The 70,611-nt window shown below is 33.6% G+C and overlaps 7 protein-coding genes across 14 annotated transcripts; 1 reads left to right on the top strand and 6 right to left on the bottom strand.

Annotated features, from left to right (window-relative positions):
• Nucleotides 1–11,306: 11,306 nt before the first annotated feature.
• On the bottom strand, nt 11,307–13,380 carry LOC105131037 (mitochondrial fission 1 protein A-like). Its single transcript, XM_011033802.1, has 5 exons — nt 13,189–13,380; nt 12,280–12,418; nt 12,067–12,188; nt 11,712–11,775; nt 11,307–11,619 (listed from the first exon to the last, which is right to left on the bottom strand). Exons 1-5 carry the CDS (start codon nt 13,279–13,281, stop codon nt 11,534–11,536), a joined length of 504 nt encoding a protein of 167 aa, XP_011032104.1. The 5' UTR covers nt 13,282–13,380; the 3' UTR covers nt 11,307–11,533.
• Nucleotides 13,381–16,366: 2,986 nt separating this feature from the next.
• LOC105131031 (probable magnesium transporter NIPA3) lies at nt 16,367–21,471 on the bottom strand. Its single transcript, XM_011033791.1, has 9 exons — nt 21,151–21,471; nt 21,007–21,063; nt 20,508–20,598; nt 20,237–20,397; nt 20,029–20,156; nt 19,397–19,534; nt 17,929–18,021; nt 17,431–17,551; nt 16,367–17,307 (listed from the first exon to the last, which is right to left on the bottom strand). Exons 1-9 carry the CDS (start codon nt 21,278–21,280, stop codon nt 17,177–17,179), a joined length of 1,050 nt encoding a protein of 349 aa, XP_011032093.1. The 5' UTR covers nt 21,281–21,471; the 3' UTR covers nt 16,367–17,176.
• Nucleotides 18,527–56,857, bottom strand: LOC105131036 (protein CHROMATIN REMODELING 5-like). Of its 4 annotated transcripts, XR_843349.1 has the most exons (33): nt 56,577–56,857; nt 54,874–55,699; nt 54,656–54,726; nt 53,877–54,314; nt 52,222–52,446; nt 51,974–52,057; nt 51,093–51,152; nt 50,881–50,984; nt 50,593–50,644; nt 50,423–50,486; nt 49,956–50,049; nt 49,775–49,862; nt 49,454–49,588; nt 48,035–48,226; nt 47,863–47,930; nt 47,175–47,268; nt 46,950–47,074; nt 46,795–46,858; nt 46,386–46,598; nt 45,596–45,838; nt 45,347–45,457; nt 45,094–45,180; nt 44,716–44,898; nt 44,222–44,302; nt 43,834–44,079; nt 42,776–42,931; nt 42,479–42,656; nt 42,208–42,389; nt 41,141–41,494; nt 40,964–41,057; nt 40,094–40,860; nt 21,785–21,790; nt 18,527–18,539 (listed from the first exon to the last, which is right to left on the bottom strand). XR_843349.1 is itself a non-coding variant. In XM_011033800.1 (31 exons), the coding sequence occupies exons 2-31, from the start codon at nt 55,580–55,582 to the stop codon at nt 40,376–40,378; spliced, it is 5,280 nt and encodes a 1,759-aa protein (XP_011032102.1). In that variant the 5' UTR covers nt 55,583–55,699; nt 56,480–56,857; the 3' UTR covers nt 39,852–40,375. The 4 variants fall into 4 exon arrangements, 3 of the variants coding, with proteins under 3 accessions (XP_011032102.1, XP_011032101.1, XP_011032103.1); XM_011033800.1 differs by lacking the exons at nt 18,527–18,539; nt 21,785–21,790 and having other exon boundaries at nt 39,852–40,860; nt 56,480–56,857; XM_011033799.1 differs by lacking the exons at nt 18,527–18,539; nt 21,785–21,790 and having other exon boundaries at nt 39,852–40,860.
• CER7 (3'-5'-exoribonuclease family protein) lies at nt 22,738–28,952 on the bottom strand. Of its 5 annotated transcripts, none has more exons than XR_843348.1 (11): nt 28,468–28,952; nt 27,931–28,140; nt 27,469–27,564; nt 27,174–27,288; nt 25,914–25,994; nt 25,613–25,801; nt 25,132–25,424; nt 24,549–24,607; nt 23,622–23,871; nt 23,438–23,539; nt 22,738–23,341 (listed from the first exon to the last, which is right to left on the bottom strand). XR_843348.1 is itself a non-coding variant. In XM_011033793.1 (11 exons), the coding sequence occupies exons 2-10, from the start codon at nt 28,602–28,604 to the stop codon at nt 23,657–23,659; spliced, it is 1,395 nt and encodes a 464-aa protein (XP_011032095.1). In that variant the 5' UTR covers nt 28,605–28,627; nt 28,846–28,942; the 3' UTR covers nt 22,738–23,341; nt 23,622–23,656. The 5 variants fall into 5 exon arrangements, 4 of the variants coding, with proteins under 4 accessions (XP_011032095.1, XP_011032094.1, XP_011032097.1 ...); XM_011033793.1 differs by lacking the exon at nt 23,438–23,539 and having other exon boundaries at nt 28,468–28,627; nt 28,846–28,942; XM_011033792.1 differs by lacking the exon at nt 23,438–23,539.
• Nucleotides 31,136–32,414, bottom strand: LOC105131033 (F-box protein At4g18380-like). Its single transcript, XM_011033796.1, has one exon. It carries the CDS (start codon nt 32,213–32,215, stop codon nt 31,187–31,189), a length of 1,029 nt encoding a protein of 342 aa, XP_011032098.1. The 5' UTR covers nt 32,216–32,414; the 3' UTR covers nt 31,136–31,186.
• LOC105131035 (serine--glyoxylate aminotransferase-like) lies at nt 33,260–38,231 on the bottom strand. Its single transcript, XM_011033798.1, has 6 exons — nt 37,980–38,231; nt 36,402–36,614; nt 35,890–36,174; nt 34,692–35,058; nt 34,370–34,580; nt 33,260–33,594 (listed from the first exon to the last, which is right to left on the bottom strand). The coding sequence occupies exons 2-6, from the start codon at nt 36,604–36,606 to the stop codon at nt 33,457–33,459; spliced, it is 1,206 nt and encodes a 401-aa protein (XP_011032100.1). The 5' UTR covers nt 36,607–36,614; nt 37,980–38,231; the 3' UTR covers nt 33,260–33,456.
• A 7,830-nt stretch (nt 56,858–64,687) lies between the features above and the next one.
• Nucleotides 64,688–65,426, top strand: LOC105131150 (signal recognition particle 54 kDa protein 2-like). Its single transcript, XM_011033984.1, has 3 exons — nt 64,688–64,920; nt 64,997–65,147; nt 65,255–65,426. Exons 1-3 carry the CDS (start codon nt 64,688–64,690, stop codon nt 65,405–65,407), a joined length of 537 nt encoding a protein of 178 aa, XP_011032286.1. The 3' UTR covers nt 65,408–65,426.
• Nucleotides 65,427–70,611: the final 5,185 nt, after the last annotated feature.

Raw genomic sequence — 70,611 nt, 5'->3', positions numbered from 1 at the left:
GTTTTTTATTATATATTTAAAAATATAGTAATTGTTATTTTTAAAATGCTTTTCACTTAAAAATATATTAAAATAATATATATTTTTTATTTTTAAAAAATTATTTTTTATATTAACACATCAAAATAATTTAAAAACATAAAAAAATATTAATTAATTTTTTTAAAATTTTTTAAAAATACTTTTAAAATGTAAAAATAAACATGTTTTCAACTGCAAGTGCAGAGAAGTTGAAGTGGATCATGTGTGCATGGCCAAGATAATCTGCGTCAAAACTGTCTTCCATACCATCTTTATACTTCACACGGGCATGAAGTCCATGATCTTGATTATCCTTAGCACCCGTTGCTAAAGATGTTCTCGGATTTACTGCGGACAATGCATCTCTATTCTCTGAACATAGAACGAGGACCAAGGTTCCGAGCAAAGCAAATCGTTGAGAAGGTGAGCAGGCAAAAGACGATCGAGTCGAACCATTCTGTGTGTTTTCGGAACCATCATGGCAGTAATTTCTTCTTGAAAAGAAGAGTGTTTAGGTTTGAGACTTGAGAGTTTGCCGACTAGGATGATAGCTTGATTTGGAGGCCTCTCACAATAAGAGAATATGGACATTGACGGGTTATGTTTCAAAATATAATCACCAGTAAACTAGAGAGAGGAAACAAGGCAGTATATTATAATTTAATTAATATCAGTGTTCTCTCTTCTTCAAAAAAATCTCAAATTTAAACCTTTATTTGATACAACTAGACACGCGGTTGCAGTGGGGCTGTGGGGTTCATGGTCAAGCAGCATTCTGGATCCTTTCATGGCATTATGCAATGAATCAGCTTTTTTTTTTTTCCAATTTGAAAATACAAAAAATTCTCAAAGAAAATGAGTTTTATTCATAATATTTTGATATCCAGCCATTGGCACCATCACAAAGCAAGAAATTGTTTTCATTCCCACCTGCGACACCACATATCAATCTCATGTATTCTCATTTCCATCTTCAATGATTCGAAGGGAAATTGTTTTTATTGATGATCTGGAGCTTTATCACCAAGCTCATCACCAGGGGCAGGGGGTGCAGGACGATGCTTAACGCTTGCCCCTGGGTCTTGATAATCATCGATTCCCACCTTTACTAGCCTTCTAGCCACAGCCAACTTATTTTCATTCCCACCTGCGAAACCACATATCAATCTTATGTATTCTCATTTCATCTTCAATGATTCGAAGGGAAATTGTTTTTATTGAATTACCTGAGAGTCGAATGGTGTTTGGAGAAATGCTCATCATCATCATTAGGGCAAAGAACACGTAAGCGAAGTGGCAAATTCCAAACCTCATGATCCCTGCATCTGTCTGAAAGCTGAAACTATTGTTGCCAAGATCTGACGAAGACAAGAGAACACTATTTGTAGGAAAATACTTGGTGCAAGAAGCCAAGAATCCCCTTCAATCCTACGTATTAATGGTAACAAAGCAGAAATAGAAAGAGGCTTTGAGATAATGATTGATTATAGAAACAAATCAACTGCAGCAACAAAAAAGGTTACGTTGGAGGACAAGACAGAAACACAACAAAAAAGGTTACGTTGTAGGACAAGACAGAAACAAAAAGATACGTTGGCTGATTACAGAAGTATATCAACTAAGAATTATGCTATTTAATGTACCCAATTTAAGCAACTTATGTACTAATCTATTTTTGAATCTCCACGTAAAAAAAATAAAAAAGAAAAAAAATAAACCAAAAAACATAAAAAAAATAAAAAGTATTATAAAAAAAATATAAGTGAAAAAAAATGTCAAAGTATCCTAAAAATGATTAAAAATTGATTGAGGAGGTTCAAAATTATAAAAATTAAAATTTGACAGTATTCTATCCACTAATGAGATCTCTGTTCACAAAGAAAATTTAATTTAAGAAACAAAAGTCTAAAAAAAATATTTATGGTTTCAATTAAATTTTATTGAAGGTTTAATTGAATTTATGGATAGTTTTATTGCAAAAAAAAATGATTTTGAAGTCAATTTGGGCTTTAATTAGAAGAAATTAAAGTTCTGGGTCAAATTATAATTTTTGAGAGTTAATTTGGTCAAATCAGGGGCTTAATTGCATAATTATTAAAGTTTGATAGCCAATTAGGAACTTAATAGAAGAAATCTGAAACCAAGGACCAAAATAAAAAAATACGAGTAAATAGAGGGGCTTTAATTAAACCAAATCAGGAGTCAAATTGAAAAAAATAGAAGTTTATTACTCAATTAAGGGTCAAATTGCACTAACATAAGACTAATGACCAAAGTGAAAAAGACAGTCAATTTCAGGGCCATTGTTTGATTTTTGATAGGGATGCAATTGCACTGATTTTTAAATTAAAATTACAATTTAGGACTTGATTGAACAAATTACAAATTGAGGACCAATGTGAATTCTGACACATTTTTGCCGCCTTTTCCTTTTAAATGAAATGACATGTTTTGTTCAAAATAACGTTATTTCACGTGTTGTTCACATTAAAAAAAAGCTCAAAATGGTATCATTATAAAAGGCATTGTGGGTCTTTTTTTTTTCTTGGACACACAAAGCAGGGGAATAAGATTTTTTTCTTCCTTTGTTTCCACCGCCATTTTTTTTTTAAAAGACGCCGACAAACCCAATTTGGCCAAAAAAATCTTTCCACATGTTGGAGGGGTGGCAACTCTTTGTCTCTCCTATTTTTTAACCTATAAAAACAGAGAAAGAGAAGAGAGAGAAAAGATAAAAAAAGGAGAGAGGAGGGGCAGAACAGAAGAGAGAGGACAAAAGAGAGAAGAGAGAAAAAAAGAAGAAAAGAAAAGAAAAAAATAGAGGAGGGAGAGGAAGAAGAGAGAATCACCGCCAACCACTATGCTCCTAGCCGCCACTAGTAGCACCATTACAACAACCTTCATTAGAAGTCGCCAACGTTCTAGGTAACTACGCATCTCTTTTCCTTGTTTGTTACCTCACCTATATTTGCATGTAGAGCGTGAATAAGTGATGTTCTGCAACAAATATAGTAATGGCCGGTTATTGTGCCACAGTAATCAATTTATTTATTTGGGCCGAGTCCGACCCATTTAAACAAAAATTAAAAAGAAAAAATATTTTTTAATATTTGTGATTTTTCTATCTTTTGATTTGTGTTTTTTTTTTGCCTAGTATCGAAATATATTTTCATGTCATAAAAATAAAAATTTGATATTAAAATACCTGGTTTTAATAAAAAAAACTCTCAAAAATACAAAAAAATTAAAAAAAAAATATTTTTATGCATATGACCAAGTGTCTTAAAGTTAAAATATCATATTGTGTTTTTTTATATACCAAACAATAATTTTTTAGCATGCATTTGACTTTAATAACCAGTTTATTAAAGTCAAGAGAACATTAGCTGAAATTTCAAAAACAATAAAAATTTTATTTTGTTTTGTTTTAGTATTAAGGATTACAAATTTATATGTAAAATGTATTTCAGATATTAAAAAGATATTTTGGTGACAACATAGAACACTTAGGTTTTTGCCCATTAAGATAAGAACTTTCTTATAAAGGAAGGCTTTCTTAAATCTTAGACAGACGATACTAACAATTAGAAACCACAACATGATATTAGATGTTGTTAGCTATTAAAACAATACAACCTATCTTAGGTAGAGTGTATTTGAGGTGCTAATATCTTTTATTTACACAATCAGTCTCCGTACTCCATCTCTAAGACCAGTTAGGGTTCTTAGTGACCAAAATACTAAGTAGCAACTCCCATTTTATTTTACTGATAAGAAACAATAATTCCTTGTTTTTTTTTTTATATTTTCCAGATAGACTTGTAAATTTTCCTTCAGGTGGACGATCACTGCGATGTCGCACATGTGCGACAACTTGTATTGCTATATAATAACTAGCAGCCCTTGTAGAATATATTGTTATATATTCATGTTGTTTTTTTAAGAAATAGAGAAACCTTTTAATATACCTATTATCTGTAAAAAAAGAAACCTTTTAATATACCTATTATCTGTAATTTTTTTTTGGTATCAAAGCTTGTTGTGAACATATAACAATTCTAATAGAACCACACAACATGTCAACTCTATCACACAATGTTGGTAACTTTATTACCCTCAAGCTCACCTTTACAAATTATCCATTATGGAGAGAATAAGCTTTATCTCTTACAGAAAGTTAAGACTTGGTTGAGCATCTCACCATTAAAGACATAGTCCCTAACAAATATATTGTACCATATCTTTTCACCATCATAGATTCTTCACCAAAACTAACTAAAGAATACATTGTTTATAGAAAGTCATATCGATTCCTTTATGGTTGGCTGATCAGGACACTTTCAGAAAAAACACTAGGCCTTGCTATAAGTTTAGATACAACCTTTGTTATTTGAAAAGCTCTAAAAAAGAGCCGTTCTAGGTAACTACGCATCTCTTTTCCTTGTTTGTTACCTCACCTATATTTGCATGTAGAGCGTGAATAAGTGATGTTCTGCAACAAATATAGTAATGGCCGGTTATTGTGCCACAGTAATCAATTTATTTATTTGGGCCGAGTCCGACCCATTTAAACAAAAATTAAAAAGAAAAAATATTTTTTAATATTTGTGATTTTTCTATCTTTTGATTTGTGTTTTTTTTTTGCCTAGTATCGAAATATATTTTCATGTCATAAAAATAAAAATTTGATATTAAAATACCTGGTTTTAATAAAAAAAACTCTCAAAAATACAAAAAAATTAAAAAAATATATTTTTATGCATATGGCCAAGTGTCTTAAAGTTAAAATATCATATTGTGTTTTTTTATATACCAAACAATAATTTTTTAGCATGCATTTGACTTTAATAACCAGTTTATTAAAGTCAAGAGAACATTAGCTGAAATTTCAAAAACAATAAAAATTTTATTTTGTTTTGTTTTAGTATTAAGGATTACAAATTTATATGTAAAATGTATTTCAGATATTAAAAAGATATTTTGGTGACAACATAGAACACTTAGGTTTTTGCCCATTAAGATAAGAACTTTCTTATAAAGGAAGGCTTTCTTAAATCTTAGATAGACGATACTAACAATTAGAAACCACAACATGATATTAGATGTTGTTAGCTATTAAAACAATACAACCTATCTTAGGTAGAGTGTATTTGAGGTGCTAATATCTTTTATTTACACAATCAGTCTCCGTACTCCATCTCTAAGACCAGTTAGGGTTCTTAGTGACCAAAATACTAAGTAGCAACTCCCATTTTATTTTACTGATAAGAAACAATAATTCCTTGTTTTTTTTTTATATTTTCCAGATAGACTTGTAAATTTTCCTTCAGGGTGGACGATCACTGCGATGTCGCACATGTGCGACAACTTGTATTGCTATATAATAACTAGCAGCCCTTGTAGAATATATTGTTATATATTCATGTTGTTTTTTTAAGAAATAGAGAAACCTTTTAATATACCTATTATCTGTAATTTTTTTTTGGTATCAAAGCTTGTTGTGAACATATAACAATTCTAATAGAACCACACAACATGTCAACTCTATCACACAATGTTGGTAACTTTATTACCCTCAAGCTCACCTTTACAAATTATCCATTATGGAGAGAATAAGCTTTATCTCTTACAGAAAGTTAAGACTTGGTTGAGCATCTCACCATTAAAGACATAGTCCCTAACAAATATATTGTACCATATCTTTTCACCATCATAGATTCTTCACCAAAACTAACTAAAGAATACATTGTTTATAGAAAGTCATATCGATTCCTTTATGGTTGGCTGATCAGGACACTTTCAGAAAAAACACTAGGCCTTGCTATAAGTTTAGATACAACCTTTGTTATTTGAAAAGCTCTAAAAAAGAGCATGCAGAAGACTCATAAGAATGAGAATTCTCCCTTAGACAACAAGTTACTTATTTATGTAAAGAAGATGACAAAACCATTAGAGAACATATTCAAACCTTCAAAGGATTATGCAACAACCTTACAGCTATTGGGAAACCAATTCCATACAAAGAAAAATCTTTTGTCTCCTTACAAGCCTTAGCCCTCAATATAAAACCTTTATTATCATAATGTTGAAACCATCAAGACCTTCTTACTTTGAGTTGGTCTCTCAATTACAAAGTTTAGGTCAAAGATGAAATTGGTTCACTAACCAGACAATTAATTCATTCACTCCACAACTAGCATTTTATGGGCAAAGATATAAACATTCTCAACAACACTCCTCAGGAAATTATAGCAACAAACAAAGCTTCATATCTATTAGGAAAGGTTTCTATACCTAACAAACTAAAGAAAAGGCATGTACCTACATTGTCAGACCCACCTTAGACTCTAAACAGAAACGACCCCCTCCATTTAGAGAATAAAGCATGACTCCTGTAAAACATGAGTTGTACCAAGAAGAAACCTGCCAGTACTATGGGGTAACAGATCATATTGCAAAAATATGCTTGTGGGTTCCAAAATAACCAAATTAACATGAAGACATACTACAAGCTCTTGCAGCTCTTACGTTGGACAATACCATTATTGAAAAAGAATGGATATTAGATACGGGAGCTTCCAACCACATGACAAGTAATCCAAGTATGTTAAAAAATATTCACAATCACTATGGTTCTGACTCAATTCTTATTGGTGATGGTTCCTCAGTAGCAATACATGGTATATACTTATCCATTAAACTAAAAAATAAAATCTTGTCACTTGATGATGTATTGTTAGCCCTTGACTTAAAAAAGAATTTACTCTTTATAAGTCAATTAACATCCCAATTTCCTGTTAATTGTGAATTCTCTAACATTAATTTCCATATTAAGGAATGACAGACAGGATAACTCGTAATCACAGGATGGCGCAAGGGTGATCTATATACTTTTTCCACCATACCTAAGCTTTACTTCTTTAATTGATTCAGATAAACACTAGCAGATATCTGACATTAACATTTAGGACATCCACACCTCTCTGCTTTATAATTATTGCACAATTAAAGCTTGATAGATGTTAAAGGAACTATAAAGCATGAATATGTTTGTGATAATTGTCAATTTATAAAACTTAGTGGATTACCTTTTTTTTCATTCTGAATACTCGAGTTCTTGTATTTTTGAAAAAATCCATTATGATTTATAGGGACCTGCTCCTGTTTTATCAATAGAAAAATTCAGATATTATGCATGTTTTTTGATGATTTTTTTAAATATACTTGGATAATCCCTTTACCACACAAGTCTGATTTTGCATATGATTATTTTGCTTTTGAACATTATGTTACTAGCCAATTTAACAAACATATCAAGGTTTTTCACTCTGATGGAGGAGGTGAATTTATAAATTTCAAATTGTCATAATACTTTCTCATAACATGAGTGATTTATCATATATCATGTCCTTATACACTAGAACAAATAGGTATAGTAGAACGCAGACATTAAGTAATGCGGGAACTAGGTATGACTATGTTTTTTCATAGTAATGCTCTTTTATTTTCATGGGTTGAAGCTTTCACTACTATTGTTTATCTTATGAATAGATTGCCCCCATCAACACTTAATTTTGAATCTCTATATTTCATGTTGCATTGTAATTATCCTACATGCTCGTCCTTTAAAGTCTTTGAGTTTAAATGTTTTCCCTACACCTAGGATACAAAACACAACAAATTTAACCTTAAAACAGTTCTATATATTTTTGTAGGATACAGTGACAAACATAAAAGATACAAATCCTTTTATCCTCCTATAAAAAAATGCTTATTTCTCGTCATGTAGTCTTTGATGATTTATTTTTTTCTTATAAGCAAAAACTTCAAAATTACATAACCTCGTCCTTTACACATGTTATGAGCATCTTTGATTCATGGTTATCACCTACTATCTCCAAGTCTACCATATACATACAACCTATGATGTCTGCTCCATCATGCTTAAACTCATTACCAAATACCTTCTCATCTTCTCTTCCTTTACATGATGATTATGCTATTACTAATACAATTGCAGAATAACATTTTAGTTTTAATGATGTGATTGAAACATAGCTGGTTGAACATAACAATGACAATGAAATGATAGAACTCCACCTTTCCCCCTCCTAATTAGAGTCTACCTCACTACCTCATATCACTGACAAAACATCCAACAATCTTTTTGTTTTTACTACTGCAACTATAGAGCAACATCTTAATGATGATAACCCAATTGAAATACAACTAGTAGAATCTGGCAATGAAGATGACACATAACTGCAACATCTATCTCCCTCACCATCCAATTCTGCTTTATTGGAATCAGACATGCAGCTTGTGCATTCTTCATGTGATCCTCCTCTCTTACATACCATGGTAACAAGATCATAAAAAAGGATCTTTAAGCTAAATCCAAAATATATGTTAACATCCTTTAAGTCCTTAATAACCATCCCATGTGAGCCTTCTAACTTTTGATTTGTTTTAGCTCACTTTGGCTGGAAAGCTGCAATGGAAGAGGAACTAGAAGCTTTTCATAGAAATCATACTTGGGAGCTTGTCCCTCGCATAAAAGCCATGCATATTATTGGCTCTAAATAGGCATTTCAAACAAAACTCAAACCCAATGGTTTACTAGATTGCTTAAAAGCTTGATTAATAGCAAAAAAATATCACTAAATTGATGGATTGGACTATATTGAGACCTATTCTCTAGTTATTAAACTAGGAACTATTCACATGGTTATCTCCACAACATTAGTTCATAAATGGTTAATATGATAACTTGATGTTAAAAATGCTTTCCTACATAGTTTTATATCAGAAGATATATATATTGAACAACCTCTAAGAACAGTTGATCCACAATACCCATCTCATGTGTGCAAGCTAAGAAAGGCTCTTTATGGTCTCAAACAAGCATCTCGTGCTTATTTAATTGGTTTAGTATATTTCTTCTTCAATAAGGTTTCTTTTGCAGTCTTGTTGATCCATCTCTTTTTATTTTTCACTCTAACTTTGATACATTAATTCTTTTTCTTTATATTGATGATACACTCCTTATAAAATCCTTTGTTTCTCTGGTTATAAACCTTATTCAACTATTGAGTTTAGAATTTACAATGAAAGATTTAAGCCCAATTCATTACTTTCTAGGTATTAAAATCACTCATACACCTTAAGGACTTCACCTTTCTCAATCATACTATGTGTTGACGATCCTTGAATGAGTTGGCATGATGGATTGTATACCAATAAACACACCACGAGAAGCTAATACTAAGACCGTATCAATTGATATATAACTAGAAGATCCACGGGTTTTTCGTGGGCTTGTTGATGCCTTACAATATCTAACACTCATCATACCTAATATTTCATACAATGTTAATATTGTCTCCTAATTCATGCATACTCTAATTGTTACACACTTAAAAATGGTTCATCGCATCTTAAGATATAACAAAGAAATAATTGATGTTGCTTTAAACTTTACTTCCCACTCTAGACTTGATCATTGTGCCTTTTTCGATATAGATTAGGTAGGTTGATCTACAACAAGATGCTCCACAACTAGATACTACATATTCCTTGGTAGCAATCTCATTTCAATGATGTGCAAAGAAACAACTCGCTATCTCTCATTCCAGTAGCAAAGCCAAATACAAAGCTATGGCACACACAACGGCAGAGCTTACATGGCTCACCTTCATCCTACAAGATCTTCACATCTCCCATACTTCTCTGCCTATTCTCTATAGTGACAATCTTAATACGTTACACAAGACAATTAATCCTGTGTTTCATGCTCGTAGTAAACACATTGAGCTGAATTAACATTTCATACGTGAATGCATTGTCTTTGGACTTCTCATTACTCAACATATACCACTCATGACCAAATAACTGATATCTTCTCAAAATCTATGTAAAAAACTGCATTGCCTTACTTCAAGAATAAACTATGTCTTTGACCCTTGCCTAGTTTGAAGGAGGATATTACTGATAGCAAAACAGAAACTTTGAGACAGTGATTGATTATAAAAACAAATCAACTGTAGGAATAAAAAAAGTTACGCTGGAGAACAAGACAATAATAGAAAAAGATGTTGGCTGATTATGAAAGTAAATCAGCTAAGAATTAGGCTATTTAATGTATCCAATTTAAACATCTTTTATTGCTATATAACAACCAGCAGCCCTTGCAGAATGTATTGTTGTATTGTTGTATATTCAAGTTATTTTCTTAAAAAACAGAAAAACCTTTTAATATACCTGTCCTCTGTAATTTTTCTCTCTACGTACGTTGTTCCAAGCTCATAAAGCTTTATGACGTGTTAGTTAAAAACAAAATTCTAGGAATGAAATGGAGTCTGAGATGATACTGGATACAGACAGTTCTGGGCAGTGGTGAGGACAGCGCAACTGTATATCTTTCACGATGGTTCGCGTCATTTTCTGGCTTCTGGAATGGTAATGTTAAAAATAGAATTGCCACAAAAGTACAAGTTAACGGGCAGTTCGCCTCCAGTGATGGATACAGGTCCACAGATTGTCCAGTCACTGCCTTAGTATATCCGTTTCCTGTGGGCATAGAACTCATCGAAAGAATTCCTGTCAGACAATGATACGTAACGTAAACGCCCTCTTTCCTGTTGTAGCATTTTTCTTGCGAGGTTTCACATGATAGATAGATATAGGATGTGCTTATCCTTCATAACGTAAAATTCTCGTGTGGATAGTCTGTTTTAGTCAAACTGGAGAGTAGCTTTGGGTGTTCGGAAGGAGGCCTCAAGAATTTCCTAAAAAAGAACAAAAAACTACAAACATTATTGATTTCGATGAAGCAATCAAGAGTTGTACTAATCGCGCAAAGACTGACATCATAGGGAAGTTTCAGTTTTTTATTTTATTTTTATTATCTATTAAATATTTTTTGGTAATCCAGCACGAACTCTGCTTCTCGAGGTTTTGAAAGTGCACAAATTGATGAATTCAGGGGCTCGAGAAGACATGAACGGCTGCCCTTAGCTTGCTGCATTGTGACTGAGAGTGGTAACGCCTGTAACATTACATACCACCTGCACGGCCTCTCCGACAGCAACTAGTCACCTTCATGCTTCTTTTGAATTAGGTTGCAGCATGCTGCTGCATTTCCAGGGCAGAAGGAGCTGACATTACCCTGGAAAAATGACCTTTGATAGACAGTTGAACTAGAAGCAGAATAAGTTCATGCAAGTTATGAACACAATACCCATGTCTCTTGGAAAGAGCAGGACTGTTGACCAAAGACAACAGTAAAAATGAAGAACGAGGGAGCAATTCTCAGATAAATCCGAAAGTATACACTTTGATGGTAACTATCTTACAAGAAAATTGTGTTATAAACAAGACAAACCTCTTAAGTTCTTTCATCAACGAAAGGAACAGGTAAGCATGTATTAAACCACAATTTAGTTTTGGTTTCTGCAACAAGTACGTCATCAAGTGTATTCCTCGTGCATATCTGTGATTATCAAAGGTCACATCAATTCCTACGTGCAAATGCTGCAGCAATCCCACCAGCAACCAGTCCAACAGCAGTAGCAGCAATTCCTATGCCTATCACACCATCTACAAACAAACCAAAAATAAAGGACAATAATTCAGAAGCTTCATCCATTCAGTTCACATGAATAATACAAGCAGTATCACCAACATTTTACCTTTCTTGATCCGGTCTTCAATTGCTTTCTTGAGGGATTGCGCCTGTCTCCATTCAGGCTCAATCTATAAAATGATCATGCCCTTGCGATTCAGTCACAACGCATAAGAAACTAAGATAGAATAGCATACAACATATGACCTTAAATCACACATTTGGCTTCTCAATGACCATGCAGCTTGAGGGCAGAACATCATTTTAGATGAACCATATCTACAAAATGCACTATGACAAGGCAATACATTCATAATACTGGAATGAGGTTATGAATTATGAGGAAACAACATTACGTAGAAGGAAAAATCTTTCCACAATAATTCAAAAGAAAAAAAGAATAAGAAATGTGGATACTAAACCTTCAAACAGTCTTCCACCAGCTCCCTACTTCTTGAATAGTCACCACTTCTATAATAACCCACAGCTAGAAGATAGAGCTTCTCTCTCAGTTTCAAAGGGCTGGTAGTGCTGCCCAGTGAAGCTGCAAAAGTGAGTATTAGTAACAGAGGGAAAACCATGGATGTGTGCGTGTGTAGAGAGAGAAAGAGAGATGGTTTTGTATTTTTGCTTACACTCAAGCATAGCTATGCCTCTATGTACATCTTCTGTCTGCCTTGAGTGAACAAGAGCCCACGACAAACGCATGATGCATTCATTCTTAAACTCATCAGAAGGACCTTTTTCAGCTTCATGAACCTCTTGCTCACATCCCTATGGATGCATCAGTGAAAAGAATAAGAAAAGAGAACAACACACAATAATACAATCAAGAATGACCTGTCATATGAATGTTACAAACGTCTGGAGCAAAAAGAATACCATGCCCAAAGCCCTGATATATCATTAACTTTTGACACAAAAAGTAAATAGCAGTTACAAAACAATCGCCTCCGGAATCCAAAGGCTAAAACCATGCAAGGAGTAGAAGCGGTTTCCGTATATGACCGGCCATACATTGATAGCAACACGCAGATGTTTGTATTTGTAGATCTTTCTTATTTATCCCACATCAGTAGTTTTCCTCATAAAGCCACGAAACGAAGAATGGATCAAGTTAAAACATTGAAAACTCCATGCATCTTTTAATCTTTTATAATTTTGAGATCATCTAGAAACTAGAGAGGTTGAATGAAGAAAATCGACCTCGAAAAAAGGAAACCCAAAATAGTCACAGATAAAGTGAAAATAAGAAGAGAATCATTGCTAGGTTTAAATGATTCCTTTTCAAGACATTACAGTACTGCTACTTAATAAACCTCGATGGATCAGCACTGGTAATAATCAACCAATCTATAGCTATTCTGCAGCCATAGCTAACCTCTAATAAATCATGAAACTTAAAAATTCCCAAATCTAACTAAATAGCTGCTAAAAAGTGTTATTTTTTTAAAAAAAATATGAATTGCTACCCAAATGATAAAACCCCATATTGCAAAGATACTTATTGAGAAGAAAAGAAAAAAAGAAGAGGAATGACATACAGCGACGACGTCGCGATCGCACCAGGGGATCTGGTCAGCGCCGGTGAAGAAGTTGGTGATGGACTCGAACGCCCTCCCTAACTTTGCTTCCATTCTCTCTCTCTCTCCCTCTCTCTCTCCCTCCCTCTCTCTATTTTTGCTACGCTCTCCTGTCTATGATTATACGAAAGTTAAAAGTGCTATGCGCTGGGCGCCTGCGTTGTGTCCTGAGGAAGAGAAGATTGATATGCTTGTGTTTTAAAAATATTTTTAAAAAAATTAAATTTTATTTATTTTAAATTATTATAAAAAAAAATTCATAAGTTTTTTATGTAAAATTTTAATTTGAAAATAAAAAATACTCTGAAAAAACAACTGTAATTATAATTTTATTTGTAATATATAATATTAATTGAATAAGAAAATATAAAGCGGCAAGTTATTTAGTTTAACTTTGCGTGCTCTATATTATTAAGTTATAAATTAATATATTGTTTGTCGTGTAAACAAATATATTGATATATTAACTTATTAATTGTGAGGTTGATTTATTGATCAAGCAGGCCATCTGACGTTGATATGCTAACATGTTATCTTTCCATATTATAGACCACGGTGATAATTATGAAAGAAATTGAGTATTTTTTTTTAATAAATAAATAAAAGAGGAGCCATTTAGAGATTAAAAATCACAGAAACTATTCAAAAAGGATTTAACTCAGGACCACTACCGTATCTATGGATTGATGACGCCATGGGTTTCCACATCTACTATTTTTTCTTTTATTGAGAGATAAGAAATGACTATAATCTATTAATAAATATATCCCGTATGACATATAAAAAAAAATAGTAAAATATAGAGTTGGGAAATAAGTGCTCATTTTTAGATTTAGATTTAAAAAAAAAATGACAACTCAATTATTAAAGGTAGGAATTCAATTGTCATATTTTTTTTAATTTATAGTTAACATATTAATAATAGATTCTTGGATTACATAAGTAAATCAACTATGATTTATTTCATAATTAATTTTACTTATCATTAATTTAAATGAAAACAATAAAAAACAGATATATTATAGGAAATCTTGATCTAAAGTTTTTTTTTTAATTTTATTTATTTTCTCTCTCCAAAGCTTCATTAAAGTTTTATTATATATATATATATATATATATATATTAAAACATAGAATAAGAGGCCTATCTTACTTTATAATTTTTATATGTGTCATAATATGATTAACAAATAATAGATCCATTGCACATATGATCTGTCCACATATCAAAACAAAAGGAATTACCATGGTATTTTTTGTGAATTGCTATCATTTTACTATTATCTGTAGATATAGATATAGATTGTTTATTTTTTAGATTAAGATGCTTATTTAACACTATTAAGTTTTTTTTAATTAAACTAATGGTTAATTGCACACAAAAATGAAATCATTGGTCAGTGGAATAATTTTTCGGGGAATTAGCTCAACTTATCCCTACATTTTCGGCCAATTCATCAATCTATTCCTATAGTTCTAATTACTTTCAATAAGTTCTTATTCTATCTTTTTAATAAATAATTTCATATAAACAGATGAAAATACCCTCATTCAAGAAATTCAATCATCACCTGATTTATTAGAAATTAACCGATATATCTTTTTAGTAGATAATTTCATGCAAATTTAAGAAATTCAAACATCACTTAATTAAAAAAATAATAAATTTTAAAAAAATATGAAATTCATTATTTTGTTATAATATTTTAAAATAAATTATGTTAGATATGAGTTTCTCACATAAAATAAATTAGAGTGTTACCCATTAGGATTAATTAAACTTGTCGATCAACCGTATATCACAAAACATTATTTATTTAATAATATTTTTTATTTTTAATATTTATTTTATTATAGATCTACCTTCATAATTTATTATAGTTTGCTTTTTATATAGTTATTCTAGTCTTATAATTTTATCCTGTAAGTAAAACAGGTTAAACTTGTTAATTTGAGTTTTTTATTTTTTAATTATTTTTTTAATATATTTTAACATTAGATTAATTAGGAATTAAACTTCATGATTTGTTTTATTTTACTTTATGTTAGGTTATTTTGGTCTCATGACTCGAATCACGAGTTTTGCAATTTAATCCAAGTTTACTCAAGTTATTTTATTATGTTTTTTTGTTAGATTGATTTTTTTTTTCAATTTCATTCTTCAACAATAAGTTGATTGATAATTATGTTTCATAATTTGTTTTAATTTTTTTATATAAAAGAATCTCAGTTTTATGACTTGGGTTGCAAATTTAACAAGATAATCATGGTTTACTTGAGTTGTTTTTTCAATTTGATTTTTATGAGGTTATTCCAGTTTCATGATTCATATCACAAGTTTAATGAGTTAATTTAGATTGATTTTGGTTATTTTTTTATTTTTATTATTTAACATTGGATTGATTGATAATATAATTTAATATCTTGTTTTGAGTTACTTTTCAAGTAGTTATTCTAATTTTATAACTCAAGTCATAAAACTAAAAAGGTAACTCTGGTTGATTTTGTGCATCTTTTTTTGTTATTTTTTAATTAATTGTTTTCAATTTCATCCTTCAATATTGGATTGATTGACAATTGTGTTTCATAATTTATTTTAATTTATTTTACATACAATTAATATATTGTAATTTCTCATGTTATATATTTTAACAAATTAATCTAATTTAGTCCGAGTTGATACAATATATTATCATCTTAATATTAAAAAAATAATATTATCTTGAATTGTTTTTATTCAAACTATATTTTTAATAATTATCTAAATTATATTTAAACTTGACAAATCAACCAAATCATATCACCGTTTCATTTAAATTTTTTCATGTTAAAAAAAAATTAATCACTCCCAGCAGATCAAGTGTTAAACTAATTCCCTTAATCTTTGAAAACATTTTTTTTTTCCTTACGTGAACGACAACATAAACTTCATTTTTTTTTTCTGAACAATTTAATTCACTTAGTTCCAACAATTAAAAAGTATACAAAAGAAGAGAGAAGAAGGGAGAAAGAAAAACTAGTTTCCTAATAATAATTAGTAAGGATCAATTATCCAAAATGGAGCAAATTTTACCGATACAAGAATCAGATTTAATTTACTGTGTTTCTTCTCTATGCGTATCTGCACAAGCACACTGGAATTGAAGTTAAAAATAAGAAACACCGTGGGCCAATGGAATCACGTTCAACATTTCGTTTTCACAAATTCTAGTCTTGCTGAAATGTGAAGGATACACATCTCCCTCTTTGCTCAATTCTCTGAAAAAATCAATCAATCTACAAGCCTACAAGTAATTGATGAACAGATACTATACTACAAGAATACCTTATTCTGCCTGTTCTCAAAGAATGAAACCTATGGGACAAGGTAAAATAACGAAAGGGACCACCTCAGAGCTCAAGTTTCCAATAAATCAATTGCAGGGCATAGACTCCCTTTAAAACTTTCTTCACAGAAATAGGTTTCTGGGTGTTCTGATCACTCTCTTTGCACTGCCTTTGACAACTAAATAAGTTGAATGAGCCACCCTTTACACCAGCAATCTCAAACACGCTGTACAAGTATCAACAAATGACGCATCAATGACCATTCCACATCCCAACAAATGAATGTGTAGAACACTCCGATTCAGTGTTTCCTCATCTCACATCCACGTGTAATTCACTTGTAGATCATACATGAGAATGAAGACGTACTACTCCAAGGCTATCGAATGATTTCTTCCGTAACTTTGCAGGAAAAAAAATGAAGAAGATGAATTCTCAAGGATTTCTGAGGGCCACAAAACAACCTATCAAAAGAAAATTTGTTTGCCTTCTGTTTGGATGTAACCAGAAACTCCATGGTAACAAAAAAATCGCACAGCAATGCTGCCAAAGAACTCGAGATATGGATCATGCATCATATGAAATAACATGAAGCATAAGAGATTTTTTCGTGGAGAGCACATCTAGTGCATTTCTTGTCTCTGTAAGCAAACGGCTTCAGCAGGCAACTGGTTTTCCTCATCATGCTTCATAAATTCTCCATTTCCACTGCAGAGTCGGGCAGATAATGCAGGGGGTAAAGATGCATAGCTGCCTGATTTATTTGAACATCCATAGCCACATGAAATTAGTAATATACTAAAGAATATTACTCATAATTCAAGATTGATTACACTGATTTAGTGGAAATCAAAGAGAGAGAGTCTGAACAAAGCACCTCTAAAAGATGAACTTCTTTCGAAGTCTGTGGTTGTGTGTAGTAGGATGGTCCCTGAGAGAACAACAATGAAGCCACATATTTCTGATATAATGTTTCCCACACTTTGGCCATCCCAATCCTGTTGTAATGTATTTTTACCAATAGATAGTCAAATCAGGATCAGAAATGAAACACTGTACTGTTTGAAATAAAGGTCTGGAGGAGGAAAATGGAATTATTCTCAAACTAAGCCTAGTGACAGCATCCTCATCCTGATAACTAGGCTTTGCCATAGTGAGTGAGGCATAAAAAATCACATGTTAGAATGCAATCAAGACATTTTGTTTATCCTATCTTGCATCAACTTACAAATCCATGCCTCAACAAGCTGAAGCTACAGTATAGTTTTTTCAGTGAAATCCAATTAAAATGAAAGGAGCATCAAGCAAAAAATGTACAAAGTAATGAAATACATGCAACTACACAATGTAAACTTCTACAAGAGAGTAGCAGTACCTTGAACATGATTACACTGGCAATAATCGTAAGTGACGTGAACATGACATAATAAATGGGGGATACAACTGCAGTATTGAATGTATCAAGCGCCTGAAACACCAAAGGTTGCAGTTTTTTAGCAAATAAGAATTATAGATACAAGATACATTTTAACCATCTTTAGATTCTAAAAAACCAAAAAATATATGCAGCATTGATGAACGTAAAAATAAAAAGAAACGTTGCAGTTTTGGGAAAAAAAACAATTTGATAGTATTTTTTTCTGGCTTCAATAGCATCATTCCTTCCCAGCCACCATACCTCTGAAAGAACTATACACAGAAAGTGCCTTAAAAATTATGGCCTAAGGCGTTATCTAGTACATCACCTAAGCAGTGTTTTCTAGGTCAATGGGATGTTGATAGCAACACCCTCTTGAGACAAAATTACTCAGTTTCCTACAAAACACTTGATCAATTTCAGAACTTTTTTATATTTGATTACTTATTGCATTTAATATTAGGTCACCAAACATCATATTAAATGCATGGTTCGGCTTGACATCTCATTTTCTAGCAATCCTAAAACACAAAATCTATTTTTGGAGTATTTGTCCCCCCATCTCATTTCTGTTTGTGAAATGTTAGTGAAACTATGACTACCAATCAGCTATATTTGACCTTATCATGTATCCTAGTTGAAAATAAAGGTAAAGGAGGTCGGATTAGCCCACAATCTTGTGCATTCCACTTGGAGTTAAGGCTGAAATAGACTGGATTAGGATAACATTGGAGAAAGACATAATAGAGAGAGAATCAGGAGAGAAAAAATGGAATGTAACACATGGGCTTGTAGTTCAAAGGGACTCTCACAAGCAAGAGGAGTGAGATTCAGAGTTCAAGTCTCAGCTTTGTCAATTCATCACCAATCACCAAAACAAGAGAAAATCATGATAGAACAGTGAAAGAATAGAATTGGTAGCATTTTTATAATGGACAGTATAGGGATTTGCATAAATTTTAATGGGCATGTTGATGGCAGCAATCTAAATTCCATTTTAATTTTTCAGAAGGAAAAGGTGTAAAAATGAAACAGCACTTGTGACAAAGAACTTTTCTCTAATTCACTAAATTATACGTGTAGAATTGGAAGAATGTCAAATATTCTAGACAGTAACTTGCTGTCAAGTAAAATGAAGTCAAAATGTGCACTGGGTCATGCCATATGTCCAACAGCAAGTCGAATTCATCACACATGCCAGCTTAACCTTCTGGAGGGATTTAAGCACAATATCAGAAAAGCAAGCAATGCAGAAGATGGAGAAAAGACATCAAAAAGTAAGCAATGCAAAACATAGAAGATCAAGGAGAAAAGGAGAACAGTGCAAGAAAGAGGGAACATGATTTATGCAGAAGCAAACTTTTGGAAATATAAGCACGATAAGCTTATTCGCATAAACAAAAAGCAATATTTCTACATTTCTAACCTTGTTTAGATAATTCATTTGCATGATGACACATGTGGCCACAATAAACACGAAGAACCATGTCTCTGGGTAGAGCAATTGGTTGTTTCCTTCAAATGTTAATTTAAGTGCAGTTCCAAGGGCCTTAACACTCATCACCTGCACATGATGAAGACAAAACATATTATGAAAATAAAAAATGACAAAAGGAAGTGGGGTTTACTCATTTCTTCCATCCCAGTAGAAGAGGAGAAATAGTAAAGCAATTGAATTGGCCCAAGCTCCATTACATAAACATGCAACATCACTAAGGGAAATACTTTCCACCTTATGTTGGCCAAGAAAAGCATAGATAACATTTTTATCAGTCACTTCTCTTGAGAGATCTGGTTAACAATTACCACAGGAAAGTTCATTGCACATAATTAAAATTTTAGTCATTGAAAAAGTGAATTTTCGCAACCATTGAAGGATTGTAGAACTTTTTAACTTCAAAATGCATGAAACTTCATCCCCGTCAATACAAAATGGTTTTTTATTAAGTTATTTTATCTTTTAAAACTAACTGAATGAAAAAACAAATCGTATCTACATTCATAGCTTTCGTCTTACAATTAAAAATCAAAGTAACATCACTGGTTCAGATGATTTACCGAAAGCGAACCCATCAATGAACAGATGCCGGTGAACACTAACACATTCGAGTGCCCGCATTGTGGAGCAAAATGGAAGATCAGAATGAAAACCAACACAATCACTGAGGCCACGTAAAGCAAAAAAGCTGCAGCAGATGGTAAAATAGTATATAAAAAAGAACCATTTCAATAAAAGAAAGATGCGCATGTGAAGGTGCAAACTAACCTGGTTGAGTTGCCATACTACATATCTCCTGAACAGACGTTATAGGGTGTTCCTGTGGTGCATGAATTACGATTACAACAGAACCAGCAATGCACATCACACAACCCAAGATCCCTAGCTGGTGCAGCTTCTCATTCAAGATAAACTGAGCCAACACAGCACTACACACCATGAAAAAAAAAATTAAAACACAAGAAATGTGATTAAGAAGAGATTTAATATAAAAATTCAAAAAATTTAGCATGCAATACGAACTTAATAAGAGATATACCTGACAATGATACTCAATGCACCAAGAGGGGTAACGAGAACTGCTGGAGCAAATGCGTATGCAACAAAGTTTGCAACCTCTCCGATAATCACTATATTAGAAACCAGACAACAAGAGATATTCTACAAACAATCAGCTAATAATCAGATGGTCATTACTAATCATAATTCGCTTACTCTAACCAACTACCAATCCTCAATTTGACTAGAACAAGAAAACTTAATCAATTCCTTAAGTTACCAAACGAAAAAAGATATCAACTGAATTATTAACATTAAGCTGAAAAATGTAAGAACCTTAATTCAAAGACAATATGAATCATTAAATTTCACAATTAAATCAAAAGAATCACAAGATACAACCAACTTATAAATAACAAAAAGTAAAGCATCCATTCATTTACATAGAACAGAGCAAATGGAAATTTCGACACAAGAAATATATCAGATTTTCCCAAAACCAAAAGAAGAATCATTGACATAGAAAAAGGACAACTTACTCGTGATCATGCCCAACCACCATAGTGGCTCCAAGAGATATGAGAACCCACCAATACCTACAAAAATCCCACAATCCAAACCAGAACCGTTTCACAAAACCAAAATCTCATTTCAAAAAACCGAAAAAAGAAAACGTTTTTTACCAGCCCTGACACCAGAAGCTGCTGCAGCTCTTCTAAGGCCTTTCTTTTTTATAATGAAACTGGCACCAATAAATAGACTTGACACCAAAGCCAGAATGAACCCCTTTAGATTGTCTTCGGAGAAACCCATTTGAAGGCTGAATCTCTCTCTCTTCTTTGTTTTTTAAGCTGATGCTTGTTTTCTTCTCTTCATCCGCCAATCAATCATTGATTGCGGTGCCTTTCCTCGTATCGTTACCAGTTTTGGTTAATGGAATATGCTGCTCTGTTTTTTTTTTGTTCGCTACTAAACATGAAAAACGCTACGGTGTTGTTTTCTGTACAGATAATTTGTGTGTGAGTGACTGGACTTTGCGTAACGGACTCCGCTTCTTACTTCGTTAGTTTTTGCCTTATCTCCACTCTCTCCTTTTTTGTAAAAGAAAAAAGAAAAAACAAATTTAGAAGTTGTCTTTATATATATATATATATATAGTTAAATGATAGTAAAACTGGAAAAATAAAAAAAGACAAGAAAATCATATCCAAGTCAAATCAATCCTTGTCAAAGCCGCTTAGATTATTTAAAAGTTTACTATAATACAATAATTGAATTATTCATCATTTACACCCTTATTGTTTTTTTCAACCAAACCCTTCACTAATAAAATGATGAAATCATGTAATAAAAATTTACAATATTTATTTAAATTTAATATGCATTGAGAATGTAGACTATGTTTTTTTCTATAATGATAACTTGTTTTTTTTCTTAATTTATTTCAGCCGAATAAGCACGTGTGGATTGAATAAGTGCAATATAAAATACACTTTGAGCTAATAATGAAATAATTTTAATTGTTAATATTTCAATGCACAGTCCTTAAAATTTGAATCAATAAGCATTATTTTAAGAATATGTGATTTATTACTGTCCCTGTTTAAATACAATAAAAATAATACAAAATCAATTAGCATAATTATTACCATATGATAAAAGATTTGCTTATATTATAGATAATTGCCTATCAAAATCAAACTACCCAAGACATTACAAGAAAATAAACATATAATTAAAATTCTGTATTTGCAATGACTTTTATCTTAAAAGAAGCAACGATATACTTCGATAATTGAGATTTTGACGGTATTTAAAAACATGAGTGAAATCAATATTCAAAGAAAAACTTAAAAAATTATTTGAAATTAATTTTTTTTATATTTTTAAATTATTTTAACATGCTGATGTCAAAAATAATTATTTAAAAAAACTATTTAATATATTTTCTAACAAAAAAAAAACTTTAAACTACTACCACACCCTCTTAACTACTAATAATAAGTATATATATATATATATATATATATATATATATATAAAGACGATAATCAAACAAATTATCTGTGGTGGAAAACAAATTATCTTTGCATACAGGTCGGGTGCGTCGGCTTGTCCTAAAGCCAGGAGTCTCATCTGCATGAAACAGCAAAGCATTTCCCCACGCATCGGTGCATGGAATTAAGAAAAATAACAGAAGTGACGTAAGAGATTTTAGCATGTAATGCATTTTGAAAAGAATAATCAATCACACGAGAAGAAAATGGGCAAGGAAATGAAATGAAATGATAAACATACAGCAGTTAGACTGGCATAATCCTGATTTGAGATTTTGCACCAGGCATGGTTGAATAGATGTTACGTTTCCTATTCTTGAGTTGCTTGAAACAAAGAACAGGTCCCCCCACAAAAGAGATCGACAGCGAAGACTTGCCTGATAAAAAAAACACACTAGTCTGAAGAGGAGAATTACAATTTGAATTCATTCCCTCTCACTAACTATATCATCGAACATTGTAAGAAACACAGCATATGGCGTCAAAGCAAAGCACCACTGCCATGAAAATAGCATCTCTAACAAGTTTAACCTATCTAAACTTCCAAAAGGAGAGGGGGGGGGGGCGATAAAGGGCAACTTTAAGCAGCACAAGCAAAGTGGGTGACAATACCCATGCAGCCAACACGTGTAAATCCATTAGCAAGAGACAATCATTAAGATAGTTCAGAGTAGTCTCTTTCTGGTCTCCACCTCAGTATATCCTGGCCGCTGCTGGTTCATTCTGGTCTTTCACTGTTGAATATGAAGTTGAATTTTCCAACACCAGTTGCCCTTCATTGTAATAAAGGGGGACTTGAAGGAAGGATGTGTCAGATCTGAAAAGGATCGACAATCAGTACCAAGAAAATTTCAAGGTGATAATCGACTTCATTAAATGACAGAATGGACCCAATTTGTCAGGAGAAACCTACACACGATATAGCACTGATATTCCACTCATTTGAGATGGTGTAAGAAAAGAAAGAGGGCAGGCCTCTCTCTATCTGAGTGTTATACAGGGCGGTGACATGGAGCTTCCATGACAAATGAAACCAAAAGGAGTTCATTAAAACGATAAGCAAATGGATCATGTTCCCAAAGACTTCAGTGGCATACCTGCAACGTAGATGTTTTTCTGCTCAGAAGTTCATCTAACTTCCTTTCATGATGGGTGAAGCTCTCTTTCTCCTCTTGTTCTTGGGCTTCACAGCATCCTTCAATGTTTTCTCTCCATTTGTTTGCAGTGCAGTTCCAGATGTATCTGTAGCTAAAGTTGCTTGTTTAATATCTTCGGTTGGTTTCTCTAGATCAGTTTTGGGACTATTTTCCTCGCTTCCTTTTTGTTTCACATGCCGTGTTGATATTCCTGCATATTTCACACACGACGCAAATCACTAATAAGCCATGTAAATTGGCACAAAAAATACTTGAAAAGAGTCCATCAGGTTGCCCTTTCAAAGAAATATACACATTCAGAATGCATATATGGGTTCATTATCCATTATTTCACCAAAACAATGATTAAAGCAGCTTGTATACAGACAGAAGGTCCTTGGCCATCATAAGATGTATTAAATCAATCTATGATAACTGCACCCTGTTTTATGGAATACTACTGCTACTCTACTCTCCCACAACCAATGCCCAGGCATGAAAAATATATTATTAATTCACATAAAATGCTACAAGTCAGAATAAAGAAGGTTAACTTTCTTGCCACGGAACAACAGCACAGCAGGAGATCTGCAGCCTCTTTGTCAACTTACTCATGCAGCTCCAATTACCTATTCTGACCTTTCGAACGGAAAATAAGATTTGTTTCTCTGTGAAATTTATTTGAGTTGCCTCCCATAAAAAAAGAACAGTTTGAAGTCTGCGTTAAATTCTCTTTGATGGGGCGAGTTTTGCTTCAGAGTTTATACAATTTTACTTACCGAGTGAACTAAGAACCTCACAGGTGCAAAATGAGCGAAATCATTTACAAGCAGGAGAGAAGCAAAGGTAATTTCTTGTACTTTTAAGAAAAATGTACAAGTTGCATACCACGTGAGGCTAGAGAGGCTTTCAGGGAATCAGGATCAACGCCCTTCGAATAAGGATCCCTGAGGAGAGGAAAAAAGAAGATTTGAATCACCTTTTAAAAGTAATCACTCAAAAATTAGGAAAAGAATCAAGTTGAAAATTTCTTAAACCAAATAGATTAGAGTTTCCAAAGCACAAGAACAAGAAGAAAGGCCTATTATAATTCTATAGAATTTCTAATTACCGCAAATCCAGGTGAGTTAATAACCAACCAGCTTTTGAGATATTTAATGAGAAGCCAGTTCCACAGCTCTCACTCTCTCTTTGCATTAGTCATAATCATACAGACTTGAATCCATCACAGAGAGAAATAAACTAATATTAAAGTATATAGCAGAGAAATGGTCTGGAAACTAATGTTATTAAATTGCTTTAGGGTCAAGAGATCATTTTCAGGTAATCAAATTCATGATTCAGAGAACTTTTTCTATCTTCAACAAACTAAGCTCATGATTATGATTTTAACGATGGATGCAAAATCTTCTTTTGGAAGAGCAAGTTTGCACTTAAAAAAAAAAAACATTGGAGAGTGCTAGCACCATACCAGCTTAATGGACCCCCAAGAAAATTCATAGCATTGCCCTGTCCTCGACCTGTTCCACCTTGTTTAGATGGTTTGATATCACCATCATTGTCATTACCTCTACCGCTGCAGGTTTCATCAGGTACCAACTTTAATCTCTCCATATGATGCCTTGACAACTCACTACCTTCCACCTGCTCAACGGTTTTATTTTGCTCTGTTACATCAAGAGCAGCTACACTAACATTGCCAGCACCAGAAGTAGGGTGGCGCTTGATCTTGCGTAATGCTCTCTCTGTGCTGTATGCTTCAACCTAAATCAATTCACACAATAAAATTAGTTTTGGAGCAAAAGACAATCCCATGGCCACTTGTTTCTAGAAGCAGCAAACTGACAAAGGAAAAGGAAAAGAATAGATTGCATTAAAAGAGCATGCATATTTGGCATTGGAAAAGAAATGGCACCTCAACATTCAAAAAGATTTCTAGAGAAGAAACTCACTGCATTTTTTATCTTCTTTGTTATGGATTCAGCACTCAAAGAAGCAAGTTGCAAACAATGCATAATAGCACTCTGTGGCACACCCTCCCCTCCAGGTTTCTGAATTGCACAAATGTCACCATTCGCATTAACCGTTACAGTCATTCTTCCACCCATAACAGCCTCCTCGCTTTGGTTAGGATCAACAACCTACATAGCACAAGTTCAGATTAAAAGAACCGGGTGATGAGCTTTTCAAGCTCAACATCAATATGCATCAGGAGTGGACAAAAACAAAGAATTGTAGTATAAATCTGCCCACCATTTTGCCCTCACCACCGAAAAATGCAAAAGTTATTGCTATAGGGAGATGGTGGACTATCAAAGGAAGTGGCTCTCTTTCCTGTCACAATGCAATGGATAACAATCAACTTAACAATATGAAAAATGCAAACCGCTAAAGTTGATAAAACATCAAAAAGTCTGACATGTAACTGCCACAACAATATCATACAGCCTATAACATTTACTAGGAGAAGAAACAGGGAAGGTTTCTAACAAGGACCTCTGACTCTCCAGTTCAGAGTAACTGGTCCTTTTTTTTATGTGGACAAATTCAAGATGTAGATCATGGAATTATGGCTACTTCTGAAGTTATAAAGTTTTCCTCTCTCTCTGACTTTCTAGAGACCTTATTAAAGAGTGTTGTGTTAGGATCTTATTCTGAAGGCAAACAGTCTATTTAAAATACAATGCCTGGGCACAACTTCCACACAAACAATTGCTCTTAACACCAGTGATAAAAGCTTTCAACTACTTCTAATAGGCCGATGATATCATTATTTCTATAAAGTAAATACACACAGCTGCAATGCACAATGATGGAGAAAACAGCTCTGGCAAGCACACCCTTATTCTAAACAAGACACAATTCAATCTTCATTGCTACTTCCAAGTTCAAATTTTAGGAAACTTCATGGACATTAAGCAACTTTAAGCGAATAATTTTGGTCCAGCATGGCATCATGAACCACAGTTTCTAGGATTATCATTTTGTTAAGGTCTAATACCACATTACCTTGCATGGAACACAATGAGTTAAACAAGTTGAATTATTAGGTATACAATTAGTCAAATGAACTTATATAAAGAGGCAAAAATTCTTTACAAACTCTATCCCATACATTATGATGAAACCATTCTCCACTCCCATACCACAGTTATCCAATTAATCAGATACATGAGTAATTTTCACCGCTACTGTCAGACTTATAGAATGCATATGAGATTGGAAAGCACTGATCATCTGAGTTGTATAACAGCAACCAGAATGATGGCCAGACAAAGAAGGATAGTCAACTTAAAAAGGTCTCAAGTGTGACATTATAAACAAATTAAGTTCAATACTTTTATTTCCAGATTGTTTGAGGTATCAATTGATAAAGCACGACTCCACTAAGGGTAGATTTTACAAGCCAGGTTGGTTCTTAAAGGTAAAAACACAGAACCAAGAAAATGCTTCCTTGGTTGAAATCCAAACTTCTATTACAAGTAAATAATTAAAAGCATTAAATTAGCCCACCTCTGGTGGATGTACTATCACTTCTTGACCATCTTCACCTCCTAAAGTGCATTCTGGTCTTCTAAACGTTAAGAGAGAGGCTAAGGCAGCAATATTGGCAGCATCAACAAGATTTCTGTTTTCAGAATAGATGAGTGAGTATTAGTCAAATAATAACTATTTAGCATTAGTAAAAGAAGAAATAAAGAAAAAAATATGCAGGAGAGCTTAATGAGAGAAATTTCGACTTAAAATAATTACCTTAAGAACATACATAAAAGGCAGAAAACTAAACAACAAAATTAACATAGCTTACCCTCCATTGTCTAAGATATGAAGGTCAATACGAATGGCCCACACTAACTTCCCGGCAAGAACACAAAGCGATTCTGTATCCACAGCCCTGCTCTCCCTGAAAGGTCACTTAAATATTTAATCAAAGTTGAACTATATTATAAATATGTATTCTTTTGAGGGACTAGCATAAGTTTCATATGCAGTGCTGACACTTTCTAAGAAGGCCCTGACATGTTATCCCTCAAGGGAGAAAAAAAGTGTAAAAAAGAAAAACCAAAATTACTCCATCCAAAACAATTTGGCATCATTAATGTCATATTCACATATGATTGTAACATTCATGTGAACACGCAGATACACAAATGTTTGTACAAATACAGTATTCTTAGGGAAACATTTCATGCTAAAACCGAACAGCAAATAAAAACATCGAGCCAGTGAACATAAGAAATTATACTAAAACAATATAAGAAAAGATCACCTTAGACCACGATCAACTATACGGCCCAACTCCACTGCAGATTCCCCAGGGCGGCCTGGTTCGAATGAAGGATCAGCCATCGGAGAGAACTCAGTAAAAATAGAAAGTGTCCCTTCATTCTGCCGGTCTTGATAAGGCTGAACTAATTGACCTGTCACAAAACCCATTACATGAGTCTGTCCTAGCTGCACCTCTGATGATCCATCTTCTCTGCAAATTTACCATGACCAAATACCATTCAATCAACCCCAATCCCAATATACTTAACAATCAACCATAAACTCTCCAATCTTCAAAAACAAAACCAAACAATGGCAAGACACTAGCAATTATGACACAATAACAACTCATCAAAGGAACCCCGTTATTCTTTTCCTCTTGCAACTCTTATGCATCATTTAAACCAAAAGTACATCAACTTTTATATAGCAAAAGACAGGTATAACAATACGGTAAAATGTGTAAAACCAAAAAGGAGAGCTTGAAAGATTTGGAAAACAAAAGAAATACAAGAAAAAGTAGTAAAAAACAACTCGCCTTCCAAACTTGATGGTAATTTTGCGATACTCAAGAGGATTACGACCATCAATTCTAAGGTTTGAAGCCAAGGCAGTCTCTATGAATTTCTTCTCGTTCAATGTTAATCTCCATGTATTCGCTAATCTTCCATCCATTGTATTCTATGCTTTCTCAAATTCTACTTTCAGGATAAACCCAAAAGGTGGGGTAAAAAAGGGAAGAAAAAGATTTAGCTTCTCTCAAGCACTAGAACAAACAGTTTGCAGACAAAAAACTAACAAAGCTAAGGAAATGGTATATCAAACAATTATAATAGAGTTAATAGAAATGGATTTTGCAAATAAAGAACAAACATTTGAAGCTGAAAAAACATAAAGAGAAATTGCTACAAGTTACTTGGTGTTTGTTTTGTCACTTGAGAGAGCGAAGGGCTCAGTAGAGTCGGAGCTCGGAGTTTGCTGAGTTTCGACCACCCTAAAACCCTAAAGTTTTTTCGAGTCTGCTGTCCTGTCGAGTTACAAATGGGCGGGGCTAGGCTTATGGTCCATTGGGCCTTCTCTGTTTCGGTGCTAACACAAACTGACCCGATTATCAGCTCATAGTGGTTCCATTCAATCGACGATCACGTGTGATCATAAAAAAAAAGTGAAAAAAAAAAGAAGATAAAATTATTAGGTACATTAAATTAATATTAAAAAGAATTAAATTAACTTCAAATGGTTGGAATAAAATTTAAGGATTTCTTTTTTGGTTAATTTTTGGGATTAACATTAAAATGATTTATGATTCCATTGGATTGATACGAGGATGTCATTTCTTAGATTATTCCTTAAAACACTTAGTTTTAATTAATAGTAAAAAGAATTAAAATCTCTTGAGAGAGTACTCTAGCTCAGGATTTATTGTAATTTTTCACTGCAATAATATAGTATCGTGACCTTTTTTTTCCTACACCCAAAAAAAAACTTGAAATAGACTTACAAGAATATTGAGATCTTTTTATGTTACTCATTTATTATTATTAAATAGAATGGAAATAAGTATATATTTTTCTCACAAAAAAAACATCAAAATATCATTATAAGAAAAAAAAAATAAACATGGAGTCAAAGGATTTTTTCCATATTTTTTACAGTGGATTTTTTGCTATTATAATTGAAGTTTTGGGCACTTTGATATTTATATAAATATGAAAAATAATGAAGGATTAAAATGTATAGTAAAAATACAAAAATATCCTTTTAAAAAATAATTTTGAGATTAAAGGGTGTTTTTAACTTTTTACGTGATTTTTTATAATTATAAAACTAACTCAAAAGAAATTCTATATTTCACTAGATAAAACAAAAAGGTAAACGTGTGTGTTTCATACCTAAAAGTATGTGAAAGTCATCAACTCCGTCACCTCCCAACATCCAAAATACCTTTCTAACATGTCATTGGAAGCGCTATAGTGTTTTCTTTTTATCAGCGCAACGCGTATCTTCATTTGTGATTCGTGTTTGACGCTAATAATCATTTTTTATCTTCATCTTTTCTCTTATAAAAAACAATTATAGCTAGAAGTCTTGGTTGTTGGAATTTTAACTTTAATTTTTATTTTTTTGATTTCTAGTTTTTAGTATTGGTCATTTTATAAAGGCTTTATTTGTTTTTATTTTTATCATTTGAGCTCAATGTACTAGATATTATATTTTCCAGTATAGTCCTCATTCTTATAATTTTTAATTTTTATCCTTGATTGTTTTATAAAAGTTTTAATAGTTTTTAATTTCATCATTAAATTCAAATTGATAATTACCCTTGGTTTTTCTTAGTTTTGATTTTATTTTTTTTTTCTTTTTTTGTAAAAGTTATTATTTTTTTAATTTATTCTTTAATAACAACATCATTTTTATTTTTTTATCAATTTTGATCATCATTATTTTTAAATTTTATCCCTTTACTATTTTTAAATTTCACCCATTATTAAAATATAAAATTGATTTTATATTTTAATTTTGATTTTTTTTTTAATTGTTATTTTTTAATTTTTTTTGTATAATTAAAATTATTTTTAAAATTTTAAATTTTAATATTTGATTGATTGAAAATTAAACTTAATGATTTTTTTATATAAAATGCTTTGAATTTAATAACTGGAGCTATATTTTATTTAAAAATAACTAATTGTTTTTTTTTTATGAAGTTATTAAAATGTTGTGATTGGTATCTTAAATTGGTTCAACCCTAATTATATTATAAGAATTAAATGTTTATTAAAATAAATTTTATACTATTTTTTTTTATCTTATTTCATCCCATAACATATCATTTTTTTTTTTTAAATAACAATTCAACACCACTATTGCCAAGAGTTCACTCTAGGTGCTAATTCTGGCATTACCTTAAAAACAGTAAATGGAGGGGAAAAACATTACCTCAAATATCGTGTTTGGCTGTGGCCTTAGAAACGAGGGTAGTTAAGGTATTTTAAAATCAGTGAAGGTGTTGATTTGAGGGCTGGCAAGTACAATTTTGAAAAGGACACGTTGCAATAAAGTTTTCATACAAAATAAAGGGTATTTTCTGTAATTGACTCAATAAAAAGGGATAGAATTGGGCATTTCCAGCTTAAATTTTTAATTTAATATTGTCAAGATTTATGTGTTCTTTTACAGAATCATGCTCGTGTGTGCTGATAATTAACACATGAATCATGTCAAAATGAACAGAAAATTGTGTTTAACTTCACAAATCAAAAGGAATCCATAGTCATTAGATAGCTCTTCTTCATCTTCACCATCTCTCTCACAGCTTCATTAAATGCCTTCTTTTCACGTTCTTCCCCATCAAAACCAAACAAATCAGACTTGCTGCCATTTCCAATCTGCCCATCATCATTCGGCCTAAGCACAGCTAGCGTGGCTCCTTTCATTATGTACCCATTTTCTGGCAACTCGAGCACGGGCACAAACCACAACTTCAAGCTCAAATCAGGCACTCGGGTCCTCTCCAAAGATGAATCTGTATTTGCCACCATTGATTTCATTGAATTTCTTATCTCGGCGACCTCATCTTTTCCCATACAAACCCTCCCTTGCTTGCATACATCACTTGCTATGATATCTTCAAGTGCGTGATGTTCTTCCAAAACCTGCTTGATCAAATAATGCCTTGCTGAAGCAGCAAGCAGGCAAGAAATTGTCCGTACAATTTGTAACTTCATTTGACCATCAGTTAAGACTTCTCCGTTGTTTTCAGAAAAGTCGTCTGATGATAAAGGTTGCATTCTTTTCTGAAAAGATGTAGCACTAAGAATAACAAAATTCTTTATCTCGCTACCAAACCTGGCTTTCCATTTTAGCAATGAATCATTCCCCTCAAGTCCTGTCATAACATCATCAGAAGGAAGCTCCATGTGCATAGTTTTAGCTTGTTGGAAGTGCTTCAAAACTTCTTTAGGTGAATAAAAAGAAACAGTTTTCCGGTCTGTATCTGACCTGTCAGCAATGAAACGATGAAAGAAATGGAGTGGTTTGGCTATCAACTTACTAATAAGAATCTTGAAAAGATTTCTTCTTAATGATCTGTTGTCTGCTTTTGAGTTGTGTTTGCGAGGAGGGATGGAAAGAAATACTGTGTCGGCTTCGAAGACAAGCGAAGCGAAGCGCTTGGATACTGAGATGCATCGAGTGAGAGATTTAGCATCAACTACTTTGTTGAAGATAACAAGGAGAAGAGCATCAGGAAGGCGATCAAAGCAATCTTCCTCCATGGAACTCATGGGGTCGGTATTAGGGAACTTTTCCGTGGTGGAGATTGAAGTGCGTGGGATGATAGGACATTTAAACAGATTGATTGGAGAAGTGGAAATCCTTTTTTGACCAAAGGTTTGAACACGTTTCCGAGTCCCAAGTTTCTGACTTTATAAAAGATAATGTTAAAAAACCAAGATGGTTTTGACTGGCTTTTCATTTTATAGCAGCTTACGCTACGAGAGTTGACCAGTAATAAGAACAACTGAATTGGGGTTTCAATTTGTTGTTTAGATCTAGAGCTTGATAAAAAAATTCCCAAGTCACAAATGGAACTTGGGCCACTGTCCAAAGGAGATATGACACATTTATTCCCGGCCATAGACAGAACGGAGGCAGAAATCATGTCATATGCTTGCTCGGAACAGGAGTACCGTGTGTTCGTGTGCTAATTATTGAAATAATATTTGGTTTCAAACATTATGTTATACGAAAGCCTCTAGATTAAGAGAATTCTAAGCATGCTGTAACTGAATCTGATTCCAGTAAAATTCAGGTATTTACGGTTTAGATGGAGAAAGCCAATCAAAAAGTGGGCATCACCTGTGAAATGCTATCCGTTCCAAAAGCCAATGTTGGAAATCCGGAAACCAGGAAGTCTCCTGGAAACAAGACCTTACCAGCACTCTCATCAATCCAAATATCAGATGAAGATTTGGTCGATGAGGTATATCTGATGCCAAGAGAATTGAGAGTTATACGAGGAGCAAACACTAGTGCCAAAAAGAGTGGGACTGCGAAGAATGAAAACTGGCAGACCAGCCTCAATCAAGAAACTATAGACATGTGAGGTAAGTTTTTCTCCAAGCAGCATCTTCAGCACTCAGCATCCATGAAACTTCAAGTAATGCTAGCATTACAAGGCCTAGCATAACATATGCTTTGGTATCCAGTGATAGCTCTTATAACCACAGTACACGGAACAATTTAATTCCGACGAGTACTGATCTTATTCTTATCTGCATTAGAAATCACCTGTCTTGTTGATGAATTATGAGATAAGACATTGACTGTTAAAAGTGCTACAAAAAAGAAAACTAGGCTGGATTTGAAGGTGTTTCAAATACATTATCTTGTAAAAGGCAAAGATTTACATAAAGAGACCTCGGGAGCCTCAAAATAGTACGGGCACAAGAAGGAAAACATTCATACATCAGTGTTTCTGGAAGCGAATGACAGAAAAAGAATAATTACATTGATGGTATTTCAATCAAACCCTGGAAGCGATAAGAGGGGTATTATTCTGCAGATAAGCACAAGCAGCTGCTACTCCACTTCCCAACTTAACTGGGTAACCCACATCCTTGAGTATCATCTCCACTCCAGCAAGGCAGCCCAACAATTGCAGCTGAGAAAAGAAATTGCATGCAGAAAAGGAATCAGGCAGGGCTCCAATTAAATATGACTGTTATGGTAAGTTATATTTTCCTAGTCATTAACTTGAAAGGAAGTGACAAGGAGAGGAAATATTACAGAAAATGCTTACGTTTGACAGATCATGTTACATGAGAAGAGAATGAGGGTCTGTTTAAGGAATATGGACCCATTTGGCAGAGTTATGACTGTCTTAACACTAACAGGCTAGCACGACTGGTCATAGTTATAAAAGCTTAAAGTTGCAGTAGTCGAACATTTTTGCTGGAAACTACAGCTAGTTAATCCATTATATTGTGATCAGAGTTTAAGAGTTATCCAAAGAAGCTTTGAAGTTTAGAAAGTAGAAGGATTTTCAAATCCTCGGTTTGGGTCCTTAGACATTATGACTCAAGAATACGAGTCCTTAGACATTCCAAATAAGTCTCTCTGCCCACAATTACCAGGTCAAAATGCTGATAGGTAACAAATTGTAATGACTTCTTACCCTTAATTTTATTATTTTTCTCCTCGATGCATGACTAACGAATACATTCACACAGGCAAATTGTTTCATGATTCTTTAATGCAATTTGAAGGACAGTTTTTAATTTAATATACACTCTTGTGGATTATTTGTGTGCTACTGTCAGCAGTGTCTTCATGTACTCAAGTATCCTTCTTGGATTTATTCTTAAGATGGTGTTTCTGAATGATGTTTAATGAATCACTACATGCACATGTCAAAGTATATGAGAAATGAAGGTTACCTCGTTCAGGTTGCCGAGATGCCCTATTCTGAAAACCTTGCCGGCTACTTTGTTAAGGCCCAAACCTAAGCTTAAGTTGTATCTTTTCCATCCCCTCCTAACAATTTCTGCACTATCAATGTATGGGGGAACAAGAACTGCAGTCACTGTGTCACTGAACCATTCCTCCTTCTGAGTACAGTTCTTCAAACCCCATGCCTCCACAGCAAGCCTACATTTTAAAATTCAAGGAGTCATGAATTGTGCATCTGTCAGACAATTCAATGATTGAGATAACTTTCTGAAATAATTAAAAGGAAAACATGAAAGAAAAGGGAGTAACCTTGTTGCTTTTCCCAGACGAGCATGCCTTTCAAACACATTCTCAAGCCCTTCCGCAAAAAGGAGATCCAGTGCTGCTCTAAGTCCATACAACAATTGGATGGAAGGAGTGTATGGCCAAAATGTTCCGAGGTTGTAGAACTTCAAATAGTCCTTCCAGTCAAAGAAGACTCTAACCGATTTTGCAGTTTTAGATGCCTCGATAGCTTTAGGGCTTGCACACACAATACCCATCCCGGTAGGAAGAGAAAGAGCCTTTTGAGAGCCAGTTAAAGCCACATCTACTCCCCATTCATCCATACGGAAATCAAGGGCACAAATGGAGGACACTCCATCAACAAGGACGAGAGCTGGATGGCTGTAGTCATCTGAGAATCATTGAAAAACACGAGATCCATCTTACGTGATCAAGATTAAAATTAAACGATGAAAGAACTGAATTATAATATCCGAAGTCACAGAATTAGAGAAAAGCTGAATGCTGGAGCAGCTCTATGTTGTTTGTCAAATAAAGCATATAAGCTAATCTAACAATCCAAAAAATTAAAAGCTTAGAACCGATCATTTCCAATAAATGGGTGAGGAAGGCTATATTTTCCACGTAATTTGCACCGCATAAGTCCCACTTCCACCCTAAAAAATCCACCACAAAGTACACTGGTATGCTTCACTCCAGCATTTTAAACTCCATTGATTTATAAATGCTATGAAAAGCTTCTATTAAAGCATTTATTAGGGATAGGTAAAAGAAGCACTACATCAATGGAGCAGATGTGCAAATAAGACTTAGAATCAACCCTCTGTAAGAGGTACTATTTTGCACAGTGAATAACCTTCAGGGAACCAACATCGAGCTTGGAGATCAGCGGACACCGCTTTCGAGTTTCAACCCAAAACTCTCGAGTAGTTAGGGATCTTTCTCTGTATATAGGTGCCTCAGTCGGTCCCCAGGCAACTGATGCAGGCGTAGCTTTCATGTTCCAGAAGTTAGACAAACATAAAAGGTCAACGACTGTAATAGGATCATATGCTGAAGTCAATGCACATTTTAACTAGTTTATGCTGAAAAAAGATCCTTGATTTTCTTTGGAGAAACATCTAAGCAAGTAATATAACCGATTAAGGACTATTAGCATACATAGGCACTTTATTATTGCTGCTAAGGTTTGCCACTGACAAGCACTAGCATATACACTTACCAAGTATTTTTCTAACTTTAGCCAAGTTGTTGGTAACTCCAGTTGCTGTCTCATTGTGAACAATGCAAACAGCCTTAATGGTATGCGCAGTATCTTCCGCAAGTTTTGAGGCCAGGATGTCAAGGTTGGCACCTTGACCCCAGTCACTCTCTACAACATCAACATTGAAACCAAGGCGTTGTTGCTGATCAATCCAGAGCAAACTGAATTGGCCTATCAAGAAAGACACAGTTCGATCTCCAGGAGACAATGTGTTGGTAAGTGCACTTTCCCATGCACCAGTGCCTGAACCAAAATAGCAACGTCAGCTAACACAAACTACTATTAACTGAAATATACAAAAATATATGTCTCCAATAAGATGGCATAAGTTAGCAAACACTTCTAAAATTCTTACGACATACTGGCATCCAAGAAGCCTAAAGCATTTCACTGTATTTGGATTTGTGCTCCAGATGAATTACAAACATTTTAGAATTTAAGACCTGGTCAGATGACTGCTGCAACAGTACCTGTGGTTGGGATGAGAAATGGAATTCCTGAGGTAGTCTTGAAAATCTTCTTCACGTCCTCAAGAAGAGTTTTTGTCATGGCTGGAACTGCTGGTGAACGGTAATCCTCATTGTTCCTATTCATTGCCCGAATGACTGGTTCCGGGATGTTAACCGGCCCTGGAACAAACAGATGATTCCTTCCTGGTCCATAAAAGTAGTCCATCTTCCCCCCTGCAGAATACCACCAACAAACTATATTCATCAAAACACCTTAGCTAGAAAATCATAGTGCAGAAATCAGTGTTCACAACCTTCTTCGGAAAAAATCATGTAGGTTTATGTACTTTACTAAATTCTTAAATCAGGAAAACATTATATGTCCAACTACACTGCCTAGGAATTTTTGTGCCAGCACACGATGGTAAGAAATCAAGCTGAATTTCATTTTACATAGTTTCATTTGGACAATTCATGCAGTGCTGTTGTATTCAAAATAGGCATAACCCAATACAGAATACCACATACAACTAGATTTTGAATGAAAAAGAACCAAAAACTTAAATTGCAGTTGCAAGAGCTTTGGTATGAAAGAAAGAAAAATGTAGGAAGGCTGGAAGCTATATATAGTTTACTGGAAGAATCCGTGTTAGTTTGTTGAAAGCTGTAATTCTGCCCTTCACTCTCAGAATTTACAACTCCTTTTCCTTTCCTTTTTTGTTTTATCTTCCTTTCCTTTTCTTTAAAAAAAAAACAACAAAACTCAAGCTTTTTCCGAGAATTATTGGACATCAATAGTCACCTCAGCCCTAGTCAACCTTGTTGTATAGGGTTCATTTGAAGGCATGTTAGGTCTTAATACAGGAACTGTCTTCTAATTGCCTAAATCTCCACCATTCATCCTATGATTTAACCTTAAGACACCCGAGTAAAATCTTAAAGTTTAAACCATTCAGCTATCTCCTTGGGACATCACCGTGAATTTTTATCAGTCGCTTATTTTCTATCATTAATTAAAAATTGGCACTACATAAAATCTAAAAGATAATACGGCCTTAATTATATGTTTTGTCTACCCTTAGTTTCTCTGCTTCAAATACAAAATTTAAAACTTCTTCAACTATAGTTCTATAAGGAGTGAATAATACATTTATAATAATGTATAGAAAGGATATCAACACCATGCCTTTTCTCCCTGGTAAAAAAGAAGTTTATATATAGGAAAGTAAAGCATGCTGCGCACGTAATGATCAAGGAAACCAGAAACAGTTGATATCAATGTATTCATGCCATCACATCTTATAAGAAATTATGAAAATCATGCCAGTGTATAAATAATCCTGGTAAACCAACCCTTTGCAACTCCTTAAAGCAGAAGAACGAAAACAAGATTGAAAGCAGTAACAAGGTCGGTGTATTTCAGTATTTGTGTGGTCGTGTCAGTGTCTAACAAACCATCAAAACAAGACCACACCTCTGATAAGAGCAGAAGATGAACTAAGATATATAGATAGATATACAACAAGTACACACACACAAAAAAGAAAAGAAAAGAAAAGATGAGAGTAACAGTAGAAAGAGTTGTCAGGTATAAATTACCTGCTGTGATGAGTTTTGATCAAAAGTGTGTCTCTGCCTCTCCTTTTCTTTTTCCTGGTTCTGTGGCAGCGTTAGGGGATGAGTGCCTGTAGTGAAAAAGAAGCTAAAGAGGAGAATTCAGTTTAATAAGAGGGCGGGAGAGCCAATCAATGTCCCAAGTGGGGTCCTCCTTTCACTTACGTGGCAGATAAGAGTGAACCTATTGGAATCCTGCGGCTAAGAATGACTGCCATGGCCAACATTCTTGGCCTGCATCTGATTTCCACTAACGACAGCTACCATGTTCTTGTTGAGGGTTTTTCTTTTTCTTTATTTGCATATTTGTCCTTGTATTTTGCTATCTTTCAATTCTAGCTCTCAAGGTATTTGCTCAAGTGAAGTAAAATATTTGGAATTAAACGTTCAAAAATAGGTGTAGTCTTTGTTGTGTTATCATGGCAAGGGCATGAGGGAAATATATTTCTTTAATTGGTGGACACAAAACAAATTGCAAGACATCAGGGACTGAACAAAATTAATGGATTATCCATTCTCTTCTTCTTCTTTTCAAAAATAAAATAAGAGAAGAAGAAGAATACCTCCCTTGTTTTGGCACCACCTGCATAGTTTTTGGAAGCAGGTAGTATGAGGTTGAGAAAGCAATGTGAGAGATAAAGTGATAAAGTGCTATCAACCACGCTTCACTTGTGGGAATCAAGGCCACACAGCACCTTTTAATCTTGTCTCTTTACTTCCTTCTCATAATTTTTGTTTCCATCTCCTATCTTGCTTGATATTTTCATATGGGTATAGGATAATTTTTGTTTCTATCTCCTATTTTGCTTGATATTTTTATATGGGTATAGAAGTGTTTGGAAATGTAATTGTTTTTTAATTATAAATATATTAAAATAATATTTTTTATTTTTTAAAAAATATTTTTGATATAGCACATCAAAATTATTTAAAAACATTAAAAAATTATTAATTTAAAGAAAAAACAAAATCAATTCAATTTTTTTCAAAATCAATTTTAATTTAATAATTATTTCTTTAATTTTTTGACGTCTACCGTGAACGATATGATATGTTGGGTATTATTTTGGCCTCTCGTCTTCTACAAATTTCTAACCACAAAAGGTAGGATTATGTTATTTGAAGCGCCAAAAAATAAAAAGACATGCCCAGAAGTTTTATATACTCTTCGTGATTATCAGTACTAATAACTACAATTGTCCTCCAGACATGAGGGCTCTTCTTTGACAAGCTACAGGGATTAATGTCAAATCGCAGCTAACCAAAAAACAAAGCCTGCTCTAGCAGGAATCATGTTATTAGCCTCCTACACTTCTCCCTTTTGATGGGAGATTCATGGAGCTTTGGGAAAAACCTAGCATCCACATATTCAATTAAAAAGTCAATCAGCATAGCATACGAGGCCATTGCACTGGACATACAACACACATCCAAAAAATACACACCCAGGCCAGGGGATAAATATACAGGGACATGAGAAAACTCAAAACCTAAAAGCATCTGAAACCCTTTGCATAAGTAGCATCAATAGCATGCAAGGACAGAGCGCTTCCTGTCACAATCCTCATATACCTAAGTGTATATCTTTGATAATTGATCCATTGCTAAAGCAGATTCATTTTTCCGCATTACCAAAGTGAGCGTCCTTAGTAATTCATGCTGATTAAGAAATAGCTCACCACATCAAATAGCGGAAAGCAGATAAAACAATAAATCAGACATCCCCGTAACACCACCACCACGACCTACAGTAACAATTAGAGTAGAGCTGAATCAGTGTAGAAACAGATAACTATAATACATGCCATGTCCAGAAGCGAAGCAGCTTATCATCATGCGCCAAGGACAGAACACAACTACTAATAACATATTGACATGTTTTATTAGTGTCTCGAGAGGAACAATAAGGTTCAGAATAATGAAAAGCTGAAACTGTATTGGTAAAAGGGAATCAAAATTATTCAAAACTGATAATGTACACTTCTCTCAAGGCATAATACATGTAATATGTTCCGCTCATTTATGTATATTTTAAATTGAATGAAATTCTAATATTTCTTTCACTAACTCCACTATATACGTAAAACCAATTACCCAACTCAAAAAATTGCAACAAGACCACATCCATCCTTCTCATGTTAATTAATTTTGGCCATCCCTCCAGGCACCTTTTGTACATTTACGCAAATTCCCCATCCAACGGATATTTCAGATCTGCCAGAAAGAAACCAAGTAGGAATTGGCACCTTATTACTCTGATGTCGAAAAGAATTCCACAGTATAGCTAATGACTGAAGCAGTGATGGACCATGGGAAAGCCATGGGGCTTACGCCCTCAATCAGTTGCTCTCCTTCCCTCGAGCACTAGACTACTTTATACCTTATGTAAAATTTTGTTTTGGAGTAAAACCAGTTTGCCGCACTCGGTAAGGTCTCTCAAAAAAAGGCCTGTTATCAGGTGGTCCTGCCCCAAGAATCCCCAATGAGTTAGGGTTGGATAAGCGGGTGCCTGATGGTCTTTGTAAGGGGGGTTGAAATTGGGGTTGAATATCAGCTTCAGCTCTTCTGCGTCGTTTCCATGCTTCAAATTTCCCTGCATCATGACCTCTGTTTATTGGTTCTGACATTGCATAGGCACTCTCATTTTTATATCCAATTTGCCGCTCAAAATTCCTAGAAAGGGGAGGAAAATTGTTGGGATCGCTGTCTTTGTCAAGAGAACCATATGCAGCACCATTGGCATGAGAGGGTCCAGCACTTGCATCTTCCTCCTGCTCCTGTTTAAGTTTCGAATAAATCTGACGAAGTTTCTCGCCAGATAAATTTGAAAAAGTAGAAACATAATTCCATAATCGCATTGTCATCCCTGGGAAAACATTGATTTAAATGAAAAGAAGCAGCAGAGAACACCAAAAGTAAATAAAAAAGAGGAGATAACTTGAACATGTATAGGATGGAGAAACACATACTATCCTGTTTATAACGCTCTTCCTCATTTTCTAAGACAATCTGGTCTATTCTCCGTCCAATAAGCTGTAAATAGTTTCGAATTTTCAAAAGCACCTGCAAGAAAAGGTTGAACATAAACTTCTAGCATCCAAAAAATATCACTACACAACGGCCTATCAGATCAAAAGATGCTGTACCTTTTCCTTTGGAAGGTCAGCGCTGGTAGTCTGCAACTTGTTAAGACGTTTCAGGGTTTTAATTTCATCAAACATGACTTCTTCACACCATTCCATCCATTTTACTTCCTTAAACTGTTCACATAATTCCTCATTGTCTGACATCTCACCCTCCTCTTTTACTAACTGTTCAACTCTCTGTGGTCTCTGAGGCCTATTCTTGCTCATTTGTACACTAACCATTACAGACCCAGGCTTCGCTTTCTTGCCCCTGTCCCGCGAAACAGAGATGTTCAGAAGATTCTCTCTCCCCTTCTTGGAGGCCTTCCGACCCCCTTTAGCATTTGCTTTCTTTCCACCAATTGCTGCAAGTTCCTGATTGTAAAGGTGCTAGTTATCATCACATAAAATCCACCTCACTTCAATGCAAATTATCAATACACAAAATTCACCACACTTCCAAATTAGATATACAACAGAACTATAACGAACAATTAAAAAAAGGCAAGCATGCAAGTTCCTGATTGAAAAAAGAAGTGCTCGTTATCAGTACATAAAACCCACCTCACTTCAATGCAAATTAGATATGCAACAGAACAGTAACGAACAATTAAAAAACAGGCAAGCACTTACAGAATTACTGCCATCTGATACAAGAATATCAGAGGCAACGGATGATGAAACTTCGAGAGATAATCTCGCACAATTTTGACAGTCAAACTGGGAAGCTTGTTAAATTAATATACTTGTGTCTTCTGTGACAATTGTTTAAATGGTAACATGGAGTTTAGCAATACACATCGCACACAACTAAAATGGGAAACAAAAATTTGCAAGGGTAGCTGAAAATATCAAGACTTAAGATTGCACAATTTTGGCTGTTAAACTAGGAAGCTAACTTAATTAATATACTTGTGTCTGTTGTGGCAATAGTTTAAATGGTAACTGGAGTTTAACAATATAAATATATCATACATGCATGATGGAGACAAAGCTTTGCAAAAGTTACAGCAAGAGACTGGATGAAAGCATAAAGAAAGCCCTGTTTTCCAGTTTTGGCATTTCCTGCTTTCCAAATGATAGCTTACCATCTCCAGAAGTGCATTAGCACGATCCTTCAAATTTGGAGCACGTGGTAAAAAGGTCTCATGATGCTGGAGTTCTGCTGGAGCAATCTTCCTCGAAAGGCCAAGCCTTTCATCTAACCGTATCTTCTCCCAATTGCCAAATCCATGGTAGTGTATTCCCAGAAGCAATCTCGCATCATCAACTAAGGAAAATACCATGATCAATCAGCTAAAGGAAACAAGTCAATTATTATCCTCTAAGATAATGATACAAAAGATGGGAAATGCATACTCTGATTCCAGCCACAACCCTTGGACCAGTTTGAAGGCTTCAGGTACATCAACACTCGAAACTGTGCTATGGGATTTTCATAGCGACTAATTCGCTTTGCGAGTAGCTGAAGTTCTTGCACACGGCTCAATAGATCATTTGCCTTCACGGGGACACCAAAAAAATCCAACAAAGGACCCTAAAGAAAATCCCATTTGAAATTGTTGAGTCAGAAAAGGCAATTATGGTATTCGACCACAAACATATTTATGAAATGCAGCACCTACAAAAATATACACATGGCAAGAATAACCAAACCTTTGGGTCCAGATTTCCAACTTCAACCGCTTCTCTACAACCATCAACCAAAGTATCAAAAAGCTCTATCTGTGCATCAGGTGGAGCTGCCGCAACTGTTCCACCAACCTCCTCAGCTATCAAGTTTATTTGGTTCAAGTTCCCAAACTTAATCACCTAATTTAAAAAAAAATAAAGAGAAAATCCAAACTTTAGCCAAGCATGGCTAGTAGAAACATCTTCTAATTAAAATGAAAACAAAAAAAGGGAAGAAAAAAGGCTGTCTTATAAACTTCCACAATGCCAGAAGCACTCTAAGCTTGGCCAGTTCTCACATTTAACCAGTTTAATCAGCACGGCACTTCCACATATTGCACAAATTGGACAAATTATCAAAGATCTTCCAAGTAATGAGAAAAGGGAAAGAAGTTACAGGGCTCATATTTCCTTCCAGGTACCAATATAAAAATTTCATTGAACTAATAATTGTTTATCAATACTTTTGTTCCCACTAAACTATCAATTAAAAATGAATTTTGGTGGAGTCTTATCAGGAATAAGAATATTTCCTGCTGTCATCAAGCAGCTGGAGTTGGATTCTCCAAAATTTGACGGAATTGAAAGAATCCACGTTTCTCAGATCCTATTTTCAGGTTAACAATATTGCTATTACATTCAATTAGATTAGTCGCAGAAAAGTAAAAATTTGCAAAAGAGTGTATGACAATGGCAGAACAGATACACAAGAAAACTGATTTTGACTAGTTAAATTTGTCTTGCAGGTATAGAAAGAAAAATAGGAAAAAATAAACAATATCCAACCAACAAATTCGCAGAACAAGAGCAAGGAGAAGGTTAAGAACCAATCCCCACATTAAGAAAAGATGAATGCACTGATTATATAATATGAATTAAATTAAAAAACTCGTGAAGTTAAGGAATCTGAAAACATGTGTTTTTTTTCCTCAACATTTCCAACAAGAGAAAAGATGTAGATATACAAAGTTCTAGACTGTCTAAAAAGGATTTGTTTTCACTTTTAACAATCTTGAAAATTGAAAGATAAATTTGAAGCATACCACACGAGAAAAGCGTAAAGCATCTCTCTTAGGCAGATTTCCATGAGACCATTCTCTCACTTGGGAGGATGCTCCCTCGATCATTGGTGCTAAGGGGGCAGAATAATCAGCTTTTCGACGCTTCTGCACTCTCTCCTGTGGTTCAGGTGGCTCAGAACCTTTCTTTTTCCGTTTGTTACTTCTCCAAGGTTGATTATCCTCTGCATAACTCTTAGTATTTCTTGCAGCACGAGGAGCTAAAGCATCCTAAAGGGAGAAAACAAATATCACACAAATAAAAATATGATAATTACAAAAGAAATGAAACAAACATCACTAGTCATTCAAAAAACATGTCAAGCTGTTATCTATAAAATCTTATATCAAATTCAACAAAAGAGATGCATACCTCAGCTTCAGCTACAGCATCGGGTTTTATCCAGCGACTCCAGAAACTCCCATCATCTTCGGCACAACAAAAATTTGCAACCTGGATATAATCCAAGAATAAAATAATCAGCAAACTTAATTGTGAAAGAATCAATAAATATGACAACACATCCCCCCATGCCAACCACAAGAGGGGAAATAGATTTGTCTTTTGTGCATTTTCTCTCTTCCTCCAACTTATAACCATCATTTTCTTTTTCCCAAGCACCAGGTTATCAGACCCAATAATAAACACTATTTACTTTAAGTCAATTTAATTCAAAATTGATACGGTGTTGCAAACCTTGACACAATTTTATAAACTCATAAAAGAGCGTAGTCATTTAAGATTTTAGACCTTCAAAACTACCCTAATGTAAATGAAGCAGCAGAACCTGGATACAATCAAAACAGAAAAGGTACAGAAATAAGCAATGGAATTCCAACATAGAAAATAATGAATTATTTACTTGCCTTAAAAGCACCTAACAATTCTTTCCCTTGCTCTCCCCCAGCTTCCTTCTCCTCCACTTTCTCTGCTCTTTCAAGAATTTCATCAATATCCATACTTAAGAGTCTTTTCTTGGTTTCTTCATCGTTTCTGTCCTCTTTAAAGAGTTCCTCAGCCCCAAATCTTAAAATTGCTGAGAGCTCATTCTGCAATTAAGGTGAAAAAAAGTGTAAGTGCAATAGTTCTACGGGACAATAGTACAGCAACTAACAGAATGTTAGAATGCCACAATAATCATACGTACAAGAATTCAGCCTACAATTGAATACCCATATTTAGGATTAGAAACATTGAACAGCACCAACAAAAAAACATGAATTATGGTTTGATTATGTTCTTACTTTATCAAAATAACTCCCTTTTTTTGTTTCTTTCTTTTCCAATCTACCCTCTGCATTTAGTTTTTGGATCACCAAATGGTCGAGAACCTATAAAGAGCAAATTTGACAAAAAAAGTTACTATTATACAACATAACAGAAAGTCGACATATTAGATGTGAGTATCATGTGTGGATACTATTATATGCAAATGAACATGACTGTTAGGATGAAAGAAATGAAGTGCACTGATAGAAATCGACTCCAAGAATCTACCATCTTCTTCTTAGCTCTCTCTAGGATATCTTCCTCAACGCTTTTGCTTGTCACAAATCTATAGATGTTAACAACTTCTTGCTGCCCAATTCTATGAGCTCTGCTCATTGCCTGATAAATCATCAAACAATTAAGCAACATTTGTTTCCTCTAAACTAAATAATTCAATTGATAGAAACGAAGATCCATGATGGTAGTAGAGAGACTAAAAAAACATGGAGTGAAACAAGTTTTCATTCTGCTTATAACCTGTAGGTCATTTTGAGGATTCCAGTCTGAATCAAATATTATAACTGTGTCAGCAGTTGCAAGATTGATGCCTAACCCACCAGCCCGAGTTGAAAGAAGGAAGCAGAAATCATCACTACCAGGTGCATTGAAATGTTCCATTGCCTGGTGACGCAACTCCGCCTTTGTGCTACCATCAAGCCTTTGAAATTGGAACCCTCTGAGTGACATGTATTGAGCTATTATATCCAACATTCTGACCATCTGCAGCAGTTGACCAATGCCACAATTCATTTGTCATTTAACATGCTTGTATACCTTTTAAGGTAAAATACATTGATTCAAATAATATATCCAAGACCAAGTTTTTCAAATGGTCACAGCAACCTGCTAAAAATTCAGCAAGGTGTCAGTTGAGGCTAGTACTCAGTGTTTGATTCAATTGAGAGGTATAACGGAATTTTAGAAAGTGGAAATGAAGATGCATCATCAGTTCCCAAGTAGACCGCCACGGTACTTGGAAAATGCCTAATCAATTGCGTACATCCACTAAACAAATGATGAGTTTCCATATCCAATCCAAATTTGACTACATGGGCAATAAATCATGAATACCAAGAAAATGCACCCTACAAACCATCGTTTACCCTCATTACAGTTAATCAGCCTATCCACATTTCCCTACGAGACTGAGCCAGAATTGAAGAGATCATAAAATCATTTATAGCTTTGAAGGGATACCTAAGTAATTTACGGTCAGAAAGCATATCTATGCAAGGAGAATAACAACAAAAAAGCTAATGAAATAAACCTGGGAGAAAATAAGGACACGATGTTTTGTCTCGTGCAATCTAACAAGTAGCTTGTCAAGAATAACCAGCTTTCCACTGCTTAAGATAATCCTCTCCAGTTTACTGCTATCATTAGTACTGATGTCCCCGCCATAACCATGATCTGCACTTTCAAATAGGAAAGGATGATTGCAGCATTTCTTCAACTCTACCACAATATTCAGAAGTGAAACCTGAAAACATAAAACAACTAATATTATCAGTTTTCAACACAGTAAAAAACAACGTACAGCTTCAATCACTTCTAATCCATAAACGAAGTGCCTCTAATGTTTGACTCAAAATTCAGTGATGTCACCAATAGCTGTTAGAATTACTTTCCAAGCCTAGAGTTCTAATAATATTCATGATTTCATCGCAGACACTAACCTGATTGCCACGAACTCCTTTGTTCAGGTCATGGAAGTTACGTTCCAAAATCCATTTATAGTATCTAAACATATGCAAAAATCAAAAATTACAAAAGCTGTCAAAAAATAATCCAGAAGAACATCACTTTATCACAAATGGAAAACATCACTCACTGTTTCTGGAGAGGAGACATTTCAACCCTCAGAATGCGCTCTATTTTGGGAGGCAAGGATTTCTCCACATCCTTGATAACTCTTCTGAGAATGTGAGGCCTCAATTCCATGTGAAGATTAGCGAGCTACAAAAAACCATAGAAACTTAAATTGACTAAGTGTAGAAAAATATGTGTTTGTGTGTGCCAACTGTGAAGAAAAAGCAAATACAACAGTGTAATGTACCTCATTTTCATTAAATGAGCTAAGATTCTTATAATTGTGAACAAAATCATCCTTACTCCTGAACTTGTCAGGATCAAGAAAATGAAGCAGAGCCCTAGCACATTTTGAGAAGAAACAAAAATCAATTAAACCAGGCAAAAAAAAGAGGTCTGCAGCAACTGAGGGAGAAAACACTAGAGAGGAAAAATTAACCAAAAAAGGGAAAAAATCAACAATGAACTTTCTTTGAACAAAACAGAGCAATGAAGACAGCTCTCATGTAATGCTGGCTTGCAAGCCAATCAGCAGAACCAACATGCCAATGACCTCCTAATGAATTCCATTTTCAAACTATGTGCAAAAAAAAAGATTTGACCAACATAAAAATACCATAACTAGTATCAGCAATTTTCCCCAGACAGAGGGTGCTTATTTTCACGCATGTTTAATAATGTGCCAAAACAAATAGTTAAATGAAAGAAAATACCAAAACAAGCGAACAGAACATGTGATTGCACCAGCAGCTCTTATCTGAAGAGTTGGTAAGATAAGGACTGTATTTAAAAAACAGAGTCTATGCTATAAACAGTTTCCTAAACTTTACAGGCCTTCATAGTTATTGTATCTGGGGGGTAAGTTTGGCACAGGATAATTCCTGAAGTTTGAATGCAAGAACAATAACAGTGAGTTAGAGGAAATGAATAAAAACCATAGCTCTTCCACGCTGTTCTGCAATGGAGTGCCAGTAATTAGCAATTTGTTCTTGGTGCTAAATTCCTGCAGGAAAAAGAGAATGAATTATCCAAATAACAACTAAATCAACCAATCACAGCATACATACAAAATACCGAGCACCAAAATTAATTGTAAAGTGCCATTACCAAAAGAGTTGTGTACAACTGCGCTTCACTGTTCTTTAACCTATGAGCTTCATCAACCATTAAATAATTCCACTTAATCTTGGACAGAACAGCCTTGTCCTTCAGAACAACTTCATATGTGGTCAACAGAGCACTGAATTTTATAGGCTGGCCAACTCTCTTATCATTGTAAAATTCATATTGCTGACAAACCTGAAACCAAGGCTCAAACATGAATAAACACAACAAAAAATGCTATAATGAAACAAAAAAAAAACGATAACCTACAATTGAAAGTAACACCTTGCAACATGAGTTAAAAGAACATAACAAATATTGACAGGGTGAAAACCAAAATCCTTTTCTATCTGGGTCTTTTTCCCTACCATCCCATTTGTTTCAAGACTCGGCTTATTTTAAGACAACAGGTTAGATTTTTAACCATGCCAGTGTAGCCAAAAAAACCTTGTCTAAGAAGGCAACATGGGAAAGGAATCCCAACTCCCTATCTCATCACGGCAAGTGTTTCACAGACAACAAAAACTAATCTACAATGGGTGCTAGAGAATGCCACCACAATGCATGATTTTTCTAGTTCGTGAAAGAAAATGTTTGATTAACCAGATCATGAAGCACAGCTGTGGGCCTGTTTGGGATTGTGGTAGCGATTGCGGTTGAAAGTGTTTTTAGCTTAGAAATGCATCAAGATAATGTCTTTTCATTTTTAAAAAAATTACTTTTGATATCAGCGCATCAAAACGATCCAAAAACACTAAAAAAATATTAATTTTAAGCAAAAAAATTCAATTTTTCTGCAAACGCAGTCCAACCCGTGTTTCCAAACAGGCCCTAAATCAGGGCTTTTGAGCTTTCCCACTCATTCCCCATATCAAGATTTTTTGGATGCCTGAGCTTTAATAACATGGACTGCTTGATAAGCAGCAATTGTTTTTAAAGAAGAAAGTATCTAGAGAGAAAAAAAGTACAGTACAGAGCTGGAGAACAAGACATCCCTCTAAGAAATAAGCATAGATAATCTAGATCGAAGTGATAAATATTCCAATCTCTTTTAGCATTCCCTAGAGAATTGACCCTAAAAGGACCTGCTGCTTAACATCAAAAGCCAAGAAATTAAACTAACTTTCAGGTTTTAAGACTTTGATGACTTCTGGAACTTTGGTCACATTCTTCTAGTTTTTAATTTACAAGCACTGACAACAATAAAACCAGTACTTTGTGCAATCTTTGCACCTTCCTGCAGTTATAATTGACAGAATCTCACATGATCGATAGTAATATAACTATAAATTGGACAAATATTATGATTTTAAGATCCGAGAAACTAATTTGAATTGCACAAAACAATTAAAGACCAGATGCCGGTATAAAGAAGGAATTAAATAAATAGATTTATCTCAAAGACATGAAAAAACGACTAACCTCTCGACTAGCACGAGTACCAACATATACAATAACATTCATATCAGGAAGCCACTTTCTAAATTCTTTAGCCCAGTTAGACAAAGTTGATAAGGGTACAACAACAAGAAATGGCCCGGAGATCTGCTGAGCATTCTGCAGAGTGAGAAAATATGGAAGTTTCGTAACATGATCAGCTAACATGGTTTAAAAATATTTTAAAAAAATTATTTAATGCAATTAGAAGGGATCCCAAGAATAAAACAATTGGAAAAAAAATACAGGAATAAAAAAATAATTAAACAAATTCCTTGGGTTGTTCAGGAAAAGAAAGGGTTTTACCTGCAAAAAACCAAGCATGGAAACTGACTGAACTGTTTTTCCGAGACCCATCTCATCAGCTAAAATGACATTTGTATCATTTCTCCAACTAAGAATGCAAGTGACTAATTAGGAAATGTACCAATGACATTAGGTTTCAAGTTAGTCAACAATTTTCCCTTCAAGCAAAAGATAACCATACCTGTTAACTAGAAAATTCAAACCCTCAAGCTGGTAGTCACGAAGCTTTCCTCCTCTCAACCATTCAGGCTGTTCATCAAGTTTCCTCAAACTTGCTAAGAGAAAAGAAGAAAAAAAACGCACATGCATTTAAACTTGTTTGCACCATATCACACTAAACATCATGCAAAGAATTTCTGGCGCCCGCGTAAGTTTTTTTTTAATTTAAATAAAGAGTTATGCTAGCAAAAATTGGAATTAGAAGTTGGAAGAAAACAAAAGGATATTTGACTATTATAACAAAAAAAACTGCCTACAATTTGCTGCTAGGACAGTAACTTAAAGCAGCTAAGCGAAAACAATCCTCAGTTTTCAGAGCAGAACTTGATCTTTTAAAATTACAATGCCACTCATTTTGCAGGTCGTAATTATCCAACTTTTCATCTGACACACAGTCCCAAAAAACACTAGCTACACCGAGTCACAGACCTTTTCCTTTCTTGCGCTGTAGATCCACCATTTTCCCCTGTACAGCAATTGCAGCCTCACGTGCCTGCAAAAGAAATGGTAGCTACAAATGAGTGCTGCTTCATTCATGTCATTTGCAAAACCATAATTTTCTAAGAAAAATGTAGACCAAAAACACAAATTATCCAGACCTTGTACTCGTCAATAGCATCTTGTGCAAAAGCAATATCTACATCCTTTTCCCTGCACCACACATCATTGCCTATTAAGTAGCAGAGCAACTCTCACAAACACCAATGCATGCATCACTACTTCATCAGTGGATATCTAGAGGCTAGGCTAATTTCACATGTATGTTGTTGAATCCCATAAGCCAGGAGATATGACCATGTCTAGGATGTGATTATCAATAACAAAAGCTACATAAGAATTTCAGAAGTACCACCAAAAAATCACAAGACTGGTATAGTTTAGAATACCAGGTTGCTTCAGCATAAGATAGTCCTCGCCACTTGACAAAATACTCCGGCACAACATCACCAGAGCTATCTTTAGTAATTCGATCAGCAATAATTCTCTCCACCTACACAAACATATGAGCAACTAACAAGAATTGGAGAGTGACAAGAAGATTTGTGGAATAGTGTACGGAAAAAACTGGTGACTTATAAAACAATGCTGCAAGACAAACCTGACTATTTTGCTTGATTAGATCCAAATCCATTTCCTTGCTCACGTCATTGACCTCAATCTGATAGATAAAAACCAAACATTTGAGGATAAACTAAACCATCCCAAATAACCAATTTGCCATGCAGGTTTCTTTTGTATTGAAGTAAAATATGTAAAACCAGAAAATAAAGGAATAAAATATGGAAGGAGCAGTTCCATGAATTAAAATGCAAATACTGTTTTCCCAAAATTAAAAATTCAAGAATTTCTAGTTAAGAAACAGAAAATGCACCTTCAGCAACGGCAAACCAATTTGAAAAACTTAGATCCAAGATTAAAGGAAAGGGTAAATTCTTTCTGAATTTAAATTTATGAAAGACAAAAAAACAAAGGCACATAAATTACCATTCAGTATATTTTGGTTAGAATTCAGTATTTTGTCATCCTGTAAGAACTAACCAGCTTATTCACAATGTAAGAAAAGATAAAAAAAGATCAAATATTTCTTCCAGTTATAAGTGCCCCTCAAATATCATCACACCAGTGTTGGACTTGCCAAACCGTCTTGACAAAATGATCACCTGATTTTCAGGAAACAAGGCAACTAAATGCCAACTGTATAACCGATTCAGTCTGGATCCTTAGAAATAATGATCTAGAACAGCATGTGAAATTACTGAGCCACAGAAGCTATTTCATTGTTATAGAAAAAAAAAAAATCTGTGCATTTCTCGTAATTACAGGTATCTCACATTCAGATCAGGCAACAGATGTAAATTATCATTGAGTGTTTTCATATCATATCAAAACATGCACACCCCAGCATCTCTTTCTCCTCTCTGATATTATTAAGAAAAGAAAACTTCAAAACCCTTTTAACTTGTAAAGCAAAAGGAATACCTCCTCGCGTGTAAATGATCTCCTGTACCTCACATCTTCCATCACTTTTTTAGTGTAGTTCAGTACCTTCTTAAAACCACTTAGCTGGTGACACAACAGCAGACAATGTAAACAACAGGTCCAGGGGGGGGGGGGGGGGAGGAAAATTTTCAAAGCAGAATAAATAAATTAAACTTAAACCAAAAAATGCATTTGATTATTAGAGCTTAAATTGCATGCATAAGAAACAGAAATAAAAGCAATTATACATTTTGTAAGTCAGAAAATGATTTCCATTGGCAGTGCATATGTGACTGGCCTTTCCACTTTATCAAGAACTCCATTTCTTTCCAATCAGGAGCAGAATCAAACAGGTGGCTTAAGAGAATAGGTGCTGTTGATCTATTGTTCCTCATTGCATCTTCAGCCATGCCCCTTGGCTGATGCCACAGTACCCTTTCAATGGAGTCACCATCTTCTTCTTCAACTTCATCCTATTTTGGAGAAGGCAAACAAAATAAAGAATAACAATAGCATACCAAAACTTGTTGACGCAATGACAGAATCCATTAAAGCACGGAAGCCTGTGAAATTTTTAATATTCAATTCCAAAGTACAACCACAATTGCCAAAACAATAAAAATAACATGAAGAAATATCCGAAGTAGAAACAAGTACATATAAAACTATAGCTAGAAGATCAGGAGTTCTGGTTCCAATGATTCCCGGTCATCATTCACCTTTCCCAAAAAAATAATTTTTGACGAGCCTATTTGGGTATGGTACCCAAAAAAATAATTTTTGACGGGCCTATTTGGGTATGGTAGAGGTTGCTTTTCGAAATGTTTTTTGCTTTAAAATGCATCAAAATAATGCCTTTTCTTTTTAATTTTTGGAGAAGGCAAACAAAAGAAAGAATAACAATAGCATACCAAAAACTTGTTGGGGTAATGAGAGAATCCATTAAAGCACCGAAGCTTGTGAAATTTTTAACATTCAAATCCAAAATACAACAACAATTGCCAAAACAATAAAAATAACATAAAGAAATATCCGAAGTAGAAACAAGTACATATAATACTACAACTAGAAGATAAGGACTTCAAGTTCAAATGATTCCCGGTCATCATTCACCTTTCCCAAAAAAATAATTTTTGACAAACCTTGTCTTGTGATAGAAGTTGATTTTCAAAATGTCTTTCGCTTGGAAATGCATCAAAATAATGTTTTTTTATTTTTTTTAAAATTCACTTTTGGTATCAGCACATCAAAACAACCTGAAAGCACCAAAAGAAAGAATTTTAAGCTAAAAAAATCATTTTTTCAAAAGTATGGTTCAACCGCAATGCTAAACAAGTCCCTAAAATCCTCAAACTATAACACTAGGATCAATTTAACCTCATTGATAGGATTTTGGCCAAAAAACTTAAATATAAAATATTTTGCTATACATAGAAACGCATGGATTCTACAAGAATTTCCTAGTGCAAATGTCCCCTAGAGAGCATACATTATTTTAAGAGTTTGTCCACTTAAAAATCACACAAACACGGCAAACCCAGCTTGCTGGCTAGGGCAGGAAAAAGAGAGGCCTAATAACAAAAAAACACACATGTAAATACAAAGTTTTTTTGAGTTAAAAAAAATTACTTTCACTTTCTAGGGAGTTCCTGGAAAACTTGCAAGAACTCATGCAACTTCAATTTTAAGAACTTGATGAAAAGAAATATAAGAAGCAAACTTACAACATATATACATATGTATTTATATGGATCAAAACAAGCAGAAAAACTCATACATGCAAGCCCTAATCTATAAGATGATATTTCTAACCAAAACAACTATATCGTAAGATTTTTCATCCATGTAAAAAAAAACAAACGAAGCCTTGCAACGTCGTAAATTATAGTATGATAAACTGCACCTTTTGGGTATTCTTCTTTTTCCCTTCACCAATCTCTTCGCTTTCATCACTTTCAACATATGACACCTTACGAACTGACCTACTAGAAGTGCGAACCTCATTGTTTCTTCCACCAATATTTGTTGACATTGTGGACCGAGCATTAGATTTGCGGAGATGATCACCTCTTTGAGTCATGTTCTTGAAATCTTTGTCGCTATCAGAATCCTCTGCCGAATACTCATCCTCTTCAAATGATGTTTTCCCTCTCTTTTGTCGACCGGAAGCACGTAATGATGTGTGCTCTCTGGCAGATTTTGTATTACATCCACCTTTACTCTGTTGCCTACCCTTAGGTTTTTTTGTGTAATACGAATCATCATCATCTTCATCATTTGAGATAACCCAATCATCACTGTTAACTTCTTCATCAGAATCTTCACTCTCCCCGTCTTTATCCTGGTTTTGGTGAAAAAGCACTTCTTCAGGGTAAAAAGAATAGGTGTGCAATATTGGTATGAACTTTATTATCTGAATCCACAGGCTCTTCTTGTCATGCCTTGCAGCATGCATAAAAATGTAAGTGTGCCACATTATAAAAATAAGGCAATAAACTAAGAGAAGAATGTAAGGATAATACAAATCAAAGAACAATAAATTGGACTAAAGAACAGCAGATTGAAATAAAACATCATGAAAATTGCCCTGACAAGACTAGTGATAAACCCACGTGCTGTGCGAAATGCGAAGGCAATGAACCATACTTCAAATAACAACTATGAAAGTGCATCGACAATAACCTTGCCCCCCATGTGACCACTCAAGGCGCCATAATCAGGGTCAAAATCTGCATCATCAGGATCATCTTCTGCTAGCAATATCACAAAAAATTCAGCTCCAACATTAAATAGTAAAAGAAATTACCAACTACTAAATAAAATCCAAGCATCTCATAACTTGTTTTAGTGAAAATGGTATTGAAACCTAATAGAATATGCAACAATAACAACGAAATTACCATCTTCGTCTTCTTCCTCATTATCACCATCACCATCATTAGTGTCGTCATCATAACCTTCACTATTGTGCAAACCTCTAGACCTCCTCCTGGACACATTATTCTTGATTGGTACAGGCTTTGATTGCAACCTAGAGCTCAAATCAACGGGTTGGCCAAACCCCCTACAACGCATCGAGTCACTTTGATCCTCCCCGTCCTGCTCATAGTATTCATCAGACAACATCTCATCTGCTGGGACATCAGAATGGCCTTTCCCACCCCTACCTACTTCTTTTCGTCCCTCTTCATCTTCCGATTCTAATCTACCATCCCTTCCATTTGATACATTATCTTCTGACCCTTCTGCATTTCTATCCTCTGACTTGGAATCCTGCCTGGAATCGGATGCCCCAGGAGTAGCCATGGGTTGACAGTCCTTCCAAAAACTGGAACCCCATTTTCCAGCCACATTTCTCCTGCCAGAAACTTGCAACTCTGAATTACTCACACCAGCACAATTGTCAGCAGCTACATCACTCTGCAACCTACCTGCAGCATCTGGTTCACTTTCATATAGCGCATCCGTGTTCATATCCAGTTCTCTTTCACTAGAATTCACATCTACATCCTCATTGCCTAACCTTCTACCTGTACCCTGACCTTGCACTTTTCCTTCTAGGACACTCTGTGATACTGCTTCAGTTGTATAGTTCCTGCAAAAAGCCATCCTCTCACATGGAATTTCAAATGTAATTATTTCCTGCCTTTCCCTATCTGAAATGCTTGCTGTGAATACAATGCTGCAGGTAACTTTTCTGTTGTCTCTTACAATCTCCCTTAAGGCCTGGAAACAATAGAAACCAATAATTAATTAAAATCAACATACAAATAATAAAAACTAAAATTGCGCTTCACAAAGGTGTTAGCAAAAAACACGCTATGAGAGAAAAAATTGTCTTCAAAAAGAAGAGTTTAACTTTTAACCCCATACTCTTCACTGTATTAGCTAGTAAAAAACAAAACCCAAAATTGTAAAAGAATAAATTTCTTTATGAAGTGAAGACCATCGGGTTCTTTTCAGATAGCCGACATCTGAGTAATCAAATCTTGATAATAAAACCTCGTTCATTCCACAATACATTCACTAACTAGGACTGAAGAAGATTCTGATCACAATTTAAACTGGCAATTGATGGTATTCAAACACTACAAACTAAAATCGGAAAAAAAAACACTTGACTTAAACCAAAACCAATGGAAAAAGACTAAAGACAATCAGAAACAAGTTCCTAAGAGTTCAGATGATACTAGAAATGAAAGAATTATCAGAGCAGGCTCATTACAATCAGAAACAATCAGAAACAATCAGAAACCGAAGCGAAATAATCACTAAACCCACTAACAAACAAACAAAAGATGAAAACAAGTCAAATAAAGCAAACTATAGATCCATGAGTGAAGCCGCAAAATCAAATGACTTCACACTTAAACCTCCAATTTAGAAACCCTAAAACGATCAAGAAACCCTAAATTCGAAATCGGAAACGTTGAATTCACATTAGTAAACATCAAAAAGAGAAAATCGAGCCGAAAATTGCAGCCTATTATTAAACAAGAAGCTAGCCTCAGTAAATGAAGAACCAAACTGATTTATCTAGCTAATTAGGTCAAGATACTTTTAAAAAAAACAGGAGAGGTTCCGCAGTATAATATCGGGGCACCTTACAAATCGCCGGCGACCAATGAGTTTGAAAATAAAAAAAAAACGGTGTCGTTTGGGATGTTTCGGTTTAAATGTTAACGGGTATGGATTTTTTAGTATAGGCGGCGGTTGTTGCTAAGATGCGCCAATGTTAAGAACGGTTCCCGATTGAAAGGAAGACGGCGAGTCGGTTTTGGGATTGATCGTCGATTGGTGTCCGTGAGAAAAAGGAGAGAAAGATACCCACAATGTGTTCGTTTTTTTTTCTAGAGAGAGAAAGTTAAAGATTTGTTTCTTGTGTTTTTTTTTTTTTGGTTGTGAGAGGCCGAGAGGGAGAGCAGAAATAAAAAATAATAATAATTGATTTCGGTTTTGGAGCTTTTTATTTATTTTGGAGAAAAAAACGTGTTTATAGTTAAAAAATATAAAAAAATAAATCTCTCTTAGTTTTGTGTATTTTAAAGCCAATGGCATGAGCCCACCTGGCGATTAATCGGACGGTAAGCGTGAGACGAGTTCTCAGGAGTGGTGTCCGCTGCTTTCAATTTCGAGGGTTGAAAAAATAAATGCAAAATGGGGGTTGAGCACTTGAGCTGAGTGAAGGAAAATGCCCTTGCCGAGTTTTTCTTGCCCTCCAGTACGTGGATGACAACAGGCTGAAAAAAACATGGAGAACTTTAATTTTGTAGATATTGAATCAATGTTACTATTAAAGTTGATATTTAATATTATAGAAAATAATTTTTTATTAAAAATATAAAGAGTACGTGATAAAAAGTGATAAAAAATAGAACAAAATTAAAAATATATTAAAAAGCTCAATACACATATTATTGTTTATATAAATACAAAACACTATAAATTAGAATAATATAATAGTAGTCGAGCTCTTGATATAAAAAATTGCAAGAGCAATGAAAAAGATAAAGGGTTGTCTTTATCATTGAGGTTGCATTAAAGAAATAATTAGAGAGAAAATAATTAGTATAATTTTTGATGAAATTTTAGGGCATGGAGATCAGGCACCTGGTGGTGACACTACCCACTCAAAGATACCTAACACTGAGATTGCCTGGCCCTTGCGCGAGATAGACTCGAGCGCCACATGACACATGAATTGTGTGGGGTCGACCCGAGTGCCACTTGCACTTGAATCTTGGTAAAAGATTTGATTGGCTACAACAGCTCCACCGCCACCTGGCACTTGGATAACTTCAATACAAGGGGCAAACCCAAGCATCACCTAGCACTTGGATCTTGGCAAATAATCCTATTATTTATAGTAGACCCACCACCACATTATGCACAGGCAGCCCAAGTGCCATGTGGCGCTTCTCATTGTCATTATAAAATTATTACTTATAATAAAAATAGTATTATTTATATCACAACAAACTAATAATAATATTTTTAGTATTCAAACTATTAATTATAAATAAAATAATAATATTTATAGCACAAACAATACCATTTTTTAATACAAATATTTTAAATTTTAATAACAATAATAATATTTTTTAATACATATACTATTCATAAATAAATTTATTTTTGATATTAATACTTTTAATTATAATGCTTGGGTCTGGGTGCGTCCACGTCCACCCCCAAGTTGAGTTTGGATACGTTTGTGCAAAATCACATGTGTTAATATAATAATGTGTGTTATAAATATTATTTTTTCTCTTATAATTCAAAATATTCATATCAAAAATAACATTATTTGTATTATAACTCAAATTTTGATATAAAAAATATTACTATGTGTTGTAATCATCCTTGAAATTCTTAATTTAATTATTTATGTGACAAATATTATTATTTTTACTATAATTCTAAATATTCATATCAAAAATAGTATTATTTGTGTTATTAATATTTCTATTTTTATTATAATTAATATTATTAATAAAAAAAATTTAAAAATTTAAAAATATTAATAATATTTTTTAAAAAATATTTTTCATATTATAAAGTTTTACAGTAGTTTTTATAAAAAAAAAAAATGAACTCGCTACATAGCGCAGACATCTCACTAGTAAAAACTATAATACAAACGCTCTAGTACCTTAGCAATAACAATTCAATTCTCATGAAACTAAACACATTAACTTTACTATTTTATTTAATAAAATTGAAATCATCGTAACAATAAATACAGTTTACTATGAATTGCTAACTAAATTTATCTTTGTGCCCCTTAAAGGAAAAGTTAGAAGGCTAGGACATAACGGTATCTTGGTCTTTAACGTTGACTCATTGGTCATTAAAAAATTGAACACGAGTATTATTGTCTTTTTAGATTATTTTATAAGGTAAAATACTCTTCTACCCCTAAAATCAACAAAATTTAAACCTGTTAACCAAGAGTTATTTTGACTTTGCATAAATTTTAAAATTAGTAAAATACTTCCTTGCATTTAGAGGTGTTTTAGTATTTTTCACATTGGTTTATTTGTTATTTTCAAGGTTATAGGAGATATTTTAGTAATTTAACATTTATTTTTAATATTAAACTTAAAAAAAGATATTGACGCATGTTTTTCATCTATTGGTGGCGTCTGCACTTTTTCAACGACTCGTGCAATGCCACTAGTTGTCCAAAAATAACCTTTTATCGTGTCACTAGAAGTGTCATCATGTAATCTTCCTCCTAGTGTGAAGCGTGTTGGTGATGAACCAACAGTTTGTTGCTGGTGATCATTTCTGTTTTTTTTTCTACTTTTCTCTCACTTTTTAAAGTACATGTTTATCCTCCTTTTCTTTTATTTTTTAATTTCAATCTTTATATTTATTATTGTTTATTGTTGTCCTTCACTCTTTGAAAAAAGTTTTTATATTTTTTTAATTCAGTCATTAAATTACAGTTTATTATATATTATTTTCTTCAATTTGATAATATTCAATTTCATCCTTCAACACTACTTGAATACATAGGGTCCTTTAAAAGTCTAGACTTGATCTCTCTTTTTTTTGCTTGATTTTCTTTAGACTTGATTTTTTGACTTGCATATAATATAATTTTTTTCCTTGATTTTTTATTTTTTGTATGTAATTCTCTCCTAGTTTTTAAACCAAAAAAAATCAAACTTGACTAAATCAAATTAGTTTGAACCGAACCAGGTTTTGGTTCAGTCCAATTCGGTTCCAAGTCGTATTCTTAAGAAATATCATTTCTTAACTTGATTGGATTTTTTAGCTCATATCGACCTAAACTGAATTGTGAGCACTCCTAACAACAAATAAAAAATAAAATTTTTGTTTACACTAATATTAATTAACACATCCGATCTACAAAACATTTTATGATATCATATTTTGCAAATGACTATAAAAACTCATTATTTCCATTTTAATATTGAAAAGAAAGAACACTTCTCTCTTTCGTAGAACAGCTAATGATATGACATTCTTTACAAACAAAATATTAAGCATAACTCTAAAAGGCAAGGATTTTTCATTATGCAAGGATTCATTATTCATCTTCTTGCATATTATTATGGATAGATTGTGTTAAATTTTTTATTTTTTCAACATGGTCCTCGAACTTTTTTTGCCAATTTAGTTCTAATTGAAGAATAATTAATTTTGATTCTTATGAAATGATAGGGTTAAAAAAAAGGATCGAAATGAAAAGGAAAACAAACATAGGTGGCATGCCATAAGTTTTACAGGAGAAGCATTTTGGTCCCTTGACATTAAAAATCATGGAATTGTTTAATTTTAGTACCTTGGTATTTTTCCAATTTAATGTTGGCATCAAAGTTTTTTTTTGTTATTTTTTAGTCTTTGATTAAAAGAAGAGAAAGAGGTCGCTGGATTCCAGCGGTAAAGAAAAAAAAGTGTTGTTGACACTAATTTAGGTCACCAAAATAGATGTTATTTGTATTAAACGGTTTTATTGATGATGAAAGTTTGTATTAGGTATTTTTTTACCTTTAAATTTTGCAGAAAAAAAATCTAAGCTCGGGTTGATTTTTGATTTTGGATTAATTTCAGTTTTTAAAGCGATTTTTTAATGTGATATACAGGTTTATTACGGTCCTTGCGGTGTTTATATGTGTTTTTGATAAAAAATAAATTGGGAAAAGGGTTTTTAGGTAAAAACACTTAACTTTTAATTTTTTGACTACCGTAATGGTCGAAATTTTAGCAAATCAGAAGACATATTATCTATCTCAATCAGACAAAACATTGTTTGATTTTTTTCTAATCAATTTAATATGTGTTTCTATTTCTATTAGTTTTTCTTCAATAAAAAAATTATTTTAATAGATAAATTTAGCAAATACAGTTGGATAAATATCTCATCTTTTGATATTAAATATTTTAATTTATATATGTTTTTTGATTTTTCAAATTTTATTTTTAAACGTCATTGATGATTTTTTATTTTTTTTATTTATATACATAGTTCTCGATTTATTTAATTATATATATATATATATATATATATATGCTAACAAATTTTTATTTAAATTTAAATCTTTTAACTATAAAAATACTTTAAAAATCTGTATATGTAATTTTTTTATAAAAAATAAAAACACCTAGCCCAGAAGAAGACGGGCCACGTAATTAGTTATTACTGAATACCATCAAGTGGCATCGCTCCATCGAATTTCCTCTCAATTGTTGCAACAATTATAAGCATGCAAATAGCTTGAAGTGGAATCAAAGTGGCAAATACCCCTTTTAAAGAAAAATAAAAATGACAAGGTTGACTAAAATTAAAGAACCCATTTTATCAACATAAAAAAAACATTATTTAATCACCCTCGCGTACACAAAATATATTGGTTTCCTAATTCAAGGGACATTATCTCCATTAAAAAAATAAACATGCTACGTGTGTACCGTGCACGTGATACAGTCATTCTAACTTAAACAACAAGGAATGACGAAAGGGGGTATAACATAATATTTGGATATAATTCATTTATTTAAAGATGAAATCATAATTTTAGAGACTTGAGTGGGAAAATAGGCTAGAACATAAGGAGAACTTGGTAGCTGTTTCAATGTCGGTTTATACCATAAATACATATGACTCGTTGGATAAATATTTTTTAATATAAAAAATAAAATATATAGGTTGTCTTAATGCTTTTTTACATAAAAAATATTATAAATATAAATAAAAAGGATACAGATTCATTTAATTTGATAAATTAAAAATTATTTATACCAGTAAATAAAAGAAAATACTTGTTAATGATAATTAAATATTAAACTAAAAAATAAAGAGATAGATATGAGTTCATATACTTAATATCACAATACAAATTATTTATCTATTTATGTTTGATATTTTTTTTTATTGAAATCAGTTTTTTAATTAGTCATGTGATAAAAAAAATAGATATATGTATAAAAACGATGGAATAAAATTATATATAAAAAATGATGCAAGGTTAAAAACTATATTTTTAAACAAATGTTACCATTTTACATGAAAACCAATTAAAAACTATATTATATTTAACCAAATAAATTAAAAAGTTAAGAAATAAATATAAATGTAAATGTATGATATTTAAACATAGGTCATAGATTTAAATGTATTCAATAACTAATTTATTGGAATCAATGTTTTATTTAAGAAAATGGAAATAAAAAAAGACACACATGGGAAATTGAATTGATTGAATAAAACTAAAAAGAAGAAGAAGCAGTGCTACACAAAAAAATAATACCTCCTGAAATCAGAATATTTTTGAAATCTTATTCATTAACCAAGAAAGAATCAAAATCATGTTTTATTAAAAAAACATTAAAAAATTGTTAAATTTTAAAAATACCTGTAAAATCACCTTATGCACTTTACTAAATCCATTAGTGACCTTGAATAACCAAAAAAACAAAAGGTACAATAACACAAAATCAACTTGAAAATAAATAAAAAATTTTCAAGTTTGAATCTATTATCCTACAACAAAAAAGACAAATAACACCTAATAAAAACTCTTTTTATAAAATTTAACTTATTAGCATTGAAATTGTTTTTTTTTCATGATTGTGACCGGTGTTAACTTGAGTATTCTCCTTTTCATCTGATTCCACCTTTTTTTTCTATCTCAAACATATGATTGAGAAAAATAATAATAAAGTTTTAGATTAATATTGGATTTTTTAAATATCAGGCGCTGAAAGTTAATCATTTAAAAAATACTTTTTGCTCCAATCCGAAAATTGCGATTTCCTCAGCTTGATCTCCTTTCTTTTAATTTTGTCATTAGTTTACGAATCTGAAACAATTGACCTTCAATTCGTCACAAAATGATAAATTCATCTAAATAAAAAAGTTGACAATCAAAATTAAAAAAAATCAACGTGCGAGTCTAATGTGAGATGCGAGTGGGGTTACACCGTACATAGTTAAAGTGTTCTCCCCCACACGTGTTTTCTTTATCAAAAAGTGTGCCCTTTTCTTTTAGTTGAAGTGTTCTCCCCCACACGTGTTTTCTACATCACACCACCTCTCACAAATCTAGAGTAATATTTTTTTATCATATTTTTATTTATTTTTTATAAAACGAATTATACAAAATAAATTATGTCTCCACATTTTTTATTTTTGCCCTCGGTTGTTATCATTTATGGATCCATCGACTCCTTTATATTCATGTATTTAACTATAAAAAAATTTTTAAATAAAAAATTGGATAATCATATTCAAATAATAAAACAAGAAAAGAAAAAAAGATACCATAGATGAACCCACACACCAAATAATAATATCCACTAGATATTTAACCCTAGTTTTGTCACGGGTAAAATATTTTTTTCTTAACAAAAAAATTACATATAGACTTTTTATTTTTTTTTGGTATTTAAAACAAATTTAAGTGAAAATAAAAAAAATATACATAATATAATTAAATAAATTAAAAAATATGTGAGTTAATAAATTTTAAAAAATCATAAACAATGATTAAAAATAAAAAATAAAAAAATCACGAAACAAGTATAAATCAAGATATTTAATTTAACAATACATGAAATTTACGTGATTATGATGCTAAATTTATTAATTAAAATAATTTTTTATTGAATTAAATGATAATAATAATAGACACATACTAAATTAATTGAATAAAAAAAAAGGAGATAATAATAATAGACACATACTAAATTAACTAAATAAAATAAAAAAAATGATATATAAGCCTACATATATTAGAAATATTACTTGAAAATAAACTTTTTTATTTTCAAAAATAAAGTTTATTTATACAAAAGATTAGAAAAATATAGATTAATTAGAAAACCTCTTAAAGAATTAAATATATAATTAAAAAATAATTATTATTTTAAATAGGCTTTCTAAATATCATAAAAGAAAAATATATTAATTTAAATACAAATAAAAATAAGATTAAGATTAATTTAAAAAAAACAAAAAAATATTTTTTTAAAACAAAAGGAAAGTGAACAATATTGTCCATGATAAAACTTGTAAGAAGAACCAAGATTATCAACTCAATTGAATTTAATACTTTTTCTTTAAATTTATAACAACCCTAAATGAAAAAGTAAACAATATTAACAATGAGGCTGCATTGTATTTTACATATTTTTTTTTAAAATTTATAATAAAATCTTAAAATAATAATAATTAGTGTTGTTTATAGTAAAATTTGGATGAATGAACAATATATCTATATAAAGTTTACCCCATAAGCAAACTCGAATTATAAACTCAATTAAGTTTAGTATTTTTTTTAAATTTATAAGAAATCTAATAATATTATTTATAGTAAAATATGGAAGAATAAACGATATAATTATATATTATTATTTTTATAAGTTTTTCTCTTAAATTTATAATAAAAAAATAAACAATGAATCCACCAGAAAACACGAGTGATAAATAGTACAGCTCCGCAATTTTCATCCCCACTCACTTTTAATTATAAGTAATAAGTAGAAAAATAGAAAAACACTGTGGTGTGCACGGTATAGAACTGTACAAATTTGTCTTTCAATAAAACAGAAACTCTTTTCACACCCTTTCGTTCTCTGAAATTCACCAAACACAAATCCTAATAATCACTTAATCCTTCTCTCTCCCGAAGAAAACAAAAATGATGTGGGTTAGGAGGAAGCATATCCCAAGCAATCCAGCAAATGAGCAATGCAACAATCATCGACGAAAAAGCATTAAACGATTGCTTAAATGAGATCACTTGCGCTCTTCTTCAATCTGGTGTTCAATTCAAACTTGTTCGCGACATGCAAGCTAATATCAATAAAGTCGTTGGGTGGCAACCTGTGCTGGTTTGCGCTGATACGTTTAGAGCTGGTGCGTTTGATCAGTTAAAGCAGAATGCAACTAAAGCTAAAATTCCATTATATGGAAGGTAGTGATTTTAAGCGGAGGAGAATAAATAATGGGTTTTCCATCAATCAATTATTTGCTTCTTGTTGTTGATACAGTTATATGGAATCAGATCCTGTGAGAATTGCTGTGGAAGGTGTGGAAAGATTTAAGAAGGAAAATTGTGATCTTATAATTGTTGATACGAGTGGACAGCATAAACAGGAAGCTGCACTTTTTGAAGAAATCCGTCAAGTTTCTGAAGCAACGGTATGTTATTCTTTTATTATTGGTTTTGCATGCTTCGTTGTTTTTATTATTAATTGTTGATTGTTATTGCAGTAAAATCTGAATCTTTTTCGTTTTGTGTCTTCAAGAAACCCGAACTTGCTATACTTGTTACGGATAGCAGTATCGGTCAAGTTGCATTTGATCAAGCTCAAGCTTTTAAGCAAAGTGTTGCTGTTGGAGCTGTGATTGTTATCAAAATGGATGGTCATGCAAAGGGCGGTGGCACGCTTAGTGCGTGAGTATTCTAGCGGTTGCTCTACTGTACCAAAGCTTCCTTTTTTTTAAGCATTTATATTGATTTGTGGTCTACATTCCATTTACAGGGTTGCAGCGACGAAAAATCCTGTCATTTTTTGTTGGTACCGGAGAGCATGTGGACGAGTTTGAAGTCTTTGATGTTAAACCTTTTGTTAGTCGCCTTCTAGTTATTCTCGCCTTTGCTTTGATGTTGTTCTGACCTCTGAAATTTATGTGGATGTTTTTGATTCTCATAGTGTTTGCATTGTTATGATCTTCCAGCTTGGTATGGGTGACTGGTCTGGATTCATGGACAAAATTCAGGAGGTTGTTCCTATGGATCAACAGCCCGACCTTCTGCAAAAGCTGTCAGAAGGGAGCTTTACCTTAAGGATCATGTAAGAGCAATTCCAGAATCTACTAAAAATGGGTCCCATTGGGCAGGTTCTCTACTAACTATCCTGTTTTGTTGGATCTTCGTAAGAGAGTATAGGGAATTTCTTTTTATATCAGAACTCCCTTGTGACTGTGATAGCAAGTGAGCTAGTGTATGGACAGTTGGATAACTTTTGGCGCACTTATTTAGAGAAAATCATCTTAGGGGAGTTTTTGTGATTTGTTGTTAATTCCTCACCCCAGTTTTTCTGTCTTCTTTTTTTAGCTTTTTCATGCTGAAGCATGCAGATAGTTGATAATTATTATGCAAGACTTTGTAGTCAGCTTATTAGTAGAGCAAAACTTTTTTTTCCTTCCATTTGAATTAGAAACTGAAGCTGTTTGGCATTTGATACATGACAAAAGTACGAGGCGTTTTATTTGTTCATGTTTAACACCTGCTGGTACTGTTACATATGGCTTTCAAGAGTATAGAAGTTGTACCCCAGCTAGATACGAGAATCTAACACAAGAAACCAGATTCAGCGACAATAGTGATTCTTATTAGCTTGCCTTTAGATACAGGTCCAATTAATTTGATCCCAGATTATTTTAACATCTTGGTTAACAAGAATACCAGAGATGAAAAATGAGAGAAATTGCAAAGAGAACACTGATGCATACGAGAGTGAGAAGAAGATAATGAAAAAGTATTAGGGCATACGAGAGTGAGAAGAAGATAATGAAAAAGTGTTAGGAAATTGCTATCAGTGTGGCAAGACTCTACTTTCACTTAGTGGAAGTTTAATTAATGCCACAATTTGTGCCATGTTTCATAGCTTTTGTTCACCATTAGTACCATGATTTATAATTCCTTATCTGTCATTACTATCTATAAATAAATGTATTATTTAAGAGCAAAATGAGAGAGAATAGAACAAGAGTGAAGAAGAGAGAAGGGCTGCAATGGCAGCAGCTGCAAGTGCAGCAATGAGAGTTGGGAGTTGAGTAGAGTGAATATGATCCTTCTCCTTCATGTATTTGTACTGTATCATTTCTCTATCTTTAATAATATGAACCTCTTATGTGGATGTAGGTGATTTGCCGAATCACATTAAATATTGTGTCAGTGTGTTTAACCTCCAACGAGCAACTATCAGAACATCACCATTTTAGAATACCCGACAATTAGTATCAGAGCATATGGTTTAAAGTGGACGTTTGATTTTTGCTCAAAAATGAAAGTTGTCAAAATTATGTTTTGACTATACTATCGTGTAAAGGAGATAAAGATGAGCACACTGGTAAAAACTATACAAAATTCTAAAGTGAGACATGGCTGCACATGCTCACACGCGCCAACAAAGAGACTGCCCAAGCACGCCAATGTGTCCAACGCGTCTTCTTTGTCAGGATGGACTAACTCGACCTGAAAACTAGACGATTTGACCCACATGGCTGGCCTGGATAAGGATGACGCCATCATGATGTAATCATGGCTCTAGCCTGTATAGTTGGTATGCCATGTCAGTGATTAGTCAACCGACACGTCAACACACCAGGACCCACCTGCCATGTCGTCAGTTGCGAGTTGAGTTGAGTTTGAGCCGACCCGCGAGTCGAGGGATAGGATCTAGTGTGGCTTGTTCTATGTGCAACTGGATCTGAGATTGAATCTGGGCCGCTTATTAGGCCATAATTGTTTTGATCAAATCTTAACCGTCTGAAATGCGATTTGGATGATTCCAAACTTGTTTCCAGCTAATTTGATCATTTCGGATGCAATGGTATGGTCCGATCATTGTGATTTAGGCTGAAAGTGGTGGTGGTGAATCATTAAAGAGAGATTGCCTGACTAGGAGGCATCTGAAAGTCATCATGGTGGTCGGTGAAGATAAAAAAGAAGAAATCACACATGTTTACCCAATTACATTTGCTAAACTGCTAAGTGGGGAGATTTTTTAGTTGTCTTGAAGGAAGACAAAATTAGAACGCTCTGGACATCCGATCATGTGGATACTTTGAGGTGGAGAGTGGAAATTGATGAAGACCAATCTTGATGAATCTAAGCCTCGGTAGTCTCGCCAGATATTTAAAAATCACATATAAAACTAGGATACCCTAGATCACTTATAAAGAAAAGTTGCGACAAAGCTAGTAAATGGTTGTATATACGAAAGCAGTACGATGAATATATATGGCCTAAGAAGTTCTGTCTAGGAGATTGGTTTTTAAGCGAGATAGTTGTGACCCCTCCAATCTTTCTGGAAAACTTGCTTAGTTGAAGAATTATTCATACGATATTATTTTCATATATGTAATAGTTTTTAATGAAATTATTGAAGACTAGCAGGATGACAACACAAAGGAACAATTGGATTTTGTATGATCAAGGATTTGATGGAGTGGTGATTTCTTCAAAGAATGTAGATTCAGTGACTATGATTTCTAGAGGGGAGAATTGATAAAGAACCAGATAATGAAAGAGAAATACAGTAAGGGGTTAAAGATTAGCACTCTATTTTGATTTGGATAAGTGTCATGACAAGATGAGCTGTTATCAAATTCTATTTTGATTTGGATAAGTGTCATGACAGGATGAGCTGTTATCAAATATGAGCAAAGAATAGGGAGAAATCTGGAGAATAGATATTGCACGAGGGCACACGAAGATGGTGCAGTACCCGTAAGATCCAACGAAATACTGTAATAAGACAATAGGTGCAAGGAGAAGACGAGTTTTTAGATGAAGGTTAGAGTAGAGACACTGTGTGAAAAGTTGTACAACAAGAAGTCTTTTGTGCTCTTGGTGAAGACAACAAGCGAGAACCTTGCTAATGCATGCAATGATAGAAAGATAAGTTGTTATAGAAGCACTTAATTAAGGGGGTACGACCGCCTATGAAGAAAGGCGAAGACACCAAAAGAGAGTTGGTGTGGGTAGAGCTATCAAGCAAAAAGGCATAGAAGCTCCAAACATAAAAATCGAGATGGAGGATTGCGAGGAGTGTACCGCAACTTTCTTTCTATGTGATCAGTGGTAGTGATCTCTTCCAAATCCACATGGTGGTAGAGAATCTTGAAGTCACTTGAGTCATCTCCAATGAAGGAGGATGAGATTGCTTCATGATGAGTGGAGACACCTCAGAGGAAGGTGTGTGGGCCATGATATGAGCCCAAGTAAAAATTACAGCATGATGACGAGTGGAGACACCTCAAGAGAAGGTGTGAGGGCCATGATAGGAGTCCAATTACAAAAAGCCTCAAAACCAATGTGATGACTAGATATGAGTGAACATGTGTATAGCCAATGAAGTGGCTATGATGAGTATGGAGAGAGCAATGTCAAATTGACTTTGTTGGATATTGCCCCTCTGCTAAATATCAATGAGCTAGAAGACATTTGCCTTGGATAATAAGTGAATGACTTGTGGAGCATTAAGATGTGATTACTATGTAGGAGCAAAGGGCATGCACAGGTTCCTAGAACAAGTTAACTCTTGTCAAGGTGGTGAGCTCGGTAATGACATTGTAATACTCAGAGTATGGAGATAGATATGGATCAACCTTTGATCGGCTGCCCTCATGGTTAAAGGTGGAGAGTTATCAGGACTCTTGAGACTAAGAGTGAGAGACTCATGGAGAAGTAAGGTGTGGTTCCTAGAGTGGAACAGAGGGCAGACACAACTTCGGGATGAGTAGACTCTTGGAAAAGTGGTGAGCTCGCGATTATATTGGAGTAGACTCTTGAAAAAGTGGTGAGTTCGCGATTATATTAAAATACTCAATGATTGTTGCACTTGAAAATATTCGTTTGAGGGGGTGTTATAAACCTTGGTGTGAGTCTTGAAAAATAATTCCGGACTGAGTATGGTTGATATGCTTGAAGAGAAATGTTGTTCCAGAAACAAGCGTTAACACTCTTCAGATAAGATATGACAAATCATCTGGTTGAATTGATCTTTTGATATGAGTAAGGGTGTGTTTTGGTGACTCTGGAGATTGAAAGGTTTGGCAAGTACTTGTAAAATTAGTCGAATATGCTCTGAGAATGGTAAACTTGAAAAGCTACTGGATGCAAGCTTGTGGTGAAGAAGTAAGAGGACAATTGTCCATTCAAATGACAAAGGGGATGATTGTTAGGAAATTACCATTAGTGTAGCAAGACCCCACTTCCATTTAGTGGAAGCTTAATTAGTGCTACCATTTGTGCTATGTCTCATGACTTTTGTCAACTATTAGTGTCATGATTTATGGCCTCTTGTTTGTCATTGTTGCCTATAAATAGAGGCATTATTTAAAAGCAAAATGAAAGAGAGGAACAAGAGTGAAGAAAAGAGCTTGCTACCATTACAGCAGCTGCAAGTGCAACAATGAGAGTTAGGAGTTGAGTAGAGTGGATGTGTTTCTTCTTCTCCATGCATTTATATTGTATCTTTTCTTTATTTCTAATAATATGGATCTCTCCCATGGATGTAGGCATTTCACTGAACCACGTTAAATATTATGTTAATGTGCTTATCTTTCAATGAACAACTATTAGAACATCACCGGTTTAGAATCTCTAATAAAAAGCATGGTAGACAAGGAGAAGACAAGTGGGAAAGTATGGCAGACAAAGATAGCTTAAAATACTTCTTAACATTTTATAGTTTCGTGAATTCTTTACTTAGTGACCTATTGAATTAAAAAAAATGGGAAAGGTAGTAAATTTTAAGAGTATGATATTAGTCTTTCCATCTTGGCTGATAATATATATATTCCCTTTACCATTCTTCTTCTTCCTTATTTAGTTGTGACTTTCAGTTTAAGAGCATTCAGGTCATTTTTT

Source organism: Populus euphratica, unplaced genomic scaffold (assembly GCF_000495115.2).
Source record: "Populus euphratica unplaced genomic scaffold, PopEup_1.0 scaffold76.1, whole genome shotgun sequence".
Lineage (NCBI taxonomy): Eukaryota > Viridiplantae > Streptophyta > Magnoliopsida > Malpighiales > Salicaceae > Populus > Populus euphratica.
This window is presented reverse-complemented; position numbering and strand designations above follow the sequence as displayed.

Bases quoted from the DNA above. Each gene is read 5' to 3' on its own strand.
- LOC105131150 (XM_011033984.1), top strand. From the start codon at position 64,688: ATGAGCAATGCAACAATCATCGACGAAAAAGCATTAAACGATTGCTTA. The intron at 64,921-64,996 runs GTAGTGATTTTA...TTGTTGATACAG, and splicing joins AAAATTCCATTATATGGAAG to TTATATGGAATCAGATCCTG. The intron at 65,148-65,254 runs GTATGTTATTCT...TGTGTCTTCAAG, and splicing joins GTCAAGTTTCTGAAGCAACG to AAACCCGAACTTGCTATACT.
- LOC105131033 (XM_011033796.1), bottom strand. From the start codon at position 32,215: ATGAGTTCCATGGAGGAAGATTGCTTTGATCGCCTTCCTGATGCTCTT.
- LOC105131031 (XM_011033791.1), bottom strand. From the start codon at position 21,280: ATGGGTTTCTCCGAAGACAATCTAAAGGGGTTCATTCTGGCTTTGGTG. The intron at 17,552-17,928 runs GTACTGCTACTC...ACATTACAACAG, and splicing joins CCAGTGTAATCATGTTCAAG to GATTGGGATGGCCAAAGTGT. The intron at 17,308-17,430 runs GTGCTTTGTTCA...CAAATAAATCAG, and splicing joins AAGAAGTTCATCTTTTAGAG to GCAGCTATGCATCTTTACCC.
- LOC105131037 (XM_011033802.1), bottom strand. From the start codon at position 13,281: ATGGAAGCAAAGTTAGGGAGGGCGTTCGAGTCCATCACCAACTTCTTC. The intron at 12,189-12,279 runs GTAAGCAAAAAT...TCACTTTTGCAG, and splicing joins AGGCATAGCTATGCTTGAGT to CTTCACTGGGCAGCACTACC. The intron at 11,620-11,711 runs GTAAAATGTTGG...GTTTGTTTGTAG, and splicing joins TGAAGACCGGATCAAGAAAG to ATGGTGTGATAGGCATAGGA.
- LOC105131035 (XM_011033798.1), bottom strand. From the start codon at position 36,606: ATGGACTACTTTTATGGACCAGGAAGGAATCATCTGTTTGTTCCAGGG. The intron at 36,175-36,401 runs GTACTGTTGCAG...ATTTTGGTTCAG, and splicing joins ATTTCTCATCCCAACCACAG to GCACTGGTGCATGGGAAAGT. The intron at 35,059-35,889 runs GTAAGTGTATAT...AATGATTCTCAG, and splicing joins TAAAGTTAGAAAAATACTTG to ATGACTACAGCCATCCAGCT.
- LOC105131036 (XM_011033800.1), bottom strand. From the start codon at position 55,582: ATGGCTTTTTGCAGGAACTATACAACTGAAGCAGTATCACAGAGTGTC. The intron at 50,487-50,592 runs GTCTGGATAATT...TTTCTTTTGCAG, and splicing joins ATGCTATTGACGAGTACAAG to GCACGTGAGGCTGCAATTGC. The intron at 42,932-43,833 runs GTATGCTTCAAA...TTTTTAAATTAG, and splicing joins CTTTACGCTTTTCTCGTGTG to GTGATTAAGTTTGGGAACTT.
- CER7 (XM_011033792.1), bottom strand. From the start codon at position 28,604: ATGGATGGAAGATTAGCGAATACATGGAGATTAACATTGAACGAGAAG. The intron at 28,141-28,467 runs GCGAGTTGTTTT...GTAAATTTGCAG, and splicing joins ATTACCATCAAGTTTGGAAG to AGAAGATGGATCATCAGAGG. The intron at 27,565-27,930 runs GTGATCTTTTCT...GTGACCTTTCAG, and splicing joins ATAGTTGATCGTGGTCTAAG to GGAGAGCAGGGCTGTGGATA.